The sequence below is a fragment of the Pantherophis guttatus genome, chromosome 1 (assembly GCF_059756535.1).
Source record: "Pantherophis guttatus breed Tessera chromosome 1, ASM5975653v1, whole genome shotgun sequence".
NCBI classification, from domain to species: domain Eukaryota; kingdom Metazoa; phylum Chordata; class Lepidosauria; order Squamata; family Colubridae; genus Pantherophis; species Pantherophis guttatus.
The window spans coordinates 109,178,072-109,250,160 of NC_142063.1; the positions used below are offsets into that span (position 1 = coordinate 109,178,072).

A 72,089-nucleotide genomic window follows, 5' to 3' on the forward strand; every position below is an offset into this window, starting at 1 on the left:
ACTGCCATATTGGAAAAAGGCTTTTTGAAAACAAACGTTCTGGAATTTCCATTTTAAAATTTGGGGATGTGGGATTTTTTTTTTTTGTTGCTATTTTTATACAGCTGTACTGTTCCAGATTTTAAAAAGAAATGATTTATGGAAACAAAAAAAATTAGAGTATATACAGTATTCCTTCTTTTTGGCTCATGTCATGGATTCTGTAGTGCGTATCACAAGACTCCAAATAAAAAATACTGTTTACTCCTAGTCAGCTTTTAACTGGCATTCAGGCTATTTCAGATTGATAAGAAAAAAGATTATTATTTCACCAACAATACCACATTTGACTGAATTATTTTCACAATATTCTGTACGCAGTATGCAAAAGCAAGGAGACAATAACACATTTCAGTAACAAATACACACTTATTAATTTAAAAGAAAAAGGAATGTTCACAAAGATAAACATAATCATATAGTATAATCATATAGTGCATTAAACAAGTCAGGTTTTTCCCCACAGCCAACTCAATATTTAAATAAATTTAAATTCTGAAACAACCTCCTCCCCAATTTGTTCTATTTATTTCAAATCAGTTTGGGCATGGAACACTGATATTTATCTTCAGTTTTGCTAAATATTTTACATACTGGTTATAACTCAGAGCAAGGACTAAAGCTTCCCACAAAAGCTGAAGGAAAATATTTCACCATTATCACCATAATAAAATATATTTGGGATAAATAGGTAGGAGGGATGGGAAGAAATGCCAGAAAATAATTTCAGTTCCACATTCCTGCCTTTACTGTCATTTGTGTGAAATCTGAAATAACAGAAACATACAACTTTTGAGATTGTTTGATGTAGTGTTTTAGGCACCAGGTTAGAAACCAGGAGATGGTAAATTCTAGCCCTGCCTTAGATATCAAGCCAATTGGGGGACCTTGAATAAACCAGTAACTTCCTCTCAGCCCTAAGAAGGAGGCAAGGGCAAACCTAAAAATCTTGCCAAGAAATCGGTAGTGACTTGAACAGGCAGCCATCAGGGATTAAGAAACAAAACACAGTTTGTATAAAAACTGTAGCAATTTTAGGGCTGGATGTGTCACTAATTCATGTGAGAAAATTCCAATGTTCAGGGCAAATCTCAGAGCTTGCTACTATGAATTGTTAGGTTTTGCATAAAATGCTCTTGTAGCTTCACTAGCATCAGGTTTGCATCATACTAATTCTAGAATAACTTTTTCTCTTAACAAAAATTTCTACCTTAACCAGTTATGAGCACGTACTTTTAAGTAGTACAAACTGACTATTATTTATTTAGGAAAAAAAATTATCTGGCTGTTTGTACAGGTCATCCTGTGTTAATGATGGCAATCGAGATCGGAATTTACATTGCTAAGCAAAGTAGTTGTAAAGCAGGATGTCATGTGAAAATGTCATGTGAATGTGTGACTTAGTAATGGCATTTTCTATTAAGTAAATCTTGCAACATTGTTAACAAAGACATCATGAGGTCACCATTTACAACCTCCTTCTGGCTTGCACATTGATTTCACTTGTGGGATGCTGGCAGTGAAGGTTGCAAAGGGTGATTGTGGGATATGCCTGTGAGATGTTGCAACACTGCAATTGCACGGCAGGCGCAGAGCCATCCTTGGGCAAGGACCACCTGTACCGTGAGAGAGTAGGGTGCTCTCAGATGCAACTTCTCTAGAGATAAACTACTTTAATAGCTCTGCCAACGTAACTCGAACAGATTCTTCAAGATGTGCACTTATATCCTGGTCTCCAAAATCACTCTGCCATCTGCTGCCAAGCAAACAGGCTGATCCTTAATGCAACCAGAGCAATGTATAAAGTATAGTAATGCAATTCTTGAACCACAACTGTACAGTGATTGGCATCAGTACTCGGCTAGTTGTCCTCCAGAAGGTGAGTACATGGCTAGACATCCCGGGGATTGTACACTCATCTTAATGGTAAAGGTTGTGCCGGAGTAACGTTAGACGTCTTATATCACACCATATACCATAAGCATACATGTTACTTGTATGTTCTTCCTGGCAGCACAAACACAATTATGGTGTAGTTACAAAGTGTTATGGATAACAAAAAGATTTACTCACAAATTAAAAACTGTTTTTACTATACCCAAATTTCATCCTAAACAATGTATGAATGTGTTTACTGTTTGCAAAATTACTAATTCTTTTTCTTTTCGCCCATGCTTAGATTTTTTTCTGACAAGTAATGATATTGGTAGGTCTAAAAACAACTGGTAATAATGAGAATTACAACTGTAGAGGAAAAGCGGTACAACTGGAAGAGAAGATAACTATCCTTAGAAACTCAGCAATTGCATGTGGTTACAGAAGGCTTAACAGGAATAATTTTCCATTGCACAAGGACTTCCCTATTCAACAGAGCCCAATTTGGGTTACTTGTGTCACTCCCAAATTGATAAGATTTGAAAAATTGTTTATAAACATATATTCAGTAGGTCAAGTGGTTTGGAAACTTAAAAAGAGGGAGATGAATGTTCTGTGGAATTTGGTATTCTACCTGAAGATTCTGTGCAAAATTCTACGCACAGAACGACAATGACAAATAGCCCTGATTACATGCCTATTAAAAATAACAAGGTTAAGATCAAATACATTGCTAATATTACAGCTTTGATTATGTTACTTTTCATTCTAGCTCTAAAAAACAAAGTTCTTAAAAAAAACTATACAAATACTTAAAATCTCAGGATATGAGCTAAACAAGCCCAAGAACAAAAAAAAAAGTCCACTGGTCAGAGCTTAAAACTATGTTTATAATTTCCTATTTATTGGCATTAATGTATTTCTAAACTTAAAAACCCTTCTGGTAAGTTATCAATTTTTATGACAAAATTTTGCACAACACACAAATATTTACAACATGTACATTTTCTTTTTCAGTCTTTTTACACTGGATCTCAAAAGACACACATTTTATAGATTACCACAGAACAAAAGCTGTGACTTAGGCTTTTCTTTTAAATTTCATAAAACTATCATAAGTTAAAGTGAATAGGTTTCTTTAAATTCCTCGTAGCATTTTTTTTACAAGTGCAACAGAAAACTATGAGGATCCAATTAGAATGGCTGCAATTAATTGGATAAATGTTGCCTGTTGTAATCACATTGTTTCACAGCAAGTTCTTGAAAAAATAAGCACCAATCATTCTTGCAAAGAACAATTTTATCTAAAAGTATTGAAAAAGTGTTAAATACAAGGTGTTTTAATTTACATAACAAGAAATAAATACACCATCCAAACTTGTATTCTGCATACTGCTACTCTTGTACATATAATGTACTAAAAGTCAGCAAACTGTCAACACCTTTTTTTAAGAAATCAATTTGACTTCAAACCAACGGTTTGCTACTATAACAAAGGCCACAAACAGTACGTCTGGGGACAGCATACAGTGTTAAAACTGACAAACTTCAGAGGGGAAAACATCTAGCAATTAAACGGAAAAGCTGTATTTCATTGCTGGTGATATTAACATACTAGGAAACCTTAATAGGCCGCTACTATGATTTTTTTTAGATTATTTAGTCAGATGTAAGAGCAAAATAATGCTCTTGACAGATTAAAAATTGTTTAGCCACATTATTGTGATTTAATTATCCTTCATGGAAAAATCTGATGGCATTTTTGTAATTATGCTTGAGCCTTTATTTTACAATAGAGCATTTTTCTCTAACTCAGAATTGCACATAAGAAGGATATTAAAAAGTACAATAAAAATCTGCACAACTTGACTTAAGGAGTCAATATGCTGTACACTTTCTACAATATTATGTTGATATAAGTGAACAAACAATAAAGAAGTGCTTCCACTAACATTTTGAGAAAGTTCATCAGTTGAAGAATAATTGTCTGGAATTTTGTTTTTTTAAAAAATGGACATCTTCAGTTTAAGACCTGTAAGCTTATGCATTGAGCCTTAAAGACTGATCTTCTCTTCTCCTGGAAGAAATGTCAATGTCTATTGAATCCTTTCCAACTATAAGCCTTAAACGCTTAGCTGGAGGCAGAGGAATAAAATCATCCTCAAAATCATCTTCATATTCATCCTCCTCCTCTTCCTCTTCTGCAGATGAAGAATCATCAATAGTTTCTTCTTCATATTGACTATAATCGTCCACTTCCATCCGTGACTCTAGTAGTGAAAGAGGATCACTGCAACACACTCCGTTCTCATGAAGGTCATCCGAGTACGTTCCCCTATTTTCTTCTTCTCGTTTTAGCTGTATTTTTAATTTTGTTGAACTACTACTTGATCCTGAGTTAAACCCATTATTAAGCTTTGCTACATATAAATTATTATCTTTCTCATGGTCTTTACTTAATTTGATGCTTATTTTTGAAGAATTCATTCCATCATTTTCTTGGTCATTAGTCTTGCTGTTGCTATCATGCCGCCTTCGCAGAGTAAGTTTGGGAATCCCAGAGCTGTTTTCAAGAATGAGTTGTGCATCATACCTTGTGATTCGCCTTTTCTTTTTACTTTTTGCAGTTCTAAAGCGCTCTTTGACTTTGAAAGTGTCAGAGGTTACAATGGAACAGCCACCGGATGCAGGAATACAGTCTTGATACCCGATGGCTGAATCCATTACACTGTTTATCTCTCCTAGGTCAGAACGTGAACTGATCAAATCTGGCAATTTATCTTTGCCAGTCAATGTATGCGCACAATCCGTTTCCTCCATTTTTGCCAATGGCTTCCCCAGTCTCCCTTGTCGAGATTTCTTTTTGGCCACAACTCTTTCACTCTTCTGACACCTCCCCTCTGCCTTCTGTGTTGCTATAAGAGATTGCTCACTCTCCAGAATCACATGAGACTGCTGTTCCAAGCTATTGGCTTGCATGCCTGTCAAACTGTTTTTATAGCTGTTTAGCATATTTGGTTCAAGCTTTAAGTCAGAGGTCTCTTTCAGATTCGTTCGTGTTCTCATTGACCTCCGTGTTATGTATGTACAGGGTGATATTTCCCCAGGTTCATGAGCACCTTTCACTGAATTTAATTTATATTCTCGCGCTGCATGCCTTGTTAAGCAGCCACTAGACACTGCAACTTTCACTGGTCCCTCTGCTTCTCTTTCCTTCTTAATGGGCAAATTCTTATACAGAACTATTTTGGGTTCTTTAAGAACCAAATTTCCCATTTCAAGTTTCCTAGATGTATTTTTGTGTTCTGGCCTTTTGCACTGATTTCGCAACTTTATCTTTGAAAGTAAAGGCTTTGCAGGCTTTTTCAGTCTCTTTGGTACCCTGGAATTATTTAAATGAGTTAGTCTGGATGAGGTAGAATTTGATGAAGTTGGAATTCTTGAAATAGACTGCCTGGTTAATGTCCTGTTCTTGCTATTCTTTTTTACACCAATTGAAGATTTGCGGGTAGCTGTAGGATTAAACAAAATAAATGTTTTAAAAGTTCATCCTGCCTTCATACTGATATCAAAATGTGCAGAAATAATGCTTTTGCTTACTGCAGGGCTACATCTTACATAAAGGGTGCCATTAATAATGGGTTTAAAAGCTATAACAAATTTAACAAGAAAAAACTTCTGTATTTATTCAGTAATCTAAACAACTTTTGTAATTTGGGCACTTAAAATAATGCACTGAATATGAATACCCTGTACAAACTATACCAACACTGCACCAATATATGCAGTTAACTAACCTTTAATGGGGCAATTTTCCAGAAATATGTGGTCTTCAGAACTCCCATTTTACCACAATGAAATCAGAATTATGCCTATTGGACTTTATGAATGTGATATTAGAAAAGAAATATGGGAAATTAATATTGTATGGTAATTGCTGCAAGATTATTGTATGTCAAAATTGGAAAAGTAATGAGATACCTATAGTGTAAGAACAGATTATAAAATTAACTGAACTTGCGAAAAAAGTCTAATTAGGGGAAAAATGACAGACTTTTTTTTTTAAAGATTAAGATAATAATTACATGATAGAAAGAATGGTAGAAGGCATCAAAATAAGTTTTTTCATTCCTTTCTTTTTCAACTTTCTTTGTATATTTTTATTGTATGAAAAAATTGTAGTAAGATATGTATCTTTTTAAATCTCATTATTATAGAAGTGAATGTGAAGTCACTTATTTAGTGCTTGACTCAACACATTTTGGTTTCGTTTCATATCTTCATATTATCAGCGTAATGCTGTTTAAAAATGTAAAAGTATCTGGAATATCAAGTATATTATATATATCAATAAATTGAAAATTACGACTAAATGAAGAAATCATAGGTTTATCAAGAACAAAAAGCAGCAAAAACAGTCAAATGTTAAAAAGAGAGTATGACTCCAATTACCATGCTGAATTAATGAAATGGTTCATTTTATGTTTATAAACTTGCACTCTGTCAATGTAATAGAATGACCAATCAATATCACCCAATTTGAATATTTAATAGTATCTTTAAAACCTGGATAACTTTCTCTATTTGGAAGAAAAGAGAGAAGTATGGCTGGAATTAGATACAGGTTCAAACTGTTCTTTGGTGATCTGGACAGCAAAGTGCAGTTATTTCTATCTTAGTGATCCTGCAGAATGTCAGCCACTAATTAGGGTATCCTGAACCCTTTAGAATGAACTAGTATGAATTATGGTTGTCTGGTACAGCATTTAATAGATAAAATTACTTGTGTTCACTCTGAGTTGGAAGCCTCGGAGAAGAAAGGTATTGAGATGACAGAAGTAATGTCCTATGATATTATACGAAAGGGTTTTAAGTTTGTGCATCTTGAGGATGGGGCTAAAATTCTCTTAGTAATGTTACCTACATGTCAGTCTTTCAAGGTAGATCAGGAAACACACTCGACAGGAAGACCAGAACTATACTATATTGAGACAGGCTATAATAACCAGGGTGGATTTGATTTAAATCGAGTTGATTTAAATCACAATTTAAATCATGATTTAAATCACTAGTAAAAAGGCTTGATTTAAATTAACTCGATTTAAATCATAATTTTTAAAGAGCAACTGTCATCTCTGCTATTCCTTTGACCCACTGTTGACTCACCGATAGTCCCAGTGTTGCAGAATATACAGCCTCATGCTACATAACTAAGCTCCATTTCATGCTGAATAAACTAAATTATTTATATATCTTAAATAGAAAACTATCTTACGATAGATTTTTACCCCAAAAGTTTTTTATTAAAATAAATTCGATAAAAATCAAAAAAATCCGATTTAAATAAAAAAATGATTTTTTTGATTTAAAAAAAAAATCATTGATTTTTATCCACCCTGATAATAACAGAGGAGTCATCCTGAAGCATTAAGATGCTTCTTAATGAATGCTTCTGTCCTCTTTATTTATATACTTCTGAATATTTGTTTCAAGCAGTAAACACTTTCTTGATGAAAGGGGAGAATCCTACAGCTTTGAAAGGGGCCCTGGTCTGCTCATTCCTTATGAAGTCTAACCTGAATTCAATGGAATAGAGCTAGTGTTCAACACTTATCCCCAGCCTTTCCTTACGAGTTTTAAAGTGCTTCCACTCCTTCCTGAAAGGGCAGGCCCAATCAGTAGTGATAAAAGGATAAATCCCTAGATTATTTAATGTCTATATGAAACTATTAGGAGACATTATTAGTCAATTCAGAGTGAAGTACACTCCATATGCTGATGATACTCAGTGGTACAGCTCTGTTCTGGGCACCAAGAGAGATGCAGTGGAAGTTCTGACGTTTGACAAAGTGGGGGAAAAGAGGCTGAGATTCAGTGCAAGCAAGATGTATAACTGTTTATTTAAATACCCGATTTCAAGATTGAAGCAAATCTGATTTTGATGGAGTTGTACTCACAACCTCAAAGATTCTTACTCATTCCTTATTATATTGTTAAGTTATTATAATTTGCTGTGAATGTGTTGCCCCTGATCATCTGTAAACTTTAGTTGATCCAGAATTCAGTGTTTGCTAGGAAGCCATGATCTTACACCTTTTCTGCAGGTGCTGATTCCAAGTGCAATTTAAAATGTTGGTCAACTTGTTTCAGAACCTAAGTATCTAAGAGGCAGTATTTGCTAAGTGTTTCAATATACCAAGTGAAGTAGTCTCTGAGGAAGCTCACTTTCTATGGAACAATTTCCCCTGAGGAAAGGATTGCTTCTATTCTTACTGATTTCTGAAAACTGATAAAAATCCAATTCTTCCAGAAAGCCTTCAAGAATTGTGGAGCCATTGATACCTAGATCAATCATTGTATTAATAGAATCTGTAATTTATGATTGTATATTTTAATAATGCATTATTATCTATTATTGTTACTTTTACTATTTTTAGTATGGAAAACACTAAATACTGGATTGATGATGTTTGTCCATCTTGTTCGAAGAGGACCTTGACATCTAACAAGTTGTGGGCTGTCCATGATGTGTCCGCAGGTGGCTGGTAAGGCCTATACGGGCATGAAATGTTCTGCCACATGTCGGGCAGACATGTGTGGGCACCATTGTTGCAGCATTTGCAGCTCTGGCTTACAGAGTTTATAGAGGTAAGTAGTACAAATAATAAATATTTTTGTTCTTTTTTCCTGTTCACTTTTGTGATTTTTGTTCCTTTTGTGTTCTTTACACAAAAAGGATATTAAATATACAAAAAATGGAAAAAGTGCAACCACTAGTTATTTCATTAGATTCTAAGCTATTGATTAATCCCAGAACTCTCTATTCCAAATATCCTTTGCCACCATAAAGCTTACAAATGTTTATTTTCTCTTTAGAAGATCTGTGAAGACTCTACTCAATCTTGTTAAGAATGCTTACATAAAATACATTTCAAAATATTCTTGCCACTTGCTTACTTGCATTAGCTTTTTCCTGAGTGGTATCTGCATCAGTGTTAGAGCTGACAGATTGACTGTCAGAATTTTTACTGCTATCACCCAACTTTTTAAGCCTGTTTAAACGTTTATCTGTTTCTCTGAGTCCATATTTGCTGTTGATCACAGGAGTAGGTGCAGGCAGTCCCACTCTTGATTTAAAAGCACCAGTTCCACGTCTAAAAAAAAAGAGTAACACATATTAATTATACTACACATAACATTAATAAAATGAAAGCTAATTAAATAGTATGAATTCTGGATCTGTATTCGTATTTTAAAGAAAATAATCATTTGTATAGTTAAAATTCTGCTATTATAATTTAAGTGAAATTAATTAAAAAATTGAAAAGATACTCCTTTAACATTTCTGTTTCTTAAAAATTCATATATCAAGTTAAGTATGCTTCCTCAATTTAATGAACTATATTTCATTAATAATAACATAAAATTAGAACCTAACTTCCTTAAATATGATGACAGTACAATATTAATTAGAAGAATCAACATGTGTTCTATAGAAAATATTTTTGTATTCTTTCTTCAGAATATGGAGGATATGATCTGAAGATGTCTTTTACTGAATACATACCTAGTAAAAAGGTATAGGATAAAGTAATTTTGGTGAAACTGAATAACTATGAATCAGATAACCTAACTGCCTGGCAACTTTAAGCTTAAAATAGAAATGAAAGTGATAAATTAAATTGATATGGTTTAAAATTAAAAGTATATTTAAATGTTCATGTATTTCTTTAGATGTCAAACAATATTTAGTCACACAGAAAAAGAAGAATTTGGGGTAGTTACGTTTTGGTAAACCATCTAATCTTAAAATATTCTATCTGCATGCCAGAAATAATTAAGTGCAAAATTGAACAAAATGAAAAATAAAATAAAATAAAGCATTTCTAACGCTTTCCATTTTTAAATATCCTCAAGCAAAAAAAAGTAGAGAGGTGTAAGATTATGTGTACAAAGTGTTAGATGCATGTAACCAGCTGGCTTTGGATGGTCCATACCTGTACCAAAACACGCACCGCTTGGATATAAAAAAATCAGGAGTCTAGTAGTTTTTTCAACTAAGTTTACTAAAAGGCATGACTTTTAATGACTTGTGACTCACTATCACATGCATAAAGTAGTTAGATTGATATTGGATTTAAATTGTGATGAGGTGAGGGCAAGGGAAGGGAGTGTAAGACAAATTGGTTATGTAGATGTAAATTATATGTGAGGCAGATTATTTTATCAATTAACCATCGCAATTAGTTAAAAACCTATTGTGTTTGAGACTTTTCCTAGATTGTCTAAAAACTTTTGATGTGAGTTAAGCACTCTCTTGCTCAATGGTGGTTAAAGCTTTGTTTCTTTCAGCATATTATACATTACAGGCAGTCTTCACTTAATGACCATCCTACTTAGTGACCATCTGAAGTTAAAATGGTGCTGGAAAAGTAAATTTACAATTGGTCCTTGCATTCACAACCACTGCAGAATCGAGGAGGGAACACTTCAGCTCTTAATCTTTCCAATGCTCTTCCCCATGTTATTTAACACTTATAAGGAAGTGCTAGGAGAAGTTAACCACCAATTTGATGTGAGATTTAGGATTTATTTTATTCCAATTTGCCTTTGATTTGGACTGATTCTGTATGACCTTTATAGTTAGACCTATTATTTCACATTTTTAATGGCTTTTCTTACATTTTTATTGAACTTTGATGTAAGCTTTCAGGCTTAATGGAATTGGGTACTCAATAAATGCACCAAATAGTATCAATCAATACTACTAACTGGAGGAGGGGGTGCTACATGTTGCCTTAAGATTACGAACTGTACATTCCATTTTACCTTTCACATGTGTAGCATTCACAAAATTCATTATTTTCTCCGAAAAAGCCATCTCCATAATAGCAAGAAATTTCCTCCCCAGGTTCAATATCTCGCAAAGCTTTCACGCATGCTGTATCCCGGCCAGTTGAAACAAACTGTAGAGGATGAACAATTAAAATTTATTTTAATTTTTTAAAAATATTTTTAATGTAATTTCATTTTAAAAATATGATCATGTAAAACATTGCACACCTACCTTACAGTTGGGTCTGCAATCTGAAAAAGGTCCAAAAGATAAAATCAATTAACTGTTGATAAGACCTGAAACATGAATAATTACAGATACCTAAAGTAAGGTTTTATACAGGTTTTATAATCTATTGCATAACTTAACTGAAACAGCCACAATAGCAAAATTCAAAATATTTAATAAATAATTCTAACTCCATTTCAAATAGGATTTTAGATCATTCTGATTAAATTAGGGTATAAATAAAAATATATTAAGAAGAACTTGCAAATTCAACTTATTTTTTAAAAAATGTCTACTTACCATGATTAATGAAAGCAGCTGGACCAAGCCACAGCTGAGCACAGTTTTTCCGTGTTGAATACATGACACTGAAGTCATTTTCTCCATGTCTGAGGAGCATATTCTCTTCTAGTTCAGAGAGTTCGGCAATACAACCTACTAATAACTCTATCTTGTCATTTCGTTTCCTAGTAAACAAAGAAATAAATTATTTTGTATAATTTTATTTCCATAATACAAAAGTTTAATAAGGGATAAATTCTGTCCCCCCAACCAGACTTTTTTTGTAGAATGTTGGCTTTCCTTAATGAAACGTTAAAAAAAAAAAGTCCAATTGCTAGTAGAAATTAGTTCTTGAATTTGTTAAATTCAATATTTCAGGTTGCAGAGGTTACAAGTGGTTAAACACAGATTTTATTTACTTGTTTGTTCAATTTAATTTCAGCACTGCCTGAGTTCTAAGGTGGGTGAATATCTGACAATCAATCTAGGAGTAAATCCTTTCAACTGAAAGAAAATAATGCTAAAGCAGCAGCAGACTTGGAAAAGCAAAAATAATGAAAAACAGATAAAAGCTCAGAAGGGGTATTTTAGAAAGGCCTCCCTGGCACCAAAAATGTTGTTTTTATTTTATTTATCACATTTTAAACCGCCTATCTCCCTCACACAATTTTATCACTTCAAAAATCCAGTTTAGGAACAATTTTTTCCCAATACTTACCACTCTTTTGTTGCAACTATTTTGGCTCCATTTTGCTCTGATGAATATCGATTGCATGGCAATATTTCAAATCCACTGTCAGTTGCAAACATTCGTAAATAAATAAATACCTGCAGCAGGAAAAAAATTATTTAAAAAAAAACCTTCAGTACACTCGGTGCTGCCAAATTGCACTGAATTGATGCTACACTTGCTAAAAACTCAGAATATTAATAATTCACTGATAAGCTTCACAGAACCTAGAGTAAATATAAATTAGCATGTATTTTATATAACATACAGTATAAAATTTGAGTTTTCAAAATCACTTTTATGTGAAAAAGGGGAGGGGAAAAATAATTATATCCTTATACAGACTTCCAGCCAATGTCACATGAATTATCATATTGTGTATTATATTATATCACCAGGAGTTCCAGCATTCTCCAGCCAGGGAAGAAAGTTAGTTTTTGAATGTATTACTCTCCAATTCTCAAATGTTTGAGACACAGCACTACTAAGGTATTCAAGAGTATTCAAGGCTTTAGGGTACTGAACTAAGAATTCCTTTTAAAATAACACACCTTTTTCCAAAGGACAGACTTTCAATGTATGAAGCCCTAATTTCCTCAATGTGTAATATTCTGCAAAGATGAGATGTAAATTATATCTTTAAAAAAACAATAAAAATAGGACACTAATTGTTTTAGCTATTTAATATTTAAATTTTGCATCTCCTGATAAAACCATTAAGCATATAACTCTCAGTAAGTGTTTCTGGCTTATTCCTTAAATTCAGTCTTCAAATTTATATTTATTCACTTCCTATATACCACTCACTTAGGAAAGCTGTATTCTAATGCATCAGTTTAAAGTCATTTCAATAAATATTCATAGGGGACATAATTGCAGTTATTTATTATCATGATTAAGTAATCAAGTATATCTGCACAAACTTTTTACAAGACACAACATTTCACTATAAAGAGCAAACAATTTCCTTCATTTGATTCCAGCTGCCTCTGATAACATCGTTTTTTTCTTTTCTTTGAAGCTTTCTACTATATCAGTCCTTTCCCTTTTTCTGCTGTTGATTTTCATCCAGCTAGTTAATTTTTAAAAATCTTACATAGTATTTATTAAATGATCAAATTTGTACATCGTCCAACTCCAAGCAACTCTGGGCATTTGCTAAAGATAGAAACAGACATTTTTTTTCTACCCAGTTTAACATCCACAATATCCTATAAACTGTACTTGTAACAAACTGAACTTGGATTAAGTATAAATACACCTACATGTTCTTTGAACAACCTTTCCTGCATTTTGTTCTTGTTAAGAAAATAGTGCCGGGCCCAGTCACCTGACGTCAAGGACTTGAAGGCTTTTTCCAAGTGCTCATCTTTTTTAAAACGCTCAATCACCTCCTTCAGTTCCTCTTGTCTTCCTTTTATTGGTCGAAACCTCAGGCAAAAAAGGAAAAAAACCCAAGATAGAACTTCAATCAAGCTGCATTTTATATGCCCACTTTATATATTCAGAGAAACTAAATTACAATAGGACCAAAAGTAGAAATGAATATTGTTTCAACAGGTTTTACACAAATGATTAAAAGAGGAATAATTATAGTTACTGGAGTAGGAGAAACATTTTTAATAATGACAAGGAAATATCAAAAGCCCTGTAAAAAACATGAAGTCACATCTGAAATACAGAACAGTATTTGTTATCTGAGTGATGATATATCTGCTATTTCATTTGCATGAGAGAGATACCAATCAAATAAAGCTTTTAAAAAACACATATAAGGTTTGTTTTACATATATATAGTGTTAACCTTCAAGATAGTTCAAAGAAGAATCACAAGCCATGAATTACTAACACTGCCTTTAATGTAACACAAGTCTGAAAGAACTTCTCCCCTCCTTTACTTTTACTTTCCACAAAACTAGAGAGGGTTTCTTCCAAGATGTTTGTTTTCCTTCTATGGGGAGAGGTACCTTTTGCATGAGAGTTGGTAGGCTGAGGGTCCTGTCTCCCAAGATCCTTCCTATAGGCCATTACATGCACTAAATAATGAAGATTTTCCTCATACGATTCCTTTCTTTTGATATGTTGAGCATCGTTTTCTCCCATATGTTCCTATTTACACACTCGTGTCATGTGAGAATTATTTATCTCCTGATTTCATTAATGCAGTTAATCCCAAGACTCGGTCTTCTATGTTGCACTCACCTTATGCAATGCTGTAGCAAGATGTGTTGAACTCTGATATTGTACAGTTAGGTGGTATGTTAAAAATGTCTAAGGAATTTAGTCAAAACTTTAATTGAACTTGGATATTTTTAGTTCTGTCCAATATTCTTATAAACTGCTTATTAATTTTACTTATTTTCTTTGCTTCATGAGCTCTTTTTTTCATAGGAGTAGGTGGGATACAAGCTTTCAGAGAAAATCTGATATAGAGGTAATTCTCAGTTTACTATCACAATTGCAACCGGGATTTCCATTGCTAAGCAAGACGGTTGTTAAATAAGTCACACCCAGTTTTACAAAGTTTTTTGCCATGGTTAAGTGAATCACTGCAGTTGTTAAGTGAACTGTATGGTTGTTAAGTGAATGCGGCTTTCGTCATTGGTTATGCTTTTTGGAAACTGGCTGGGAAGGTCACAAATTGTCCCCAAGATACTGTAACCATCATCAATACATGACTTTGCCAAGCACCCAAATTTTGACCATGTGACCATTGCAATGGTTAAGTACGAGGACCGATTGTAAGTCACTTTTTCAGTGCCACTATAACTTCAAAATAAATGAGTATGTCAAGGACTATCTATATTAATGAGATAAAACGATATAATTTTGATCTTTTAGCAACAGTATCATTTGTTTCTAGATTCCGAAAGCTGAAATAATATTCTTATTACACAATTTAATGAACAACACAGAGAATATTTTGATATAATTTTAATTAAGAAACCTGTATTTTTCTTGTGATGGTGTGGTGGGCTAATTATCCTTTTTTTTTTTTGCATTGGCCTCTGTAAATATGGCTTCGCTCATTTATTTATTAAATTTGTATGTTGCCCATTTTGCTGTCACATGACTCTGGGTGGCTTACATGATAAAACAATATTATAAAAGATTAAAACAGTAAAACAATAAATATAACATTAAACGATTATTTGAAGCTATTGTACAGGTATTACTCAGCAATGCAGGACTAAGGCACATTTTGCTTTGCTTTTCAATTATCTGTAGGAGATGGTGAATGAATGGTCATACAGGTGGTGCTTGCTTAATGGCTGCTCATTCAGTGACTGTTTGAACTTATGATAATGTTGAACAAGTGCTACTTACGACTGGTCCTTGAAGTTTCAGCTGTCACAACATTCCCATGGTCACAACTGAGATCTGGGGGTTTGGGCCCACCTCTCAATTATGTTGTGGCATTCTATGGTTAGGTGAACACTGTTTGCAACTTTCCAGGTTCCAATAAGTGAAGTCAATGGGAAAGCAAACAATGATGAAATGAAGTTCTGGTGATGATAACCAGAAGTGCCAGAGTTGCTGTTGCTAAGCAATCATGTGATATCAGACCTTACAACCGTGTTGCTTAGTGATGGAAATTCCAATCCCAATTGCCAGAGCTAATTGAGGATTACCTGCAATTTAGGCCAGAAAGTTGGGCTAAGTGCCTGTTTGTTATTTTAGCAAAGTTACATCAGTGCTGAAGCAAGAACTCCTGCTGCCAAATCGGAAATTCAGAAAAAGCCAAATGGGGAAGGCTAGCAATTTGCTTGTCCTGTATTGTTCAATCAGCTTCGCTTTGTGTTCCTTGAGGAGATACCAGTATTAAGACAAATTCAGCCCACTGCATGTTCGACTGACGTTGTTTTCCTCTTGGTTGATACTGACTGGATCAGTTGAGGGAGATCTAGTCAATTATCAACATCACCACAACCAATACTCTTCCATGGAAGGGAAGTGATACCTAACTTGAAGAAGGCAGTGCTCTGTATGCTCTTCAATGAACTATCATTAGATACGCTTGTTCTGATAACTATAGTTGTAAAATTTGCACTGTTAGCGCAAGTGGTTGAGAGAGTATTGACTGAACAATTCAGAACTCTCCTGGATGGAGAATAGGATTCAGATCTTTTTCAACTGATTAGAGAACAGATCATGGCCTGGGAAAAGCACATCTGTTAATTACTTCAGGCCAAGAACTGAAAATGTACAGGATCTGTTATGACAATCTTTTTTTAATTTTCAGCTTCAGATAACCTCTAAAATTTGTTGGTAATCAAAGTATAAGAATATCAAAATGTCATTTTAATAAGACATGGATAGTGCTTGACTTATGACAAACGAGACAAGAATTTTCATTGCTAAGCAAAGCAGTTGTTAAGTGAGTTATGCCCGATTTTATGACTTTTGCCATACTGTATCTGCTAAGTGAATCACACAATTGTTAAGTTAATCAATTTGGCTTCTCCCACTGACTTTGCTTTCAAAAGCCAGCTGAGAAAGTCTCGTATACTTTGTAAATATATGCCAGTTGACAAGAAGCTAAATTTGTTCATGTGATTATGCTGCAACAATCATAAGCATGAGGACCAGTTGTAAGTCACTTTCCTCAGTGCTGGTGTAACTTTGAACTTTGATATCCTTGAACCTTGGCTAAATGAATGGTTGTGAACTGAGGACCACCTGTACCAAGAAAGTATGCATTAGAGCTTTGTATCAGTTCAAACTGAGAAGGCCCAATAAACAATTTAATAATCCTGAATCCCATATTGCCTTCCTCATACATCCCAGTATATTAAATATATTAAGTTATATACCAAACCTGTAGAATACTGCTAGCAAGCATTGAGGATAGCAAAGAAGAATATTGTTCAATGTTGGAAAGACAGAGTTACTCAGATTTACAATTTGGGATTACAAATACATGTTTACTTCTATTTGTGAGTTGTTTTATTGATGTAATAGAATTGATACATATTATCTTGTGTAATCTAGGTTTAATGACCTGTTTAAAAATGAGAAGCTCAATTATATTTCTTGTATGTAAAGTATGTTTCTTGTATCTTTTTACTTTTTTGTCAATCAAACCAAAAAGGAAACTATAATCCATCCTAATAATTTAGGTTGAGATGTTTTAATTTAACATGCTATTTTTAAAGTCAATCTTACGGATAAAATCTTCAAATTTAGGGATGGTTATAAAGCAACAAATCCTAATTTTTTTCTTGGTATTAAAAATAAATTAAGAAATATATCCACAGTATCAACATTTTTTACAGGCTGTTGAAATGTGAATATGTTTTTTGTTGAAAAAAATGTTATATTCCAGTTACCCAACACACACAAAGATAGACCCACAAGCACACCCACAAACAGTGTGTGTCATATAATTAAAAGCTCTATTATGGAGTCTAAGGAATAGTAGTAATACTAGGAATAGAAGAAAACTTAAAAGAATGTGATAAGACAGGATTCTTTCAAAAACACAATTGGTAAATCTATCATCTTCTTTCTATTAGTTGCTTTAAATAATTTGCCTACTTATATAATAAAATAAAGCAGCCATTACACAATGCTGATTAAAATACTTTCATGTTATTCTAATTCATTCATTAGCTATTATGTACTGGCCTATATACTATCCAATCTCAATTTTGGGGGCATTGTAACATGCATAAAATGGAGTAATAAAAAAATCCTTAAAAAGCAAAACAAATAACTTCAGGAAAACCCAATAAGGATTGGTTGACTGCCAGGATAGTCTGAAAAATAGGACGAAGGAAACAAATCTAGTATCTTGAAATCTTTGATGCAGGTTGCCTTTCATAAATACAGCTTGAGGGCTTATGAAGAACATCTTAACGAACACAAAAAATAAATCTGAATTAAAGCAGTCAAATTTTCCTTAATTAAATACCTAATTCCCAGTGCTCTGTGTTAATTTTTTTACACTTTAAATTTGTCAGATCCACATAGATTTTAACTAAAACAATAAGGCTTTATGTTTGCTCAATAATAAAACAATTACCTAGTGTTCATTTTATGTGTTTGAAAGCCTAAATATGGATCAAGAACCAAACTAGTTGCTAGGTCATCATTCTCACATAGCTCCTTGGCAGACATTCCAGAAGAAGGCACGTAGCGACTTTGGCCCTCAAATCCCGAACCACCACTACCTGCATAAATTAAAACAAATGATTAGCTGATACTGAACACTGAATTGTATCTATCTTTCTCCTTGTATAGGGAACAAGAAAAAAAGTAGGAATCTTGAGAAAAATGCAGCAGCTTATCCCAAGTATCTGTTGGTCCGGTGGTGGGTACAATGCTTTATTTATGCAGAAGATTCATTTTCACCAGGATATTTGTGACGACAGAAGTTATCACATGACTGAACAGAGTTTCAAGTAACGCCCCATAGGAAATGTTCAGGGAATGAACAATGCATATATCATAAAGAGCCAAAAGATGATTAATTGTCATCTTTTGTATGAATTAATGAGAGTGCTTTACAATGTAGTTTGTACGGCATCTCAGATGAATTATTTTCATTAGAAAAAAGTATTTTAGCTTACAAAATTTATACCATATTTTATCTGACAGTGGTCTGAACTTGTATATTTTTACTTTTGTGAAATACTAACACTGCTTCCTAGCAAATCTTCTCTATTCTGATATTCACATGTCTCTTTCATTTTATCCCTCAAACATTAAATAAAAATAACCACTCTCTGATTTTAAAATTTTATCACATGTGGACAACCAGCATTTTTAGTGCAGCCTGCAGGTATTCCTTAAAATTAGGTGTAATGGTACGAAGTGATTGATTTGCAGTTGGTCCATTCAGTAAACCATATAATAAAGGAGTCATGATTTCATATATAATGTTATATAAAAGAAAAATGATGCAAGCACAATCTGCCAATGAATAATTTGTTATTCAGTTTTAACATGTTGACATTTAGAGCAAAACAAATCCTTTTCATTGCATGCTTGATTTCAGGGTAAAACCATATTCTATGTCCAAAAATCTAAAGCAAATCAAAGTTGTCTATCCTACTCAGAAGTTCTCCAGTTACAAAAGGAAAGGAGAAATGATTGTTATAAGTAGAAAGTTATGTACCTCTGCTGGATTATTAAATTAGTACTGACTTCAGTAGTGCAATTTTGGTCTTGGCCTAGTTGTATAATGACATATGAAGTATGACGTGACAGCAAGAATGTCTTACTTGGAGTTGCTCTGAAAAATGAAGCCATATAAGCCATATGAATCTTTATGACCATTAAAAATAGTATAGCATGTAAACTTGTTTCCCCATGTGAAACATATTATAATAAATAAATGGCAACATTTAAACCAACCAAAACCCAGAAGAAATTACCCTCATATGTTGAGCAATGGAAATTCAAATTAAGCTTGCCTTTAAATCTTCAGGTTATTTGTTTCTTTTAAACTAATATTCTATCACTTTAACTCAGATCCAATATCTACATGAAAATGAAATTAAACAATTATGAGTAGGAAGTCTTTAAAATTGCTCCTGTAAACATACACTCCCCTGAATATTATGAGTGTAGATTGTGTTCTAGTGATATTTTCTGGGACAAATTATAAATACGCAGAAAACTGAATTCTTTACCGCTGCAAATTATGCATTAGCAACATTTTTTAACATTGAAAGGAAGACTATAAGGCTCACACTTAAGCTTTCATTGGGACTTCAATTTATTTAAAAAGTATAAATTATTTGCGCACATTACTGTGTCATATTTATAAATGAGAAAATTTGTAAATATATACAAGAAAATATACTTGGCAAATACAGCCTTTATAAAATTAACAAATATGGTAACTTGAGATCATCCTAGCACATTAACTTATACATACATCTGCTGGACCGTCTCTCAACTCCATTTTTGCCAGTCTTTGGATTTTCCTTTCCAGAATGCTGTAATTTGGACTGATTTTGATGGTGGTCATTAGATAACCTGCTTCCATTTCTCCTGCCATTCACCACCATGTTCTTGGATTCTCCCAACCACTTCATTCCCACAGACAATTTGCCCCCGTTGCATTTAGTCCTTCTTCCAAAGGCTTTTGGAAATTAATGGTAGTCCAGTTTCCTAACAGAAAAAGAAAGCACAAACATAAACAAACTGTTCAAAGCAATTTTATTAAAACTATATAATAGTATGTAAAAATAGTACATAGCTTTTTAAAAACATATTTTGTATAGGTAGTTCTCAATTTATGAACATCAGTTTAGTGATTGTTCAAAGATACAATGGCACTGAAAAAAGCAATTTGTGACCGATTTTCACACCGTTGCAGCATCCCCATTATCCCACATTTGGATCATGTGATCAAAATTCAGGCAATTAGCATGTATTGATGACAACTGCACTCTCACAGGGTCATGTGATCATCATTTGTAACCTTCCCAACTGGCTTCCAATGAGCAGAGTCAAGGGGAAAGTCAGATTCACTTAATGACCTCATGATTCACTTAACAACTGCAGTGATTTGCTTAACAACTGTGACAAAATGGTCACAAAATGGGGCAAAACTCACTTAACAACTGCCTTGGTTAACAATAGAAATTTTAGGCTCAATAATGGTTGTAAGTGAAGGACTACCTGTACTACATTTCTTGCTATATATTCTTTCCATTAAAACAAAATTTAGCTTAGTTGCTTTGTAAACTGCTCCCCTTCACTTTGTAAAACCCTCGTTCCACAGCAAACCGTTTTGACTACAGTAAAAACTCTTTGACCACGGCAAAAACACTCAAGTTAGAAGATGGGGAAATTTGTAATATTTTGTGGAGGTCCTTCTTGCTTCTCTTCAGAAAGCAATTTTAAGGTCTAACTATATGTAACAATATTCATAATCAGATGGAGACATTATGACTCTACTCAAGATCTTCTCATGAGTTCCTCAGAAGTGAGGAACCTGATGATTACAAAAAATCATATCTGATAAAGAACTCATAGCACAACTAGTTCCAATCCTAACTCTCTAGGTTACTATCCTAATAAAGTTATGCAACTTTAAGGCTATGAGATGGCACCAGGTTGAAAATCAAAGAACAGAGAGATGGGGGAGAGTACTGGAGGAATAATGATTTTAGGAATCAGGAACTCCTGAGTAGCCCTAACTCTTAAATCAGGATAATTAACATAATTAGCCTGATTTGGGTAGAGGATAGGAAACTTTCCATATAAAAGCTTCGACTTGAGGTCAACGATAATTTTCCTTGTATTTCCAGAGATGGGAACATAACTTTGCAATTGACTTTGTGAACAACTGACCTTTCTAATGTCTAGAATATGTCTTGCTGCTAAGTCCTCTAGCTGTGTGTTTTAAACATTGGAATATTTCACTATCACTCAATTTCATATCAATTTTGTGGAAAATATTGAATAGTTCAACTGGAAGTTTTTATTTTAGCTTTAGTTTGGAAGCATGTTGGTATAAGCCAGACGCACAGGAGGTGGGGTAAACAATGAAGAAATTTATGACACTGTAGGGTAAAAGTAGATTCTGATCTATTTGTACTGAAAGTTTAGAGTAGGCAAATGCAAAGAATAATCAGCATTGGCAAACAAGCTAGTAAATGTATTTGTGTTTCTCCCCCATCTATTGACTTTTATGGAAATCAGACCTACAATTTGATCTCTCATTTGGATATTTTACTTTATCTGTTTCTCCACTTTACATTGCTAAGATACTTAATAGTCATGTATGCAACTAATCGAGCATTTCCCAAGTTATCCTTCAAATACATCTCCACATACATTGTGCTTTTATTTTTATAGCATCTATTGGAAGTAGAGTGCTATTGTTGTTTTAGCTTCTGCAGCACAGTGAAATGAAAAACAGGTGAAAACTGGAAACAGAAAAAGCGGTATGCCAGAGAGGAAAATAGGCACTGATAATTCAATGTATTTGTTTCCCATAGCTGGGTATCTCCCCTTAGAAATCTTCAAGAAACTGAGCTAACTACTTTAATATGACATATTTTATTTATAATCTGTCTGTCTGTCTGTCTGTCTATTTAATTTATTCAATTCTGAATAAATTCTGAAGCCAGCACTACAGGAGTGAAAACACTTGGAAGTTTGAAAAGAAGCAGCTTTTTTGACAGTTTGAATTTGAAATAGGCTGTTTGGATCTCACAGGAAATGCCATGACACTCTTCTGATCCTGCCAGAAGTGTCTCAAGTTTGAAATGACCCTGCCTTCATTTAGAGCATTTATAGGATGAAAAAGTCCATTTTGAGTAAAAAAGCTTTCAAATCTGAAACATTTTCCATATTCTGGCCAGCAATGTCCTAATAGTTTGGAAAGAGATCTGAAATAGTTGATATATTCATATTAAAATTTAAAAACTATATATTAAGTTGCAAAATTACACCAAATATTTTCCAAGGAATACAGAAGATTCCCCCTTAAGAACTCTATTCCTAACCACACAAATATACATAATCTCAGGAAAGAAATTTTTTTATCCCAAATCACATTGCACAGAGCATCATTACAATCCACTCATCCATTTACTTCAATGTCCCTGCATTTAAGAGAGTAAAGTCACATTCTTCCTCCTAGCCTCAGAGCCTGTGTAGTGAATTCTGCCCGTTTACTTCAATTAAGCAATGAAGATTTGAAATAGGGATGGAAAGGACCATTTAAGTTACCAGGTCCAAACTTTGGCTAAGTTACAACATCCAAATACAGACATTCTAAATAGATGGCTGTCTAATGTTTGCTTGAACACATCCAGTGAAGAAATTGCCCTGTGGGTAACTAATTCCACTGTCAAACTGCTGTTAATGTTAGAAGTTTTTTCCTAAGCCATCTTGGTCTAGACCAGCGGTCTCTAACCTTTCTGGCTTGGGGGCCCAGCAGGAGGGGGGCGGGGAGAAAGGATGGTTCTATGTGAGTGGTAGGTGCACTACATGAGTGGTAGATGCTTGCTCTAAAGGTTAAGGTGCTGGCCTAGAAACCAGGATACTGAATTATAGTCCTACCTTTGGCATGAAAGCCAACTGGGTGAGCTTGGGCCAATCACTCTCTCTCAGACCAACTCAGATCTGATTTTCTGTAAATTAAACCCACATTATGTATCCTGTACTCTGAAACAAGGAAGAAGGGGCCCTTACTTCAGCTTTGGCAGCAACATGCATCTGCAAAGCAGTGGCACTATTTTGAGCAGACACATGGATCCTCAATATTATTTTTAATTAGATTTATCCTGCCTTTATTTTTGTCAGCTCAAAGCAGTGTACATAGATAACACTCCCATCTCCTATCTTCTCCACAACAATCCTGTGAATTGGGTTGGAATGAGTGTGTGTGACTGGCCTAAAATCATCCAGCCAGATTCTTGCCTAAGGGAACGCTAGAACTCAGTTTTCTGGTTTCTAGCCCTGCACCTTAGCCATTGCAGCATCTTCATGGCTGACCTAGAACAATGCATTCTTAACTCTCAGAGCCTAAAGCCTCTCCTTGGCTTGAGATTCAGTGAAGACATTTTTTATCATCTGGCCACTGAAATTTATCTGTCATCGAATTCCACTATGACTTCAACAACTTCCACCCTTCCATCAACTTCAGCCTACACCTATTAACAAGTTCACTTCTTTGATGTCACTGTAAAACTTACTCATCCAATGAGATCAATAGGCAAAGAAATTTAATCAGATCAATGAAGGACATATTAAAAGACAGCCCATAGAAACAAAATACCTCTATTTGTCACCTGAAGTTTAAGCCACTCAAATGCATTATTGATCAGCTATATCCATAGTGTACAATGACATCACATTTTCTTAGATACTATGTGGAAAGCCAATATTTGCATACTGCCAGTCACTGAATCTGAAGCAGATTCTCAAAGCAACAAGCAATAGCAGGACAATTATGACAATATGGGAATCAAACCCTGAAACCAATTTCTACTCTGCCCGGTATAAGAATACAAGTACCTTCATGTGTTCTTCCTCCAATGTGGTATTTATCATAATTTGCCAGCAATGTCCCTCTGAGTTCTACATAGAACATATAAGACAAACTTTGTATAAAACAATTGGTGTACATAAGCTTGACATCAGGCCACAAAACTAAATAATATCTGAGCGTTTCAACCTCCCAAATTACATTGTAGAATATCACAAAATGACTATTTTGTAAAAACGGATTTAACAGCAACATCAAGCAAGATACTGTTGAACTTACATCCATCAAAACACTGGGAATCTTAGGAGGTCTCAACAAACACAATACAATGTGTATTAATGCATTTCTACTGTTAATTGATACTTATAATCTTTTTCCAATTATAAGTATATAACCGGCAAGTGTATAACCAATCTATTTCCCCTCTTTTTTCCCCACATGACATCTCTATTTTCATCCTACAGTTTAGCCAGTGCATCTGATGAATGCAATGTAGCTCACCAAAGCTTATGCCTTGTAACAAAAACTGTCAGTTGAAAAAGGTGCAGACTCCTGACTTTTTTTTACCACCAACATGACTCCCCTCCTACAAAACCTAAAATCAACAAGCTGTATACAATTCTAACCTATCAACTTGAAAGTAAATGTAAGATTCTAGATTAGATAAGAGCTACATTAGTTCCATTAGAATTTACTACAGTACTTTCACTTAGCACTTCTACCAATCTGTCAAGATTTGGCAACAAAATAGTATGAAAAACACCAAATGATGACTTCCAGTCTTTAACTGACAAAGAAAGGAGAAGAGGAAAATGTTCCTCCCATTTACACAGCATTTATGAGATTAATCATGTCCTCTGAGAATTTGTTTACACCTGTCCCAGTAACCTAGATTTATATCAAAATTCTAATAGTGACAGGTTGAGTTTTAATGATAGAGTGTTAAGACTGTTCTGATTTCCCTTTTCTGCTTGCTATGATTTATAATTGTTTTCTTTTTTGAAAAAAATAATTTATAAATTTTATCTCTTCCGTGATTGGTCTAGTCCCAAAAACAAAATGGAGGGAAAGGGCCAACAAATGCCTTAATGCCATAAGCACAGGAAGTGAGAATACAAAACATGTTTTATTTTTTTCCCTTTTAAATTGCCAGGATGTAATATGGCATATAAGATTCCTACCTTCTTAGATATAGTACCATGGACAAGAAGAAAGGTATCTATCATACATTCCTTAGAAGACAGGTAACATAACAAGAACTTGTAAGACACATACCAAGGCAGGAGGTGAAGCTAGGATATATAGATCCAGGTCTTCTGGGAAAAGAGGCATGAAAACATATCTTTCATGTTAAATGTTCAGCACTGTGACCAAACTATGTCATTGTTTCTCCACTACACAAAACAATATAGTTCCAATATAAAAATGTGTAAAATGCAATAAATGCTATAAAATCCTTTAAAAATGTCACCTTTTAAAACATGGAATTCAATTGGGAATGAGGAAAGGCCTCTGGAAATACTGTGTGTCTTCTGTACAAAGAATAAAAACAAATATAGTACAATTTAACAGAGTAATTTATAAATCTCTCTATTGAACATCTGCCCTGCTATAAATTTACTATATGAAATGTTAGCCATAATGTGTTCAACACAAACATTATTCTAGTAATTTATATGAAAGACTTTAAACACTTTGGAAATTTCTTACAATATATAGAAAAGGCAAACTAAAGAAATTAAAGAAACCAAAACTAAATCCAGCCCACCGCCTAGTCTTTCTAGTATCTTCTTTCCACTTCTTTCTCCTTAGTTACGAAGACTGGAAGGCAGGCTGATTTATAGGCCAGCGATGGCTAACCATTTTGCCATCACATGCCAGGAGGGGGGGGGGTTGCGTACGTGCCCACACCCATAATTCTATGTGCCCTGCCCCCGTGCATGTGCGCACAACCCCCCCTGCTCCCCCTGCGCCTGGCACATGATGGTACGGTAGGCCCGTTTTTGCTCTCCCCAGCCTCCAGAGCCTTTCTAGGAGTCTGGGGAGGGCAAAAATGGCCTTCCCCACCCCCGGAGGCTGAAAACGGCCCGTTTGCCAACTTCCGGTCCTACCGTTCCTTCTCCTGTGCGCTGCTTGGAGAGTCCAAGCGTGACATATACCCAAGCTGAATCTCCCTAGGGTGGGAAACAGACTGGTCCAGGGTCCCCTCGGCCAGAAGAATCCTCTGTACAACTCTTCTTCCAAATGCCACTTCCGCTGAGGCAAACATATCCAATTTGTAATTCCTGATAAATGGGGAAGGGAAAGCCCAAGTGGCTGCCCTGCAAATCTCCTGAATGGAAGCTTGCGTAACACAAGCAGCCGTAGTGGCTGCACTCCTGGTTGAGTGAGCCGTAATACGGCCTAGAACAGGCCTTGCCTAATGTTCGTAGGCCAATGCTATGCACGCCTTTAACCAGCATCCAATGGTGGATAGGGACACCTTTTTGCCCATAGATCTGAGCTGAAATGAAATGAACAGCAATTACGTCCTTCTGAAGGAAGCAGCTCTGTTGATGTATTTACGAAGTATTCTACACACGTCCAGTTTGTGCCATCGCTGTTCCCGAGGATTTCTGGGATTTGAAGAAAAATCCAGTAATATGACCTTTGGGCCCTATGAAGCCAAGAGTTAATCTTAGGCACAAATGTTGGATTTAAGCATAACATGACCCTATTAGGATGAAAAATGCACAAATTTTGTCGTACCGACAGGGCTGCCGTGATCGCAATAAGAAAAGCAACCTTGAAAGTCAAAAGTTTGAGACTGGCGGCCCCTAAGGGCTCAAAAGGAGGAGACGTGAGTGCCTACAGCACTAGTGACAGATCCCAAGTTGGGTATCTATGAACTGTTGGGGGTTGTAAATTGGATACGCCTTTTAGAAAACTACACACCCTGGGGTGCTGAAAGAGTGGGCACGTGCCCTCGCCTTTCTGGATTGTGGCCAAGGCGGCCACCTGCCTGCGGAGGGTGTTAGTGTACAGTCCCTTATCCAATCCCTCCTGAAGGAAGTCTAGTACCCTTGGGACTGATGCCAATGTGGGAAACAGCTTCACCTTGGCGCACCAGCAGCAAAAGGATGTCCACGTAGCTTCCTATATTCTGTTGGTTGAGGGGCATCAAGAAGCTTGAATAGTCGAAATTACTTTGCCAGAAAAATGTCCCATCTTCAGAATCTCCCTTTCAACTGCCAAACGGCCAAATGGAGCCACTGAGGTTCTGGGTGATTCACGGTCTCCTGGCTGAGGGAGATCCTGTGTGGAGGTACCCTCCATGGGTGAAAGATGGACAGATTCACCAGGTCCGCAAACCACGGGTGCCTTAGCTAGTGAGGAGCCACTAGCAGCACTTCCGCCTCCTCCTCCAATATCTTCCTGACGACCCTCGGAATGAGAGGGGTCCGAGGGAAGGCATATAACAGTTCTAGAGGCCATAGGCAGTGGAGGGTGTTGGTCCCCTTGGCCCCATGAGTCTGGAACCTGGTAAAGAACCTCAGGAATTGAGTGTTCGTTGGGCTGGCAAATAAATCCACAGCTGGATGACCAAATTTTTCTGATAGCTGGCGAAATAAGTCTGGGTGCAGGCGCCATTTGGATTGGTCGATGGTTGTTCTGCTCAACCAATCCGCCTGAATGTTGGAGATTCCAGAGATGTGCTATGCTCGTAATGAAAGTAGGTGCCTCTCCACCCAAAGATCTAATTCCCCTGCTTTGCGCATCAGGACCTTGGAGTATGTGCCTTCTTGTCAGTTCACATGTGTTTTTGCTGTCACGTTCTCAGTCAACAACACGTGGTGACCTTACAATGTCTCTTGATATTGGCATAGCGCCAGATGGGCTGCTCTTAGTTCCAGCCAATTGATGTCGTTTTGCAGTTCCTCCAGTGACCACCGACCCTGAGTCACTCGGGATTGCAGGTAAACACCCCAGCCAAAAAGGCTGGCGTCCGATGTTATGACTATTCGGTTGGGTTCCTAGAATGGGCAGCCTTTTTCCATGGCTGCTGATGTCCACCAGTCCAAGGATTGAAGCACTCTTCGAGGAACCCAGATTCGTGCGTTGGAATTGCTGAGCCCTGACCTTTGACATAGAAGCAGGAGCCATTGTAGGGCCCATGCATGCAATCGCGCCCAAGGGACGATGGCCAAGCATGAGATCTTCTTTCCTAATTATTGGGAAAGAATCAATCAATGGTACTAGCCTGAGAGATCTGACCTGATCAACCATGGCTTTTATGCTGGATCGGCATTCCTGAGAAAGGAAAACCTGACAGGTGTTGGTATTGATCACTGCTCCTAAATGTATCAGACTGGTGGAGGGTACCCTCTTGACTTTTCTCCCAGTTCACAGAGAAACCATGATTCTGGAGGGCTTTGACCGTAATCTGAAGGTCTTGTTCCGCCTGAAGTGTGGACGACGACTGGATCAAAATGTCATCCAGATAACATTGCAGTCTAATGGGTCTCGCCCGAAGATGAGCCGCCATCACATCTAGCAGTTTGTGAATGTTCTTTGGGCCAAAGACAGGCCAAAGGGAAGCACCCAGTATTGCCAATGGTGTCCTGCATAGGAGTATCTGAGGAACCTTCTGTGGGATGGTCTGATGGGTACATGGAGGTATGCCTCTTTGAGATCTATTGATGTTAAAAGATCTCCCTGTCTGATGCAACCCAGAATGGTATGCAGGTATTGCATTTTGAACTGTTTGTCCTTTACGTGTACATTGAGTTCCTTCAAATTTAGTATGGCTCTCTGCCCCCCACCCCGAGCTCTTGGGAACCAGAAAGAGGTTTGAATAAAAGCTGAGACCCTTCAGCTTTACCGGTACCAGCTCGATAGCCTTGATGTCCAGCAGATGCTGGATCTCGGCTTCCATCAGAATTCTCTTGGTGGCGTCCCTGGGAACAGGGCATCGAATGAATTTTTTGGGTGGGTTGGAGCAAAATTCTAGAGTGAGCCTGAGCCTCACTGTCTGTAATGCACAAGCATCTGTAGTGGTATCCTGCCATTGGCTAGTGAACATCTTTAACTGATTGTCAATGGGGATCCCTAACTAGGAGTCACTTTGTTTGACGGTAAGGGCGGCTACTGGCTCCCCAAAAGGGTCAGATGGATTGTGACTGTCTAGCCCTGTCTCAAAAGGATGATCTATCTTGTGAGCAATCCATACTTTGGGGATATGGTCTCTGGTAGGTCGGGGCATTAAACCCCGCCTCAGGACCCTGAAAGGGCTGCCTTTTATAGAAAGGGATAGGTCATCTCTCCATTCTCCTGTAAATGTAGGGGAGAGCCTTTCTTTTGTCCTTCCCTTTGACTAGGATCGGATCTACTACTTTCCCAAAAAGGTTGCCTCCCTTGAATGGAGCAGACGCCAGTCTCCATTTAGATTTCATATTGGCTTGCCACTGGCGAAGCCATAAAAGACGTCTGGAGGTGACATTGGATGCCAGTGCCCTTGAGGCAAATTCAGCTGCATTGATGGTTGCATCCGCCGAGTACTCGGCTGCTGCCATCAATTTACTAATATCCTGATGCAGCCTGGTGTCTTCTGGGTATGCTCTGGCCTGCATTTGACACAGCCATATTAGCGATGTCCTAGTAAAAAAGGATGGAGCCGTGGCTAATCCAATTGCCCAAGCGGCTGCCTGATGCGTCTTACAGGCCGAAAGCTCTGCTTTCCTGTCCTCGGCCTTTAGTCCCTCTGCAGAGTCAGAAGGAAGGATGGCCGCTGTTACTAGAGTGGCCAGGGGAGCATCCATAGTTGGGCTCTTTAGGAGTTCCTCTAGATCCTGCTCTGCGGTATACATCCTCCTGTCCATCCCACTCGGGGCTGGGTCTCAGCTTCTCCGGTCTGCGTTTATGGCAAGCAGAGCAGAATGCAGGCTTCACACTGGGATTGACCCAGGCTGGTTCCACTGTCTCTGGATGACATCTACAAAAAACTTAGGTGAAGGAATCAGCTCCTGCACTGTAACTGGTTCCATGTATAGGCCGGTACTGGGGTCCTGAGACTCTGAAGGGTCATCTGTTAGTCCACCTGCTACCCCCATATTGGCTGTAGTTTTGGCTTTGAACAATAAGGCCTTAAATAAATTGGGATGGAATAGCCCGGTATATGCGGGCTTGTCAGGGGTGACACCCTCGTCCTCTGATAACTCTTAGTCACCTACTTTGTATTCGCCCACAAACGAAACATCGCTGTGCTGGGAAGGAAGTGGGAAATGAGGTTTCTGAATATAGTCAATATCGGGTTGCAACTGAGATTGCAGAGCTGCTAGATGGGACGATCTCAATGGCAATGGACCAGTGAGACCCCTTTGTTGGAAAGCTGTATCTATGCCCTGCGAAATGGTTTGCGTGATGATATTGTATAGTTCTTGAGACAAACCAAGACCCAGATTCTCCTCAGGGCAGAGCCCTGCCACTGTAGGAGTAAATGTGGCAGATGGAACAGAAGGTCTGAGTATTGAGATAGGCTCAAATTCTGAAGTAGCCCCACGGGCTAGAGGAACATAATCCTCCCCATAAGGTCTTGTTTGAAAGCCCTGTGGCCCCATGATAACATTAGGGGACCAATTTAGCTGTTCCTCCTGCAGGGTCTGAGAGGATAATTCCTTTTCCATGGAATTGCAAGCCTCTATTCTGCTCACCGGGATTTCTGGAGCCCTAGCTGCCTCTGCCTGTTTCTGTGCCTTTGCAAATTGTTTTTCCAAGGCCTTTTGCCTCCTTATGGCATCTTTCTCAGATGCTGATGATACTGATCTCAAAGTTTTAGCCCTAGATCTGGTAGATGGCCCTTTAGATACTGACCTTGCCCTCTTGGAAACAGAAGCCTGTGATCTCTGTCTGGGGGGAGAGTCAGCTGAATTGCTGCTGTGAGAAATACTGCAGTCCGCCATTTTGGATTGCTGGTCCCTGTTATCTAGTAGCTGCCCTAAGGTCTAAATCTCAGCAATCCCAATCCTGGGAAGTACCCCCCCTTTTAAATATTGAGCTGGGCAAATTCCTCAATACAAGGTGATAAACTGGCTGAGGCACTAAGAGATCTCTTCTGTACAGGCCCAGCTGGGATTTTAGCGCCAAACTGACAACACTGTTTGCAAGCGCAATTAATACAGCAGCAGTAGCAGAGGCAAAATGGCGTAAAACCGACAACACAGTTTCAAAGTGCCAATATCAAGAGCCGCAGAGGCAGAAATGGCGCGAGACCAACAACATGGCCACAAGCACCTCAATCCCTTAATTAGCGCGAAACTGGCAACACGGTTTCTAAACATAAAATCCGGCCGCCCTCACTCACATACGACCGAGCCTCGGTCTTTCCAACGTCCTTTCAAAAGGCGCTGAGCCTTCGTGTTCTGGGCAGCCTGCTGAAGAAAGCGACTGGCCGCTGGCTGTCGCCCCCTTCGGCAAAACAGCAATGTCTCAGTCTAATGGCTGATCTCGGTGTGGAATAACAAGCCGTGCTCGATGCGGTGCTTCAGTGGCCCTTCTCCAAACCTCTGATCTCCACAAACTCGTGTTTTTTATTTATTTATTTTTGTATTCCAATTGCAAGGGAAAACTGGTTACGTGTCTCTCTCTAGGCAAGGGGTCCTCAAACGTTTTAAACAAGGGGCCAGTTCAAGGTCCCTCAGACTGTTGGGGGGCCGGACTGGGGTGGGTGGGCGTGGCTAGATGGTCATGTGACTGGGTGGGTGTGGCCAATTTAGCAATCCATTAAACAATACACACAGATTACACTTTGTTATGCTTCTGGGGGTGGAAAGTAGGTTTGTGAAGGGATGTGGCTGCCTTGGGGTATGTTTGAGAGGCATCTCTCTCTCTGTGTGTGTGTGTGTGTGTGTGTGTGTGTGTGTGTGTTTCTTTCTTTCGCTCTCTCTCCCTCCCCCTCTTTCTCTCTCTCTGGAGGCCGGGGAGTACTGTTCTGCTGCCCAAAAACAGATCCATTTTTGGCCTCTTCGACCTCCAGAAGGTGGGTGGGGGCCAGTAGGTAGGTGGGGCGATGTGGGCAGGGCAGTCTCGTGGTCCCGCACAGGCCAGATTAATGCCTTCAGTGGGCCATATCTGGCCGCGGGCTGTAGTTTGAGGACCCCTGCTCTAGGCCGACTGAGTTGAAAAACTGGAGCTCGGCCGGGTGGAAGAGGCATGGCCAAAGAAATTACAACTCAGTCTCTGGCCAATCAGACAGAATTGAACCCACACTTGGACTCTCCAAGCAGCGCACAGGAGAAGAATTGGTTCTATTTTATATGAATAAAATATATTCATATTATTGTCAGCTTTTATTTATTATAGTATTACAAGTGTTATGTTACTGGTGGATATATGTATTGAAACCTTAATAGAAACAAATGGGGGAATATAAGGACAAGCAGTTCAGCTTGTGTGACTCATTCAGATTTGGAATTAAAGAATAAACCAAAAAGGTTTATACTTTTGTAATAAAAGTATGAGATATAAATTAAAAAAGAATTGTATTAAACATGTGTGTTGCACTGACCATTGCTATTAAGATATTTTTTGGGGAAAACCCATATTGGTCTATGGTAGCAAAAATCAGAAGTCTGGGAGCACCTTTTCTGACTAACGTATTTATTAAAAGACATACGATTTTATTTATTTAATTTGTATTTAATATAAATGCAGCTCACTTCTCCAGATATAAAAAGTTATATTACAGATATAGGATTTAAACTGGGTTGTGATGAGAGGGCTTGTGATGAGCTTGGTTATGTTGATATAGGCTACATGTGGAACAGGTTACAAGTATGCATCAAAGCTCAATATCAGCTATAACAACACTTGTAAACATTCATACCACTATATATGCTCATATTTCATCTCATTTATTTCACTGGAATATATTTCCACAGATAATTCTTTGTGGGCTTCTAATATGCTTTTCCTGCCAGCTTCCCAACTGACTTTCTTTGTAGGAAGCTGGCAAGAAATGTTGGAAATGAAGATCACATGACCATAGTAGACTGAATTGTGAAGTGGCTATGATTTTATCAGATTTCAATCCTATGGGACTCAGGGAGATCCCATATCAACCACTTGCATCCCCCAAACCTTACCTCACCAGCAAGCATCTGAGTTACTCCTTTGTCCTTCCTTTGCTGTCCACCACTCTTAAAGAGTTTTCAAATTTCAGCTTCAGTTCTAAACCAGCCAATTGCTGCTTGCCTGTTGGGCCTTGCTGCCAGCTAATTAAATGCAGGGGGCAGAGGAATGTAAGAAAGAAAAGTAGGGATATGGCCTTACCATTTTTCCTTACACTACTCAACCTACAAAAGTATGCTTGGAAGGTGCAGTGGCACTGAAGTGGTCACAACTTCCCCAAATTTCATTCCTATGGGAGCCACGGTCCTAGCATTCTGTACATTAGGTCATTTGAATTACTTGATTCAATAATTTCACCAAAAGGTTACAAACAGACACAAGAGTATATAAATAGATGGTTTCCTAGCATCTTCATCTGCTATATCCAATTGGCTCATAGTTTTTTAAAAATCTGAATAATATTTCTGTCCCATATAAATTTAAATTTTGTTATAAACTTTAAACAATATATTATCACCCAGAAATGGAAACCATGACTGCAAGTTAGCTTCACAAAAAACCATCTTGGTCAGGCAGCTACTTACTATTGAGCAGTAGCTGCAAATCCAGGAGGATCACCAAGTCCGTACCAGTTTCAAATAGTGAGGTACAACCTAATCCTTCCAATGGTTAAAACATCCCTGATGGGGGTAGGTGGGAATCAAAAAACCACAACCACTTAGTCTTGTCAAGACTGAGGCAAGTCTGTTCCTCTCCATCCAGAGCCTACAATATTCAATTACTTACTTTGCTTACTGTAACATTTTAGCAAACAAAAGATTGATTTAACTCGAAGAAACAAAAATCTAGATCAGTAAAATTAAGATGTTTTCTATAACATATACAGTATTAAGATAATCCTTTAGAACTATGCATAATCTTGCAATATTGGTATGTGATCTGACCTTCATCCAAGGCCTATTAATAAAAAAAGGTACTCTGGTTAAACAGACATGACCTCAAACAGTGTACTGTATTATGTCTTTACTGAACACTTTGAGCCACTATTCACTGTATTAAAAACTATATTCCCAAAGTTGCATACAACTTTGTCCAAATTACACATGGCTTCAGGTGAGGCTTTGAATTGGACAAGAGAGCACATCGCCTCAGGAAGAAGGCCTGGCACAGCCAGCCGCTGCCTTGCAAAATGCCAGGTTGGGCACATCCCATCGACAGTGGAGCAGGAAGATGGCAAAAGGCAATGCCAGTGAAGCACAGAGCTGCAGGACAGAGTGCAGGGTGTCCCAAAATGTAGAAATGGGGGGGGGGAGATAGGCAGGTAAGGAAAGGCAATTCTTTACCTTCTCAAGGCTCTGGACTGGAGGGACCAAGCCAGAAATGTTTGGATTGGAATGGGTCCTAGCCTAATGACCAGGTGTGATTTGGTTAATGACAGCAACTGGGACTGCTGGAATTACTATTGCTAAGTGAAGTCATGTGAAGTCAAGCTTTACAATCACATAGCTCAGCAATGGAAATTCTGGTCTTTGTAACATCATTCTAACAAGTTTATGAACAATAAATTACCATTAGTATATTGTGCCAGCATATTCACAAGGAATACCAAACTGATAATAGAAAAAGTTTGATACAATAGTCATTATTACCACATCTTCTGCACCTATGGTTTCTCTAAAGAATGTATTGGATCCATAAAGAGGTTGGCAGAAAAGAGAGGACTTGTAAACTCACAAGCCTTTGAATCACAATGGAATTAACTAACAATGTAACAATGAAAGCCTTAGGAAATATGAAGACAGACAATAGATTGGACTTGTCTAATTTGCTAAACTTAAAGTACAGCAGAGTTCTGTCAGCATATCATGCAGTGTTAACATAATTACCAGAACCATTTGTTTAATGTTGATTAATTAAGCATTATAGAGAATCTAAAAGCTTACTCATTCTCTAACATTAATACCACTCCTGGTAAAGATAGTGCCCCATTGTACACTATCATAATTTCATGATACCCTGTTAATCAATATATATGAAATATTTTTGAATAATTGCAGATTACAAACAAAACAAAACAAATAACAAAAACCCACTCCAAATCTCAAAATTCTTACTGTATTTACAAGTTAGATACATAAAAAAGAACCTTTCCAACAAATGCCTTTCTTAATGGCTGAAATTCAAAAGTAGGTCACATTCTCAAAAAAGAATAAACTATCTTAAGATCTACCTAAAATGCAAAATATATCTGCCTAACAACATTAATACATTTAATATAATTTTCATAGGCTATGAAATAAAAGAAACATTTAAAAAATGGAATAGTGGAAACTATAGCCATGTACACTACAGAGAAATTAAAACAAAGAAAAATACATATAATACATTGTGAAACTCAAGTATAATGCTATCTATCTATATATAAAATCAATAATAACAATTTGGTTTGTACTATTTGACAAAGGAGAAAGAAGAAAAAAATAGGTAGAAAAAATAGGTACCGGTATAATTTTTCTTTGTTTAGTAAAACTGTTACTAATGCACACACACAATATCAGTGACTCCCCCATTTCTTTGTTTACTATCTAGCTTGAATAAGAATCATGTAGCGAATTTATAGCTTACACAAAATTTTACAACCAAGTTGAATATTAATATTGCACACAGATTGTTTTTTCATGGCTAGCATTGTTTTTATAAGATACTTTATTTAAATACAAAAAAACCAACATCCCATTAAACAACCTAATTTAATATGAACAAAAAGTATGCATTTGGAACAAAAATTCAAAAAGAAAAAGTTAACATCTTTTGGACATCTTAAAAATTGCACATATTTTAAATTTCATGATTATGCTACCACCCATGAAGCTGATATATTTGTAAATAAATAGAAGCTATCCAAATAACATTAAAATTTTGTGAGATGACTTCAACTAAACTTTTCAAATTCTACACAGCTCCAAAGATTATATATCCACAATAAAAGGCTAATTTTACTTTTTCTAGAACCTTTTGACTTATTTGGCACAAAGAAATTTAAAACTACAGTATATCTGGACAAATCACTTTAGACAACAGGTGGGATTAGACAACAGGTGGGATTAATATATTTTTAATAGTCTGACACTCAACTATTCATATAAAGAAAACATTAGCTGAAGAACAAGCATTTTAGTCAAATCTTACCTAATGTGAAAATGGTGAAGCATTTTACCATGCTAAATCTGCACTGACAACCTGACAATCCAGTCATCACACAACTTTATGACTTCACAGGCTACCTTAGCCCTTATTTTGTAAGAATGAAAGATAGCTCAATTTATAGCAATGATTTTCAAACTTTTTATAGTTGGGGTACGTTTTTCATACTGTACTAATTGGTCATGAAATTTCTGTATATTGAAAAATAATCCAAGGATCATCTCTCTCTCTCCCCTGCTGCAAAGCACAGATTAAGTTTATCTTCCATAACTGGTGCCTTTCAGATGTTTTAGGACTGCATCTTCCAGTGTTTCTTATGTATAAGATCCAGAATAGAGAATACTGGATTAGATCTAGTAGTGTGATATTTGTATCCTACATTGACTGAAAGCACACCCTCAATTATAACACAGTTCAGAGTCTGCTTGTAGCTATACCCTGCAGGACAGTATCAGCAATATTTGGGCAACAAGTCTTTAAGAAATACTTATTCAATATTATATGCCTTCTCCTCTAAGTATACCAGCAAGCTTTTGAGTAATGCCAAGTGTCCTAATATATTGTCTAAAAATAACTATTTTCCAAACCACTTTGTGATACAATAATGTATCTCTGTATCTATTTCTATTTCACACTATAGCACAGTAAATTATCAACTTTAATCAAACTGCTAGACAACAAAGACATTTTTCTTCTCAGTAAAGATGCTGCTACCTTGCTGATGTTAACATCTAATTGTGTTAGCAAGTACAGTCATATTCTTTGAAACCAACATTTTTAGGAAAAAATGCTAAGAACCAAAATTATAGGATTCAGATTCACAATAATCAAAAGAGACTGTTGCATTTTTTCTTTCCCTAAGAATTATCTTCCCGGCTATTGAGAGTTTCATTCAACAACACTGGGAATACTCCCTTCAAATGCACTCCAGTACAGGTAGTTCTCCTCTTACGACTACAATTGAGCCCAGAATTTAGGTTGCTAAGTGAGAAATTTGTTTTGCTCCATTTTACGACTTTTCTTGCAACATTTGTTAAGTGAACCACTGCATTAGTAACACGGCTGTTAAGTGAATCTGGCTTCCCCATTGACTTGGCTGGTCAGAAAGTCGCAAAGGATTATCACATGACCCTGGGACACTGCAACCGTCACAAATATGAACCAACTGTCAAGCATCTGAATGTAAATCACCTGACCACAGGGATGCTGCAACGGTCATAGGTGTGAAAAATTGTCATAAGTCACTTTTTTCAGTGCAGTTGTCACTTCGAACGGTCACTAAATGAACTACTGTTGTAAATCGAGGACTACCTTTATTGACAAGGAATAGCGTGAACTACTTCTCTCACTGCTTGATTGGGACGGTAGATACGAAGTCCCTGCTACTTTAGAGACTCTTTTCTAAATCTCCAGTGCCCCCTACAGGCCGCCTCTGGCTTTTCTCAGCGGCCGAGGGCGGCGAGCTCCTCCAACAGTCAACCCCTACCCGGTCCAGTCATGTTTGTTTCTGCCTCGAGCACGACAACCCAAACCTCCCTTTAAACGTTGAGAGAAATAACGACCCCCTCAGAACAAAAATCGGGCTTACGAACCTCCCGGAGAAATCTCGCCCCGGCCTGTCTCTCTGAAATGCCACAGGAGCGCAGGAATGTCAGCTGTCATAGCTATTAAATCCCAAGCGGGTGTGCGGGAGCCTCGGTGGCGAGTGGCCCAGGACCAGCTACCTTGCTCCGGCCCTTTTCCTACCAACGGCAGGCTCCCAGGCTCCGCTCTTCCGAGAAGAGCCTATCCGAAGATCCCTGCCCTCAAGGGGAAGCGCTGAAACTAATAAGCCCCCCCTCTCCCGAGGCCTAACCCCGAGGGAGCTCAGCTCAGCTCAGCCCCAAGTCCTTCCAGCTCCTTGGAGACGCGACCCAAAGCAGCCGCCCTCATATGGAAACCCACAACGGGGTGCGCCGAGTCGGGGTCGCCAACTTGACAAGGCCTCTCCCGATACCGCTGGGCTACCTCTGTGTCTTCCAGCCTGACAGGCGCTTCCCCCCCCCCCCCGGCCCTGCGAGGAAGGCCCGGTTCCTTCCCTCGGAGTTCTACCGAGCATCGCCTGGCTCTTTCTCCCCCCCCCCACCTCCCTCGACGCCCTCTCACCTCGGCCGGTCCTCCTGTCAGCCCCACTCCCCATCGCATTGTCCTTCTCTCCGGGGAGAACCAACAGAGACCTCTCTTAGGCCGAGCCCCACGGGAAATAAAGGTTCTCCCCACATTTTCTCTGCGAGGGGACCCCCTTTTTCCTCAGCTACGAGAAGCAGCCCCCCTCCCCCAATAACGCCTGTGCCTCCGGGCTAGGCCCGGACAGGCCCAACCCAGCGGGCCTCGCTTCTCCCTCCCGCCCCCTCCCCGGAAGGAGTGGGGCCCTTGCCCGTGTGCCAGTTGCAGCTCCCCCCTCCTTTCGTCCACGCGAAGCACTCACCTCCCGATTGCCACAGGGCCCCGCCGTCCTGCTCGCCCCCCGCGGCCCCCGAATCCAAAGCCTCTGTCGTCCAGGCGGAGACTCCCAACCAGAGGCGGAAAAAAATTAATCATAAAAAATAATAATAAAAATAATTCCAAGGGGGAAAAAATGGCGGATTAAAATCCAAGATGGCGGCACCGAAGGGCGAATTATCTCGGGCAACGCTACCTAGAGATCCATCCGCCGCGTCCGCGAGAAGAAGTCCCCGAGGCCGCACAGAACGACCCCGCAGCGCTACAACGGGGCCGCGGCACGTTGCGAGTCTTCTACGAGGAGAGCCTGTCACCTCCAGCAGACCCGCGCGGGCGAAATCCTGCTGTGCGCAAGAGCCTTTTGTCTTTCCTCTAGGCCCCCCGGCTTCCTCGCACGGCCATAAGAAACGCCTCCTGCTTGTGCGCTCCGAGAAGGCGGAGGAACACTCCAGACTGGAAGAGGACCTCTTTTGCGAGAGCGGAGGAATACATCGCCACAGAGATTCTTACCTTAGTGTACTGTTTTAACTCGAGGGGCCGAAGAGAGGTACCAGCCAAGCATCGCCTCTGCAGTCCCGACACCTCTCTGGGAGGCGGAAGAACATTGCCCATACGGTTACATATCCTTCGCAAGGTTCGAAGCGGAGGGATACACGGATAAACAAGAGATGTTTAGTAGAGTTTTGAGAGACCGAAAGAAATCCATTAAAAATCAATCCGCCCTGCTCCCTCCCCTCCAGCCCTTTAAATAAACCCGAGCTTTGGCGAAGCCCGTCAAGGCCGGCGCGGGTCGCTCGGTTCGGGGCTTCGCTTTGGCAACCTAATTCATCTGCCCCAAACTGAGACCGGCCGAGGCGAAGGCAGCTCCCTGGCCGCGAGTTACTCGGGCGTGCGTCCCCGGGATTCAGGGGTTCCTAATTTGGCTCCGTATTAGAGTCCCGCGAGAGGAAGGAATCCGAATCCAGATCCGATTCTTCACACTTCCTTTATACAAGTTAGCCCACCGAAGCCTGGGTGGGGCAAAAGGTCTCTTGGAAAAAAGGTTGCACGAGGCTCCGGTTCCTCAAAACTGAACAAAACCTTTGATGAGTCGTAGGTTGCTTGCCCCCCCCTCCCCCTCCCCCCTCATCTCATTTCTCGAACAAAAGGGAAAGTGACGGGTGATGACAAGGGGCTTGTCACCTGGAAAAGACGCCCGCCCCCCTTGAGTTCTCTAAGCAGCGGCAGCCTTTTGCATACGTTACTCGCGGAAAAATAAAATGTGTGGGGAAAGGTGAAGGCGTTGGAAACCCAGGGGAGTGGGGCTGTCCTGCGCGATGCGCAATGGGGGTGTGGGGGGGGGAGGGTGGCCTCTCCTAAACAAATATTTTCCAAAGAGGGCTGGATAGACAACTTGGTGTCATATTCTTTTAGTGCATCCTGTAGGCGGCTGTCCTTTAGCTTTGATCTTCCGAGGGGGCTGGCTTGCAGGTTAATTTGGTCGCTAAAACTTGACTCCGTAGACGGACAGCGCAGCTTTTTCTAGGTTTTCATCGCTTCCTTTGTCATAATCACAAATAAAACCTTTTCGGGTTCCCCTTTTCTTGTTCCCTTTCAGTTTGCAGTAGTTTGGGTCTCCTGCATATTTTAAGGTTTATATCTGGAGCAGGAACACAAGGTGGACTGCAGCAGCTTAATCCTTTTCTGGGGAAGATATCTTGGGGGGGGGGTGCCTTTCCTAAATAGACTAAACTGTTACTCATTTCCTTTAACTAGGTCTGTTGTGTGTACAGGTCTCCAACGTATGTTGGAGAGCTCCTGTTAATAATGAATTGTTCTGTTTTCACAACCCTTGAGCAGAGCTCAAAAGCATGGCTTCTGTTATATAACCATTATATCAGCTGTTTAAAAAACAAGGAAAGATGTATTTGTTAAACTGATTTAAGAAAGGTAAAAAGGGGAACCTAAGAAAAACTGGGCAGGAAAGAAATGGGAAAGTAGCAAACCTCTGAGTAAGTTTATACCTATGAAGAATGATTTTGCAAACTTTCAGCAACAGTGGTCTGATGTCTGATATTTTTTTTCAGATCTTTAATTTAGGAGAATCTCTGTGGTGTGTTTGCCACAGAGTATCTAGACAATGAGTGACATTATTGAAAATGTATGTGCTGCCATCTTAATTTCTTCCCCCATTGTCATAACTGACCATGTAAACAAGGTCCCATGCTTATATGGTACAAACCTGGGGTAGTATATATTTCCAATTTGAATTACAGGTGTCCTTCTTTAGTGACTACAATTGAGACCAGCAATTTTGTCATTAAGCATTAATTGTTAAGTGAAACCATAACTGTCTTTATGATCTTTCCTCAGGTTTCCTTTGCTTTACAGACCCACAACGGTTGTAAATGCAAGGACTGGTTGCAAACATACTATCATAACTGCAGTTGCTAAATGAGGACTATGTTACTATCTGTCTACATAGTATAGGAGCTCCAGTTACAACATCCATGACAGATGCCTTGTTGTCTGTATCTGAAGGTATCCAGTGAATGGAAACTTATCAACTTGCTAATAAACAGTTCCATTGCTGAACTATTTCAGCAATATCTTTTTCTAACATTCATTCAAAATCTGTCGTTCTGTAGCATAAGGCCATTGCTCCGAATTCTGTCTTCTAAGATTTCCATGGGATATTTTTTCATGTCTGGCGGAATATCTATAACATTTGAACCCACTCAGAATAGTGGTTGCTGTGGAATGTTACTCATAAGTGAGCTTGGGACCTTGATTAAAGGGCTGTATGCAATAGCAAGTAATGCATCTACTGTTAATCAAAGTGTTTGGTTTAGCTTGTTTTCATGTGAAACCTTGAACTGCAAACTATATTGGTGTGTAGCACAACCATATTTGCGGGGAAAGGTAAATATAAAATTAAGGTACTGATCTTGATTGCATGTGCCAAGGCCAGTATATTGGAGGGGCATTCAAAAGGTATGAGGCTTCAATTCTTTCACAACCACCATTTTTAGTTCTTTGATCTCTCCAGATGGCCTTGGTCTAGTTTGTTGTCCAAGCACACCCGGTATGGTTGATAATTCAGGGTGTCATAGAAACCCAGAAAATTGGATTAATTGAATAAAACTGATAGTTCAAAAGCTTTCATTTCCAGCCAGAATGGATAATTCAATAGGCAGTACACTGGACAAATTGTTAGCTAGGCTACATCTTCCATTCAATCGTGTCTATTCTCAAAGACTGCCTGCATTAATACCTGCAGTTTTCTTGGTAAGGTTTTTCAGAAGTGGTTTGCTATTTCCTCCTTCCCAAGATTGCGAGAAAATGCCCAAAGTCACCCAGATGGTTTTGTGCCTAAGGCCAGACTAGAATCATGGTCTGCCTTAACCACTACACCAAACTGGCTCTCATAGACTGCATCTAAACCACTTAAAATAATTAATTGCTGCTTCTGCTTTTATTGCTAGTTTATAGAGAAATCTAGGCTGAAATATGGTTGGATAATTTATAATTCAGTATGAGGTCCTTGGTTATCTCTGAGCTTGGTTGTTGTCTTGCAGGTGTTTCATTACCCAAATTAGATAACAATATCAATGGAAGTTAGGAGTCGGGTTCACTCTCAATTTATATTCTAGTCATCTAGTGGCTTGCCTTGTCAGTGCTTGTGTGAGTGGTCTTGGAGATTCTTTGGTTGGGCTATTTGCTGTTCGCCAAAGAACCTCTAAACCATCCCCAACATTGACAGGGCAAGCCACTAGAATATAAACTGAGAGCAAACCCCATTTCTTTCTAGCACTGATGATGTTACCTACTTTGGGTAATAAAATGTCTGCAAGAAAACAACCAAGCTCAGAGAGCAGCAAAGAACTCTCATTTCAATCCTGAGCTACAAATATTATCTTTTATTGGTAATTCAGTATGTCATACAAAGAGAGCCAGTTTGTTATAGTGGTTAAGGGATCAGGCTACAACCAATTACATGGGTTGAACATGTAATTGCTAAAATAAATAAATGTCTGTTGAGGTTTGAAACAAAAGAACAAGTTAAAAAGTGCATCATAAAATGGGCTGATACTTTTGGTCATAATATACAGATGGAGCAATGGGAAAGAACGTGGCTAAAAGGACTGAAATTTTAGCCTTTTAGTCTTATAATTTAAGAGAGAACTTTTATAAAATGATGTACCATTGGTCCAGGACAGCATTATCTAAGATTTATAAAGGTATATCTAAGATTTATAAAGGTAATTGTAATTAATATTGGAAGTGTGAAAAACATTAATGGATATTTGAGTATTCATAGTGGACTTGTGGAGAAAAAACTTGGATACAAATACACAAAGAATGTTGAAAATTCATATTTAGATGAAACCAGATGTTTTTTTAAATTCGGACTTATGGATAGCCAATTAGAAAAGATTTATGGAAGACTGGTAACTACAGTGAGATTACTATATGCACAAAAGTGGAAAAATACTGAAACACTCACAATGGAGGAATGCAATATAAAGGTGGCAGAAATGGCACAATTGACCAGTTTGATCCAGAATTAAACAATAAGAACTTTTATGAATGACTAGAAATCTGTTATAGACTTCTTACTGAAAATGAGAAAAATGAATTGGTTATTTATGGATGTGCTGATTAAAAAAAAAATTATATGGAAAGAAGGTAATCATTTAATGTAACTTTAAAGAAGGAGGACGGAAAGTCAGTTTGTAATTGCTGTAAAGATCAGAAGTTACTTCTTTATATCTTTCTCTCTTTCTGTCTGTACTTTTTTTTTTTTAATTTGATTTATATGCCACCCTTCTCCAGAGACTCAGGGCGGCTTACAATGCGTTAAGCAATAGCCTTCATACTTTTGTATATTTATACAAAGTCAGCTTATTGCCCCCACAAACTGGGTCCTCAATTTACCTACCTTAGAAAGGATGGAAGGCTGAGTCAACCTTGAGCCTGGCGAGATTCGAACTAGCAGTAATTGCAGGCAGCTGGATGATAATAACAGGCTATTAGTCTGCTGCGCCACCAGGCTCTACCTGCGCCAACAGGTACTGTCTCCTGTTTTTTCTTTTCTCTATTTCTTAACTTTTTAATATATTTTTCATGTTTATCTTTTACTTACCATATGTTAAAATATCTAATAAAATTGTTATTGTATGCTGCCCAGTCATTTTTGGCAAGTTAGGTGGCGATATAAATTTAGTCAAACTTCTATTCTGGATGTATACTATTAATTTTGCTATTACTGAATATTTCTCAAGTTTTGGTTTCAAGTCATACATTGTTGACAAATTATCTGTTTTCCGGTGAGCCAAATTTGTCATTGCAGCTGTGAGCATATATTTTAGTAGATTGTGATATTTTAATTTGTTGTAGTGGAAGGATTTTAATAAAAAACCCTGAGGTTTCAATTTAATGTTTGGAAGATTAATAATGCTGTGTATTTCTTTCCAGTGCTTCTGAATATTTACATGACCACCACATAGGATAAAATGTTCCTCCTGTATCACAACATTTCCAACAGTTATTTAATAGGATTTTATCTATTTTTGCAATTGTGGCTAGAGTTATATATCATCTGTAAAACATAGAGTTCCAGGTTCTCCTAAATTATAGTTTGGGGTAAATTGTATTGAATATTTCAATAAGTTATCCTATAGTTGAAATTTAATTGTTTCTTTAAAATTTTGTATGACTTTATCACATAGTCATTTGCTTTTTCTGTCTCCATGTCACATTTTAATAATCTATATAACGTATATGTCCTAATAATGGTTTTATTCTGTATAAGTCTTTCAAACTATTGTTTGTCTTAAAAACCCTCCTCCTTTCTTAAGGCCATGTTTTATTTTTCCAACAATGCTTTTGATGTTTGCCAAATAATTCTTGTTATATATTTAGTGTATTACTAGAAACTGGATGCACCATATCTGCACCCATAATTACACTTTTCATATAATTGTCTTTAGAATAAACTCGATTGCAGAAAATATAACTTCAGCAACAGAATGGTCAACACCTGGAATGCTGTACCCGACTCTGTTGTTACAGCCTCAAACCCTCACAGCTTCAACCTCAAACTGTCTACCTTGGACCTTACCCCATTCCTAAGAGGTCCGTAAAGGGGCATGCATAAGCGCACCAGGGTGCCTACCATCTCTGTCTTACTGTCCCCATTTGACATTTGAAGGTGAAGCTAAAAGCAAGATTACTGAATTTTTTACTTTTATTTTTTGTAAAATGTTCATATCAAACTCTGCTCTTTTTGACTATGACAAAGTTTGTCTGGCAATATAATTTCAAACAATTACAATCTTTGTAGGCATAGACAAAACTTGGCGTCTTTTCCAAGGTCCTCATTGCTGTTCTACTAAATGCTAGTCTGTAGGGTAATCCTTGATTGCTGGTTCCTTTAATGTTGATAGTTGGTCCTAAAGACAGAAGCTGTCTACCAGTATCTTCATTGTAAATTTTAACAATAGCTACTGTGCCTATTGTCATTTGTTTGGTTTCATTTGTATATAATTTTAGTCCCATTTTCCCCCACTGTATCCTTGACTTGCATTATAAGAGCTAACATCATTTGTATTTTTAGGCATCAGAATTATATTTATCTATCTATCTATCTATCTATCTATCTATCTATCTATCTATCTATCTATCTATCTATCTATCTAATTTATATACTGCCCTTCTCCCAGGAGGACTCAGGGCGGTGTACAGCCAAGATAAAACACACAGATATAAAATTTAAAAAACAATTTAAGAAATATTAAATAATTTGGCCCATATCTATTAGAATAAAACAACCCGTTTTAAAAAATTAAAAGTTAAAAATTAAAAGATTAAAAATTAGGCCAGCCCAGCTTGTTGAAATAAAAGCGTCTTGAGGGCACAGCGAAAGGTGCGTAAGTCAGAAATCCTCTGTATCTCGGGGGGCAATTCGTTCCAGAGGGCAGGTGCCCCTACAGAGAAGGCTCTCCCCCTGGGGGTCGCCAGCCGACATTGTTTGGCCGACAGCACCCGGAGGCAGGGCCGGATTTAGATTGAAAGAGGCCCTAGGCTATTCCACTTATGAGGCCCTTTCACCAGTGGTGGGATTCAATTTTTTAACAACAGGTTCTGTGGGCGTGGCTTACTTGGAGGTGTGGCTTGGCAATCATGTGACTGGGTGGGCATGGCTAGCTGGTCACGTGACTGTGTAGGCGTGGGTAGCTCGTCATGTGACCGGGTGGGCGTGGCTATGTGCATAGACTTTTTTCAGAGGGCTGAAAAAAGTCATTTCTGACTGGGCCTCACACTTTTGACCGGTCCTCACACTTATGACCATCCTCACATTTATGCCTGTGCAGCTTTCTTAACAACCATGTCCCTCATTTCACAACTGCTTTTCTTCACCATGGTGACAAGATAGGGCAAAAACGTAAAATGTGAGGACAGTCGTAAGTTCAAGGACTGGTCAAAAGTGCGAGGACCAGTCAAAAATAACTTTTTCAGCCCTCTGAGTAGTCCATATGCACAAAAGGATACAGCAATAGAGAGGGATGAAGGAAGGGAAGGGAAATTAGAGTAGGAGAGAGAGGAAGGAAGAGAGGAGGAGAAGGAGAAAGGAAAAGGAAGTAGGGAGGAGAAGAAGAGGGGGAGGAAGAGAAAGTAAGAAGGAAAGAAAAGAGAGGTGGTAGGTTTGAGGAGAAAGATTGCTGTACAATAAAAAAGATGAAAGGGAAGAAAGCCAACCCCAAACAAATATAAAGATATTAAGATAAAGAATGAATTGTTAAACTTTAAAGAATAAAAGAGAACAAATATGAATAAATAACAATAATTAGAAACACACATACAAACATACAATGTATTTTCTTTGAACAGAGTATTTGGCCGGTTCACAAATTTAAACAGTGTTTAGTCATTTCAATTAAATTTACAATTTCTATATTTCCTTTTTGCCATATTTATTCCTCATCTATTTTTGTAAAAAACCAATATTACCCTCATCCTCATCTCTAATCTTAATCAAATTCAATTTTTCCCTTCTATTCTATATTATACCCCTTCCCATTGTCATCTATTTTTATATCCATCCTCACATTGGTTAATTATGTAATATTACAGTTGTTTAATATGAATTCAACATTTTAATATAAATCAATTAGTTATATAACTACCTTTTTTGTATATTAATCAATATGAACATGAATATTCCAATTATTTCCATGCAATCCAATTTCTTACAAATCAATTAATTATATTTACCAATAATAATAAACCAAATAATTTCCCCCATATATTCCTCCAAACCACAACTTAACCATTTCTGCTTTCAACACAATATACAATTAATAGTATCTCAATTATTACAATTCCCTAGTTAAATAGAGCTTTTTTTCTTTTGTGTTTTAAAATCTCCTCTTTTCCCCTAAATTTCCTGTTGTTTGCACCTACCTTTTTTGGTGAGGAAAAAGAAATCTGCCTGCCTAATTTTCCAACTTGCAAAGCCAACAGCCTGCTTTACTTTCTCTTTCGTTTTTCAGTATAGCTAGGGGGGAAAAAATCAGCACTCTTTGCAAGCAAGGAGCAGATCCGTGAGCAAAACAGCTGAGAGCAAATCAGCTGGGGGTCGGGAGCCAATCTAAGCAAGGGCTAATTAGCCTATGCTGAAGCTCCGGGGGCCAATAAAATTACAAAAAAAAAACACCGAACCCTTTGTTAAATTGCTGGCTCCCCCGCCCCTCGCCCACCACTATTTATTGGCAATAAATAGTGGTGCGGAGGGGCGGGGCAAGCCAGCAATTTAACAAAGGGTTCGGCTGCAGCACTGGCTCTAGGGCGGCCCTTTGAAGCCCCGCGGCAAGAATTTGAAGGTTTTTTTTCCTCTAGCCATCGGAGGCAGCAATAGATTGGGAGTGGGTGGGGTAAGCGAACGGCAGGTGATCCAACAGAGCAGAGAGTGAGGGTGAGTGAAGGCATGGAAGCGGCTTTCTCCATCCTGCTCTCTTGCGTCCGGAGCCGGTGGGGAATCACGTGGCAGCCCCCGTGGATCCCAGGCAGTGGAACTCAGGCTAGGGAAGGGGTGGGCAATTGTGGCTCTTTTACAACCTGTGGCCTTCAACTCCCAGAATTCCTCAGACAGCCAAGCTGTCTCAGGAATTCTGGAAACTGAAGTCCACAGGTTGTAAAAGAGCCACAATTGCCCACCCCTGGCTACGGTAGGCTGGCGCCGCGCGGGTGGGAGGCGAGGGGCGGGCGAGCCAGAAATTTAACAAAGGGCTCGGCCGAACCCCCTAGAACCCCCAGAATCCCACCACTGTGTAGGCCCCTCTTGATCTTGAGGCCCTAGGCTGAAGCCTAGTTAGCCTATAGGAAAATCCGGCCCTGCCCGGAGGAGCCCTTCTCTGTGGGAGCGTACTGGCCGGTGGGAGGCTATTGGTAGCAGAAGGCGGTCTTGTAAGTACTCAGGTCCTAAGCCATGGAATGCTCTGAAGATGGTAACCAATACCTTGAATCGCACCCGGAAGACCACCGGAAGGCAGTGCAGCTAGCACAGGAGAGGTGTTACATGGGAGCGCCAAGTCGCTCCCATAATCAGCCGCATGGCCGCGTTCTGGACCAGTTGGAGTCTCCAGGTGCTCTTCAAGGGGAGCCCCATGTAGACAGCATTACAGTAGTCCAGGCGGGAAGTGATGAGGGCATGAGTGACCGTGCGCAAGGAGTCCCGGTCCAGGAAGGGATGCAACTGGCGGATCAGGCGAACCTGATAGAAAGCCCCCCTGGCCACAGCCGTCACATGCTCTTCTAAGGACAGCCATGCATCCAGGAAGACACCCAAGTTGCGAGCCCTCTCCATGGGGGCCAACATCTCACCCCCAATAGTCAGCGATGGCATCAGCTGGCTATACTGCTGTATCATTGATATAGCAGAGTTTCATTACTCTGCTATATATTACATTCATTTCATTAAATATTCTGCATATAGATTGAATAAATACAGGTAGTCTTCAATTTATGACTACAATTGAGCCCCAAATTTATGATGCTAAGTGAGGAATTTGTTAGGTGAGTTTTGTTCCATTTTATGTCTTTTCTGCCACATTTGTTAAGTGAATTGCTGCAGTTGTTAAATTAGTAGCACCGTTGTTAAGTGAATGTGGCGTCTCCATTGACATTGCTTGTCAGACAGTTGCTAAAAGAGATCACATGATCCCAGAACACTGTAACCATCATAAATATGAACCAGTTGTCAAGCAACTGTAATGTAAATCATATGACAATGGGGATGCTGCAGAATTCATAAGTGTGAAAAATGGTCATGACTCACTTTTTTCAGTGCAGTTGTAACTTTGAACGGTCACTAAAAGAACTGTTGTAAGTTGAGGACTATCTGTAGAGAGTATACAGTCTTGTCTCACTTCATTGCTGACCTGGAGTCAGTCTATTGCCATGTTCTATGAAAATTGTGGCTTCCTGACCTATGCATAGGTCACATGAGGGTAATGAGATATTTGGGGATACTCATTTTTCTAAATGCATTCCAGAGCTGGACATGGTCAATACAATCTAAGGTCTTTCTATAAGTAATGAAGCACATATTGACTTCAATTTGATGTTATTTGGCTTCCTCAGTTATCCTTTGTGCATCAGCAGTAATGTCTCATATTCCTTGGCCTTTTTTAAAAAAACAGGTTGAGCATCTGGCAACTTTAGTTCAATATACGGGTCTAACCTGTATTGGACGATCCTAAACATTGTTTTGGTAGCATGTGAAATTAAAGAGTATTTTACATAGTTTGCCCAATCTGTTGTCTCCTTTCTTTGATATTGGTGTATAGGCCAATCTGCTGACTACTTTGTTCTTCTCCAGATTTGCTGGTATAGCTTGGTTAAAACCAAATTAGTTATAGATTCTTCTTCTGTTGCTTGCTATATTTCTGTAGATATTCAATCAATTCCAGTAGTCTTATTATGATTAGAGTGCTGATCTAAATCATTTTCTAGTACTAAAGATTCCTCTAAACAGAGAATAAGTTCTAATTTATCTTGGATGTTGGTATCTCTACTATACAAAATTTCAGTATACTCTTTCTTTAATGTTTCTTTAATCTTCTGTAGATCAGTTGTTATCTGTCATTGGCATCCTTCAGCATATAATTTGAGATTGGAACTTCCTTCTGAATTCAGAGGTCTTTTGGAAGACTTTCCTTGTTTATAACACTTAATGACTATCATTAAGTGTTGTACCTTATGATTCTTGATGAACGTATCTTTTCTTTTATGTACACTGAGAACATATGCACCAAGACAAATTCCTTGTGTGTCCAACCACACTTGGCCAATAAAAAATTCTCTTCTCTTCTCTTCTCTTCTCTTCTCTTCTCTTCTCTTCTCTTCTCTTCTCTTCTCTTCTCTTCTCTTCTCTTCTCTTCTCTTCCCTTCCCTTCCCTTCCCTTCCCTTCCCTTCCCTTCCCTTCCCTTCCCTTCCCTTCCCTTCCCTTCTCTTCTCTTCTCTTCTCTTCTCTTCTCTTTGATGTTATAAGTGAGTTCTTCTTATCACTTAGAAGAAATTGATTATAATTATAATGAGTTTATGTTGGTATACTCCATCTGGTCATATCCATGTGTATTGGTCATTTTGGTTGTTTAAAGACTGCATTAGCAATCAGGAAATCATTGAACTGGCAGAAATTGATAAGTCATTCTGCTTCATTTTGGTTTCCAAGGCTGTACAGTGCAACTCCATTTTCCTCCTCATTAATTCCACCTTTGGCATTACCATCGCCAAACACAAGCAGCATATCTTGCTTGCATATTCTGTTGATTTCAGATTGAACTTAATCATAAAACTCATCAACCTTCTGTTCTGCATCAGTGGTTGGAGCATAAAGTTGGATAATTGTCATATCCAAAAGTCCTTGAAGTTTATTATTTGCTCATTAATTGGGTGGTAGCCAAGTACTTTTCATATAACTATGAAAGTAACACCATTATTTCTTTATCCTGTGTGGTAAACAGGATAAAGAAATAATTCTGAATACTTTTGACTGAAAGTATTCAGAAAAATAGTGAAATTCATTTTAAAACTCTAAACAAATAGCAATCAATGATGTTAATTTCTGATTCGCATTTCTATGCTATACATTATTCTCTCCTTTTTTTTGAGAAAAAGTTTTTATTATTTTTTTTATAATCAAACAAATAACATTTTCACTTGTCTATTTAAACATTTATAAACCCAACCTTCCAACCCCCCTTCCCACCCCCTCCCCCGACTTCCCAGAAGAAAAACAGGGTATAAATTTTACCAAACATACACTAAAATATGCTAAGTTAATGCAAGACTTAAAACTCCCTAGACCCCCTAACTCCCCTTCTACAGATTATTCATCAACCTCCCTAAACTCAAAATAACATTTAATCCTTTAAGCCTAAGAGTTTTAAAAACATTAACAAACACTAATAGATCATTCAAAGCCTAAAATTCTCGTAATACATCTGTAAGATATTCTTAGTTCATTTACTTAATCATTTTACTCTCCCTCCTACTTTTATTCTCAAAATTCAAATATTTTTTCTTAAACCTTAATTAATCATTAATTGAGTTCTTAATTCATTTACTTAATCATTGTACTTAGTCATTAATACATCAATTATTAGACCAAAGAAAATTAATCTTCCAGTCTTCCTTTCTTTCTGTATTTTTTCCAATCTTTCTTCCTTCCTCTTACTTTTATTTTGAGGAGGTTTTGAATTTCAACTGGGGGTTGATGTATCTTTAAAACTTGTCCCTTTCTTGGAACCATTTCCTCTGATTTGGAGCCCCCATATCGACTCTTCTTGCTTATATAATCAGTTCATAGAACGAAGAGTTAACTTGATGAGTTTGCAAAGAAAAGTCCAGTTGTTGCATTTCAATTAATTGTATGAAAGCCTCTGCCAAATCTTCCAAAACCTCGTAGGGCTGGTCAGTTTCTTCTTCTTTCTGCTCCAAATTGTATTTTTGAAAAGTTCTGTCAGTTAATTCCAAAGGAGCAGGAAGAAAGTTTGAAGATTCTTGAGAATCAGCCAAATCCAGCTTCTCTGTTTTAGTCAAAATGTCTCCTACATTGTCATTGTGCTTTCCTTCAAAAACATCCTCATTTGCTTTTATATCCTCCACCAGTTCTATAAATTTTCGTTCCATGATTGCTGTAAAGTTATTAATAATTGCACTTTGGTTGTTCATGGCTTCCTTTATAAATTCTGTAAGGTCTCTAAAAAAATCCTCCTGGCTCTGTGAGTCAGTTCTCTGTGTCATTTCTGACGCCATTAGAGAGCTTCCACCACTTTCAGGAACTCCTTGCTTGGAAGCCATATTATTTTAAAAGAATTTTTCTTTTCAAAGCCATAAAATCTCTTAAGCAGCTTTCTCAGATTTATTTGTAGTTTATCAAGCAAGATAGTCTTTTCTACACCCAGCTCTCAAATCCCAGCAGCTTGAGTCCAGTCTCTAAGCACAAATCTATTAACAAGCACTTAACTTTCACTTTTCCAGCCACAATGAAGACGCCATTTCCTCCTCCAGCTCAGCAAAATCAAGTAGAAACAATGTATCCCAGGAGTTAAGCAACATACTTGCAAAGGCTTGTTCTCCTGCTTCCATTCTGTCTGCTTTTGGGATCACTTAATCTCCTTGTTAAAAGCAGAGTCGGTCGCCGGCGTCTGGCTCTGTTTAAAATGGAGTAGCCACGGATCCAGAGCTTCAGTGGGCTGAACGGGGAGCTCTCACCCTCCAAGCCCCTGGAATTACTCCAGGGGCTCCGGGGAGCTCTACCCTCACCCACCGGCTCTCCTCTCCTTCTTCTCCCGAAGGAGAGGTTTTCAAGCCGTCTGACAGCTGATTAGCGCTGTCAGAACGGCTCCAATGGAATCGCGGGGCTGGTGGTCCGAAAAGACTGTCCGCGACGCCGGAGGTGCCAACCGGAAGCCCCTACATTATTCTCTCCTTGATGAAGAATAAGACAACCTTCTCATCTGATGCTGGTCAGGAAGGAACAGAAGCGATGTGTTGGCGAATTCAGCTCTAAATGTGTGCTCTAAATGTGTGCTCTAAATTTTTCCCATATTCTCCTTCATTTAATCTGTTACATTCTGGGAAGGAAAGATGATGCTGTCCTGTTACCAGTGTTGAACTTAGAGATTCAGCTGCCAGACCAATAAGGAATTCATGGAATAAGAAGACCTCTTGTTCTTTGCCTCAAGCAATAAAATGACTAAGCATGGTCCTTCATCCACCTATATTCCTTCTTGTCCCTTAAATTAAGAGTCAAAGATAAGTAGGAGGGCTGAATTTTTGTCTCAATGTCTTGAGACTAATGGCCTGCATAACGGTCAACACTGAAATTCAATCCTAGTAAGATGAGAATATCATGAGTAGAGTTTTTTCCATGTAAGGAAAAAAGTAAGTCTGTTTTAATACACTCAAACTTTTCTTAAATAATGAGGCACACAATTTGTGAGTGCTCCTTATTTTTGTATTATCACTTGAGGTTCAGTTGTACTTGACAGCAGGTAATGGCAGTCATGGATTTCTTTCGTGCAGGAATAATCTTGCAATTGTGATTCATGCTCTGGTACCTGTGTCATTCACAGTATATAGGAGTGTCCTTGAAAAGTATTCAGAAGCTTCTGGTTCAAATGCAGTCCTAACTGGGAGTATTTAGGTTGGTAGGCGTGGAAGATTTGATTGCTTGCCAGTTCACTTTCAATTCTAATTTTGGGTACTATTTGTTGGAGAGGGAGAGCATATTAGTATTATTATAGTTAAATTTTAGATCTCCAGAAACAGATGTATGTGAAGGATTTTATCATTAAAATAGCTTTTTTTCCCCCTGTCTTTTTTTAATTTTTGCTTTGCTTTGCTTTTATTAAAAAAATGTGTTGAAGTTCCTAGAGAATACAAGAGCCATTTATAAATAGTTGCAAATACAATATGTAAATTGTATTTATTTCTTTTTCCATATTATGTAACCGGATGGACAAAAATTGTATTATTATAATTTCTTAATAATAAAACATTAAAATAAATAAATAAATAAATAAATAGTTGCAGTCAATACTAATAGCTTAACAAGTGTATCATTGCATATCAGCCTGCCCAGATATTCATGTCTGTCATCAGCATTTGAGATGAAACGAAAGGCAACAAAGGAAAAGATTGTTTCATCTGTGGCATCCTTGTTATAGCATGTCGTCTTTCTACTATGGGGCTATTGTTTGTTTGATGTTAATATAATTTTATTTATTTTAATAATAATAATAAATAATTTATCAAACTTTTATACTGCCTGACCCCCAATAATTCTGGGCAGCTCATAAAAGTAAATGATTATTTTACCATTGATTTGGATTTTAAATTGTACTGTAATCAATCTAGGGTAACTATGAAGACAGTATATAAATGTTGAAATGACTCCGTGAACAAGTGGATGAAAGAATAAATAAAAACTGACTTTTGTGTAAAAAGTTGGGAAGTTTTGATCAAATTACCTTTATTTGAGTAAGTAGTTAGTTCTTCTCAAAACATTAATTTGTACAAGCAGTCTTCAACTTATGATTATGATTGAGCCCCAAATTTCTGTTACTGAGATAGTTGTTAAATGAGTTTTGCCCCATTTTATAATCTTTCTTGGCACAGTTGTTAAGTGAATCACTGCAGTTGTTAATTAGTAACATGGCTGTTAAGTGAATCTGGCTTTCCCATTGCCTTTGTTTGGTAAAAGATCACAAAAAGTGATCACCTTACCCCAAAACACTACAAACGTCATAAATATTTATGAGACAGTTGCCAAGCATCTGAATTTGATCATGTGACCATGTGGATGCTGCAATAATCATAAGTGTGAAAAATGGTCATAAGTCACTTTTTTCAGTGCCATTGTAACTTCAGTCACTAAATGAACTGTTGTAACTTGAGGACTACCTGTATTCTACCTTTTCTTTGTATGTTTGAAGAAGCTAACAATTTTGTTTTGACAGGAATGATAGTGTATCAATGTAAAATGCTGGCACAGAAATATAATTTTCTAGGATTTCCCAGAGTTGATTTCTTTAGCAACTCGTAAAAGAACCCTGGGTAGTACGGCTGAAAATAGGCTTTTCTGAAATATGGGACATGTTTGCATGAAGCACTAACAGATGATTATATAAGCTATGATTTTTAATTAATTGACTGATATGTGCCATCAATTTGTTATTGACTATTACCAAACACATAGACAGATTTTCTCAATGGCAATGTGTCTGTAATCTGGTCTTTCAGGTCTTCCAACGTACACAGTCATTGGCACTATAAATGAATCCATCCACCATGGTATTGTTTATCTTCTTGTCCTTCCTTCCACTTTTCCCAGCATTAAAGCCTTCTCTAGAGAGCTCACTCTGCATAATGAGTGGTAAAATAAAGTAGGATAATTGAGCCTGGTCATTTATGCCACAAGTGACTATTCTGGGTTGTTCAATGATCCATTTGTTTGTTTTCTGCCCTGTCAGCGCTTAGTGACCATATGGATGAGACAACTTCTCCAGGATGATCTGTTCTATTGCCATCATGGCCTATCAAGATTCCCAAAAGTGCATCCATTGCTGCTATCATTAGATCTGTCCACGTTGCTGTTGATTGCCCCTTTTTTTTGTTTTTCTTCCTCCCTTTCCCAGAATTTTAGATTTCTCAAAGAAGCCGAGACTTTGCAAAACTTGTCCAAATTATGATAATTTGAGCCTGCACATTTGTGCCCTCATGTGAGAACTGTGGATGGATTTGTATAAAAAGTACAAATGAAAATCAGCTTTTGCAGCATTGTTTACAAAGACTTTTGAGGATTGCAGCCAAACCTCTGATGAAGGGTGCTGGTTTTGTACCCATGTTTATACTGTACTGAAAAGGCAAAAAATACTGTTACAACAGTAAGTATTGGTAAGTATTATGGATGCCATTAGAACAAATGATACTGTATGAAAGGTTTGTCATATGCAGCTCGTAACTACTGCTCTTGTTTGTGGGGCTGGAAAAACATCAGCTTTCCTTATACACTGAATTATTTAAAATACAAAACATACACTGTTTTCCAGGCTAAAAACCGCAGAAAATAGTATGTACAAGTATAAACATTTTGAAAAATATAATTGTTTGAAAGATCACATCTAGTATGGTACTTTCAGTCCATCACTGTTTCTTCCAACTTTGAAGAGAGAGCTAACATTTGTCTGCCGAAGAGCATTCTCTTCAAATTGTTTTCCCTCACTTGGCAGACAAGAATTGCTTTGTGTTCCCCTCATTGACAAATAAATTAAAAGTATCTGTCAGTGCATGGCATCTACTTGAGAAATAAAATGTAAAATATGTTCATACAAAATGTATCATTTGTAAGGCAGTGCTTGTTTTGAATTTAAACTGAAACTCTAGAATGTTCGTAGAATAAGTTTTATAAGCTTTTCAGAGTCTACTAAAATTATTAAGAACTAATTGTTTACAGATGACTGCTTGCTATTCTAGCTTATTCCATTGTGGCTCAGGGTCTTTCATTCTGTTCTGTTCTGTTCTGTTCTGTTCTGTTCATAACACAGCATAGTTGTGATCCTTAGTTTATTTAATCTTGTCCTTGGTACTTCTCTGGTGCTTTGCAGATATATTGGGATTGGTTTACTGAGCGCAAATTCTATAGTTAAGGTTATGGAATTACTTTTCCTCCTCCTCCTCCTCCTCCTCCTCCTCCTCCTCCTCCTCCTCCTCCTCCTCCTCCTCCTCCTCCTCCTCCTCCTCCTCCTCCTCCTCCTCCTCCTCCTCAATTGTATCCTGACATTCTTGCTTTGCTGTTCTAGATGGGTGTTTGCCATCAAGACACTACAGGCAATGCTGCTGCTTGTAAGGAGTTGCCATACCACCGTGAGCATTTTTCCCACATTATCTCTATTTTAGATAAATCTAAATACTGAGTGTAGTATCAACTCTAGTAGTTATCCATTACAGGCAGTCCCCATATTTAAACACCTGCTTTAAGCATAACTTCTAGATATGTATGGGCTGTCTGTTACTAAACATGTGGGCAGCATTCTCCTCTTCCTCAAGCAGACAAAGTGCTGAAGCCACACAATACTTTCAGGCACTGCAGAAGCCGCATATTTTTAGCATACAGCTTATTTTCAGTGTTTTTCAGGGGTTTCCGGAAGCATTGTGTGGCTCGGGGAAATACAATGCCATCACCATTTTTAATAACAGGCAGTCCTTTAAGTTCTAACTTAAATACAAATTCGGGTTAAAGACAAAGACAGAATTAGAGAATGGAACAATTTTAATCCAGAGGTTATTTGAACAGCTAGTTCCTTCCATTCATTTCTGATTGCTTTCTTTAGCATTAACAAAAAATAAAAAAAAAATAAAAATCCCCATCTTTATTTTGGCTATTCTGACAAATTCCAAGAAACAATTCTGTGAAAAAATTCAATTTATCACATCCTCCTGGCTTTTTCACCTTCTGCCATAGATCTGTGAAGGTATAGCAGTCATTGCATAACTCAGATGAACACATCCACACACCTATTCCTCTTGATGTCACTTTTTTCTGAATTCATTTTTTTCTCTCGCTGTTTTTATGACAGTTCTTTCAAGTAGTTGTTTCTAAAGGCTCCCAAGTATAATGCACTTCAAAAATTTGCAATAGAATCCATTCTAATAGTAAGTGCTGCTAGGTGAAGGAACACTTTACTTTTATCAGTAGAGAAAACCACAAGGACTCTCTACCAGCATTATGGAATTATGAAAGAGATTTATTCTTTTTATTTTTTTTCCCCATGCCAATCCTTTTTATTAGTTTATAATATTAAATACAAAAATACAAAAGCAAATAATAGGAAAAATAGGCGAGGGAAAAGGGGAGAGAAAAATGTAGAGAAGAAAGGAAAAAGAAAGAAAAGGCACTGACTTCCGACTTCCTTTGGTGCAGTAGAATAAGAAATAACATCAAACCTCAACTTTTTACTTTTACATAGTAGAGATTTATGAAATGGATTAGATTGGGATCTTTGGAAAGACCAGGGGTAGAGCAAAGCATCAAAATGTCAATGGGATTCATAAAGAAGAAAAGATTCCTTCTTTCCAACTGTATCAAATACACAGGCATGCATTTAACAGAATAAGAGTTGGAAGGACCTTGGAATCCAAGCCCCTGCTCAATCTGGAAGCGCTATATAGGTAGTCTTCAACTTACAACAGTTCATTTAGTGACTGTTCGAGGTTACAACGGCATTGAAAAAAATGACTTATTACCATTTTCACACTTATGACCGTTGCAGCATCCCCATGGTTATGTGATCAAAGTTCAGATACTTGGCAAGTGACTCATATTTATGATGGTTGCAGTATCCTGGGATCATGTGATCACCTGTTGTAATCTTCTGACAAGCAAAGTCAATGGGGACTCCAGATCAGTGGTGGGTTGCCCCTGGTTCGCACTGGTTCTATAGAACTGGTAGTAAAACCAGCAGGAGGCCCCGCCCACTGACCCTGACATCATGAAAACACTTCTGCGCATGCGCAGAAGAGCGTGCGTGCACGAGCGAAGCAAGCATGCGTGCGCAGCCCTGTTGCAAACCGATAGTAAAGGTAAGTAGAACCCACCCCTGTCCCAGATTCACTTAGCAACCGTGTTACTAACTTAACAACTGCAGTGATTCACTTAAAAAGAGAGCAAGAAAGGTGGTAAAATGGGGTAAAATTCACTTAACAAATATCTTGCTTAACAGAAATTTTGGGCTCAATTGTGGTTGTAAATTGAGGACTACCTGTACTATTTTGGACAAATGGTTGTCCAATCTCTTCTTAAAAACCTCCAGTGTTGGAGCACCCACAATTTCTGGAGGCAAGTCATTCCACTGATCAATCGTTCTAACTGTCAGGAAATTTCTCTTTAGTTCTAGGTTGGTGCAATTACAGGTAGAAAATTGGTCTAAAACCCTAACAAACATGGCAGCACAATTGGTGGGTCATCCAAACAAAATGTCAGCACTGAAGTCTCAAAATGGTCTCAGTCATAACAACAAGATCTGCTTAATATAGCCTCATTCTGCCCAGTTACCAAATATGTGTTGCATACTCATGTAGCAAAAACTGTGGATGCTGTGCTTACTGACGGACATTGCATTTTGGAAAGATGATGTTGTACTGTTATGTACTCAGAGGCAGCTTCAGTGTAGTTCCTGCCCTTGTTTGTTAACATTATATTCTGTTTTCACCCATTAAGGAAGAGCAAATCAGTGAAACCAAGGTTTAGAGAGAAAACTCACTCTTGGTGTGTCCGCATCTTTTGATTGCTGCAGGTTTTTTTAATTATTGTATTATTCATACAATTAGCCAGTTCATTTGCTGAATATATATGTACTTTACCCATGGTTGATGCAATTGCTGTATCAATGTTCTTGTGATATATAAAATGTAGTTCATAAGTACACAACTGCTGTCAGCTAACTTCTAATCATCATGCCTTGCTCCTCAAATGAAATTTGCCATTTAGTGTGTCATCCGGGCCCAAAAGAGAAGTCACCTTGGAATCTGGGAAGCAAACTTTGTAACCTAGGTTTGTTATAGCTGGATTAAGATTAGAGCCTAGATCTTAAAATAAACATTCATTTTGGATCTGGAAGATCCAATAAGCTGCAGATGTCAGTTCAAAAGCCTTATGCAGAGGGAGCTAGTACAATGTCAACTTGCTCACACTAGTTATGCCATTTTTCTAATCAGTGGAGATACACAATGACATACTCTATACAGACACTGAATGAATCATATAGCCATCAGCATCTGTTCTAAACCACAGTGATATCAAAATGACACAATTGTTGTATTTGCATCATGATAAAATCTTCCATATGCTAGAGTCTTTACCAGAAAAGCACAATGATACTGGCCACCATTACCCATTATTGTTGAATCAGTTGAAACTTTCACATAACAAAGTATAGACTAGGTTAACTTTCTTAGTTGTACCCATGCCATATGCAGCATTCCTTGGATAAGGATAACACTGGTCAGTTTTAGCATATTTTTATCAGTATGCCAGAAGCTCAACCAGAATATAGTTTACCAAAGTATGTTCATGCTCATGCATGCTACTCTGTACAAGCAAAGATCTCTAATTTAGAGACTAACTTACAAACGATATACAGGTAGTCTTCACCTTACAGTCATTTGTTGGTGACTTTTGACGTTACAACACCAGTGAAAAAGGTGAACCACAACCTGTCCTCTCATTTATGACTATTATAGCATCCCTAATGTCACATAATCAGAATCTGGACACTTGGCAATCCGTATGTGTTTACGATGGTTGCAGCATCCTGGGGTCATTAATTGCCATTTGCAACCTTCCCAGCAAAGTCAATGGGGGAAGCCAGATTTGCTTAATGACCGCATGAATCATCTAACAACTGCAGTGATTCATTTAAGAGCCGTGGCATGATTCCCTTTAACAACTGCTTTGCTTAACAACAGAAATTCTAGTCCCAATTATGGTTATATGTCTTATGTCAAGACATAATTTTTGTATTGTTTTACCCATCTCACCAGCTAAAAGGTATATGCACTATATAAGGATACTTTCAAGATACTTTGAAAGTTATCAATTTATTGAAATTGACCTACTAATATCCTTTTACTTTCTGCACTTTCTTATAAATCTGCCACAGTATATGACAGCAGCTTTAAAAATGGTGATTGTCATTGATGAAAGTGGACCTGCGTCTGTTTTCAGCTATCTTTCTCCTTCTCTCAGTCTTGAAAGAGACTGGCTGTAACCTGTTTTGATCCCAGCTGTTGTTTCCTGGAGCTTGATCTGAAATAAAAAACACTGTGGGTTCCTCCCTTTTTGTGCCAGACCTCTGAGGAACCAGAATAACAGGAAGGCATGCAAGTTTCAAAACCCAATGCACATTTAGCTGTTTAAGGATTCACTTTGGATTTGAAACTAATCTTATATTTCTCTAGAGTGACCTCAAATTTCCCAAATGTAGGTTAGGTTATAAGAACCTGTGACAGAATCTAAAGAACTCCTTCAACAGATACAATTTTTAATGTATTTATTTTTCATGTTTCTAGACTGCCCATTTTCCTCAAGGAGACATTCTGGGTTGTATACAGTATAATCAACATATAAAACAACATATAATAAGCATATAGGCATATAAATATCAAGATGTCATAGCATACCTTCCCTGCCTGATCAAATGGTACAGGCTGATGTGATGGGATGAAGTTGGTCCCATGCCAGTGGTGGGTTGCCCCCGGTTTGGACCGGTTTGCAAGAAACCAGTGGAAGGCTCCGCCCACCGACCCCGACAGCATCAGGAAGCTTCTACGCATGTGCGGCCCCATTGCGAACTGGTAGTAAAGGTAAGAAGAACCCACTCCTGTCCCATGCCATGTAGGCAGTGGTGAGATTCAAATAATTTAACAATTTAATGGTTCTCTGTCTTAATGACTGGCTGGGTAGGCGTGGCTGGGTGGGCGTGGCCAACTTGACATCACTCATGTCAAGGGGCACCTCTCCTTGCCTGGCCTCTCCTTGCCTGGCCCTGTCTCACCTCTCTCCTCCCAAACACTCCTTGTCACACCCAGCCTCTCCTTGATTTATGACCACAATTGAGCCCAAAGTTTATGTTGCTAAGTGAGATATTAAGTGAATTTTGCCCCCTTTCATGACTTTTCTTGCCACATTTGTTAAATGAATCACTGTAGTTATTAATGTAGCAGTAGTAGTAGTAACCCGGCTGTTAAGTAAATCTGGCTTCCCCATTGACTTTGCTTATCAGAAGGTTGCAAAAGGGGATCACATGACCCTGGGAGACTCCAACCATCATAAATGTGAGACAGTTGTCAACCATCTGAATTTTGATCATGTGACCATGGGGATGCTGCAATGGTCGTAAGTGTGAAAAACGGTCATAAGTCACTTTTTTCAGTGCCATTGTAACTTTGAATGGTCACTAAATGAACTCTTGTAAGTCAAGGATTATCTGTACAAAAATACAAAAAGCTTCTTTGCTTGCAAAAAACTGACCTAAATACCAATCATTAGATTAGAAATGGGGGAATACACAAAGAAGATCAATGACAGTCACAGCCATCATGGAAACCTAAAGCATTGTGTCCGAATACTTTCCTTTTTATCAGCAATACGTGCAACCCGGGGTTACAAATCAGGGAGGGTGCCAGAGCACCTTGAGGAATTAAAATAGTTAAAATGCAATGATAACTATCAGCAGCCAACTCTTGCTCATAAAGTGAAATCCTTTAGCAGAGAGGTCATTTAAGCTCTCCAGAAAGTGGGTGGGCATACTTGGGCTACAAAATGCCAAGCTAAAGAGACAAATTAACAAAGTATATAGGGGACCCAGGTTCAGGTTTCTGCCCTCCCAAGCTTATCAAGATCACAATAAAATTAATACATGCCACAGATATCTAAATAAACTCCAAGCCTGGTGCCATGTTACTAAGCCTTATTATCATGAGAGAAAACTAAAACAAATTGGAAGGAGGATCCACACCCCTACCTCCTTTTTTTAAAAAAAATCTTACTATCAGTGAGCAATCATGTGCTTTGGTCACTCCGAAGCAATGCAAGAGACTCAAAGGTGCTTTTTCAAGAGGCAACTGGACTTTCTCGAAACCAAGAAAGTCCAGTTGCCTCTTGAAGAAAGCACCTTTGGGACAACCATGACCTGGATGACTGAAGAATCCCCATAGACAAGAGACTCCTGTGTTCAGTGAACTGACAAAGCACCCTTTCCCACCTGGGAGAAGCAATTCTTAGATCCATTTGCACCATTTAAAGATACTGTCTGGTCTCACTCACCTCACAAGCAGTGGTGGGATTCAGCTGGTTCGCAAACAAAGAAGCCAAAGACTAGCCAGATCGCTCCAATTAGAGAAGATTACAGATCCAGGGAAGAAAGAGGCCTGCAATCACCCCACCCCCTTAATTGGGACAGAGGAGGCAAGGAGTGGCTGGGAGGGGATTCAGCCCTGTTGGAAGTACACCCCAAAAGGACAGTGCCAGAAAACACTAAAGCAGTGTAAAAAGCTTAAAACAACCCTTCCCCTTTAAGAAAGTCAAGTCCCGGAATAAAAGTACCAGCAAAGGAAAAAAACTCCAGAGAAGCAGCTCAGGCTGTAGAAAGTCTGGATGTATTGCCAAGAACCATTAACACTGTTATAATGTAACAAGGCATAACCGCAGAGGCAGTTTCAGAAAACACTTAAGCAGGGCAATAAAGATAAACAGGATTAGGCTAGAAATAACACATAGAGGCACACCAGAATGCCTCCTTCTTGCTTTCTTGACAGGATTAACTCTGTAAAGTGGGAAAAACAAAAGGCTGTTGAAAGGAGATTTCTTCCAACAGCCGGTTCGCCAAATTGCTCAGAAAGGTAGCTACCGGTTCTTCTGAACTGGTGCGAACTGGATGAATCCCACCACTGCATGTAGGGCTTTATAGGTAATAACCGCCACTTTCAGTTGGACCTGGAAGTACCCAGTGCAGTTCTTGGAGCAAGAGCATGTGTCCTTCTTTGGGCACCCAATATGATCCCACTCTTTACCAGCTGAACTTCTGGATACTTTTCAAGGGTGGCCTCATGTAGAGTGTATTGCTAGTCAGGTGTTAACCAAGGTGTGAATAACCGTAGACCCTCCCTTTCCAGGAAGGTGCAAACTGGGGCATAAAGCAAAATTGGGCAAAGCCCCCCCTCATAACGGTGACCATCTGCTACCATCAGCATAGATTTTGCTGTCCCCATTGCCAGTCATAATGATCTCTGCTCAAGTTTGCAGCTAGAGAATGATAGGCCTATTTTTTTCATATATGGGGTATGCCTTTCCCATACTTTCTCAGTCTTACTGCCTAGCAGGAAAACTATCTATCAGTCCCAGCAATGGTTTTAAGAGATAGTCCCACAGATTTAGCCATTTGTCAGAACTCTCCAACATCACCATCACTTGCTCCCTATCCATGAAGAAATCAGCTGTTTGGAGACAGAGAGATGAAGGTGAAGGTGGAGAGGAGGCTTTTTATTAAGTCTTCAGGTGATCCTGAACCCAGAGACTTGGATCAGACCAGATAGTTGACAGCCTAGGACAAGAGTAATGGGCATGGGAAAGAGTGTTGAGTCCCCCTCTCCCCCTTCCCTCTTTATTGTATAATACCCCATGACTATTAAGACTGTTGGAGCTGATGCCATAAATGTAAACTTGATTTCCCTAATGCACAATTGGCGAACATGATTCCACAACCAATCTGCTGCTGTAGGTGCTACAGGGCCATTAGGTGCTTCATGCAATTCATTGCCAGAGTGCTTTGTCCATTGCTAGGATTTTAGTTTGGTTCAAATTCATCCTGCAGTGGGCTAGATCTGTTTCAGTTTGCCTTATCCAGGTTTTCCTTGATATCCTGCACATACATTTTCATTCAAGGGGTTATGTTCCTCAGGCTTGGATGGGTATTGAACAGCACCCATATTCTGTTCACACATTCAAACTGCCTTAGTCACTTTTGCCCTCCCCCCAAATTTCATCTGTTATTGTTGACTGGTTGCAGCTTTGATGAATGGCTTCGTTTCTTATGCAATCCATTCCTGTGATGAGAAGTTTCCTCTAAGATTGTGCATTTAGAAGGTTTCTAATTTTGGGATCTCTGCAGGAGAAGCATCCATCATTCAGCTTAATGTAGTAGCACTGATAATAATATTCATGACTGAAACATTTGGAGTTTAGTATATCTTAGGCTTCTTCCATAAGCCTTAGACATATGGCAATGACATCATTTTTGCATTTGAGCTGTTGAGCCAACCTTCTTTTCTATATTATTTTCAACCCTGCTTAGTCTCTTCCTCCTGTCTCTCAAGGTTATTTTGACAATCCATTACAATTCCGGAACTAAGATACTGCAACTCTCATTATAATCCATTTAGCTGTTTGACCACTGGTGAGTCATTAGTGGTCAGTACTTTCATCTTTTCCATGTTGTTGATTGGTCCAAATGGCTCTGCTATATCCCTGATAACACAGAGGATATCAGTGGCTTCCACTTCATCACCAGCAAAAATTACAATGTCTTGTATATGCAATAGGTGAGTGATGCATTGCCCCAGTCCAAATCCAGTTGCACACTTATTTCTAATTACTTTTCTCCTATGGTGCCCATGAAATCTTGGATAGCAATGGGGACAGGACACATGCCTGGTATACTCCCAAGTAGACTGGGAAGCCCTCTGATTGCTCACCTTTGATGGAAACCCTGCTGATTGAATCATCCTAAGAGTGCTGACCTTATTTGGCATTCTCACAGCAGCAATTGCTTTCCAAAAAGGTGGTTGCTATAAACTGTCAAAGTCAGCTGGAATGTCAATGAATACTATGATGAGTCGTTCACTGCAGAACATTCATTTTTCTATGACTTCTTGCAAAGTATCTAATTACAGCAACTTGGTTAGGTGGAAAACAGACTATGTTTTCCGCTTCCTGTCTCTTATTGCCCAGTGAATTAGGATGGAGCCAGACTTTGCTCCTTTCTTGCACTTTTTCTGTTTCCCATATTTAACCATGCTTTGGTTTTTGAAAACATTTCTGCATATTTTCTCCAAGTTCATCTCTATGACTCTCCACAACAACTCTGAAGGCACAGCAACATTCTCAATAATGTGCAATTTCTTGCAGTTCTGCAGCAATATTGTCCCAATATTGTTTTTGTTCCAATTTTATATGATAAAGATGGTGTTGGTGATGGAGCATCAACTAAATTGAATCTTTTCTTTTGATCAGTCACCTTTAAACATTCATCAGATATCCGGACCCTAGTAGCTTTATGGCGGGGTGGGAGCAGTACTCAGCACACTTGCTTGTAGTTGTAGCAAAACAATCTGCAGCTTCTTGAATATTTTCTGATTCTTCAAAAATTATGAAGTAATGGCAAAGGGCTTGTTGGAATTGTTGCTTAATAATAGAGGCAGCTAGTCAAGACCATTTTCTATTCTGTGACTTTGCTTCGGGGTTCATCCTTTCCAGTGGATATATGTGCTGTGTTAGTTGGTGTTTTGCAGAATGTTGGAATATGCTGTTTCCAATTATTAGTCCATTTTCTGTAGCAAATGACATCAGGGCAAACCATTATCACTGAATTCTGCATACCCAGATTTCCATAAATTATCTCTTTGCTGCACCTGGTAGGCTTCCCACCACCTCTGCTCAGTGTGGACCAATCTGGATCTCTGAGCTAAATATTGGTTTGGAGATGGGGACAGTTTGGTTCAAAAGAACTGGACTTTCCTGTTGTCCAAAGCAGAACAGCCTTGAGGGCTGAGCTAAAGTCTAGAGGGGAGAAGCCTTGTTCATGTTTGTTTAAATTGGACAAATGTTGTTGCACTAGTCTCTTCTTTTGCTGTCATTTGATAGCAGAAGAGATAGAATCATCAATGAAAGGTGTCAGATTGTTCCATAAACTGCCTCACGTTTGGGTTTTTGTTTTTTTGTCTTTAAAGGGGCAGGATAGGGGAAACACCACTTTAACATCAGAATAGTTAAAGATGACTTCAAGTTGGGGCCTATGAATCATGGTGCTGTGTTGGGTCAAGCAATTCCAACCAATTCCCCACCATCCATTCCCCACCATCCAGTCAGAGCTGAAGAAGATTCTTGGATGAGAAGCAAAACATCTTCAAAGAAAAACCAGAAACTCTAGTTGACTCTTGAAAAAGCACCTTTGGGACAACCATGACCTGGATTACTGAGAATCTCCATAGACTCTTCCAACCAATATTTCCATTTTGGGGTATAGGGGATTTAAAAGGCAAAAGGGTAGATGCATCTACCCATAACTGATGCCTTAACTCTACCTTACTGTAGATGCATCTACCCATAACTAATTCAGAACTTTCATGTTAAAAGACTTTTCAGAAATCTTTGTCAAAACAAAAGAGGGAAGTGACATAACGCTCGGCATCTGTTTGATTTCATCAAACACAGAAATGGTAGAAAAGCAGGAAATAAATGTAACTTGGAAAAGAAAAATCCTGCTAATTTATGCTGTCTTATTCAATAAATGAATGCTTTATTTAGATATCAATTTAGGTATCTTACAGTTTCGACTCTGAGCAGCATAGAACTAAATAAGACATTTTGCAATATTTGGTCAGCATAAGTACAAGAATGAGTATAGCTACAAATTGTCAGAGCCTTTTCAAAATATTGGAAATTCTGAAAACGAGAATTCCCATTTCTTGTATCACAGTTATTGAAACAGTACATTACAATATCCATATTTCTCTCTCAATGTCTTATAGAACTTGGTAGTTCTATAAGACCCTTGGTAGTACAGTATAAGAGCCTTGGTAGTACAATGGTCTAAGGCACCCTGTTATTAAGCTGGTTATTAAGACCAGCTGCCTGCAATTACTGCAGGTTCAAATCTCGCCAAGGCTCAAGGTTGACTCAGCCTTCCATCCTTTCTAAGGTAGGTAAATTGAGGACCCAGTTGTGGGGGCAATAAGCTGACTTTGTATAAATATACAAAAGGATGAAGGCTATTGCTGAGCACGTTGTAAGCCGCCCTGCGTCTCCGGAGAAGGGCGGCATATAAATCAAATAAAAAAAAAAAAAGAAAGAAAAAACTTACTGGAACTAGATGATAACCCATCCATCCATCCTAGAGTCAGAGCCAAATTCACATGATCACAAACTGAAACTGGATCAGTGAGATTGAATAAACTTTAGTTTCTCAGAGATCAGTTCTTGGGCTATGCATGAAGCAGCAAACTGGCAAAAATGACTGATTCTAAACAGAATTTTATTTCTTTGGTAGGTTTTAAGAAAAATGCAACTCTTTGTATACGAAGCTGAAAAATTGCCAGAGCAACTTTTTGGCCTTTGAATGATGGATAGATTGTCTTTGGCCTCTAAAAACATCAGTGATGTTTTTTTTTTTATCTTGCCCTCCCTTGCCCTCTCTTTCCTTTTTTTTTTTTTTTTGAGGGGGCAGGGATATTTTCATGATCTCTTTCATTATTATTTTCCCATTGTCTGATGTTGCAAAAACAGCATGTGTACGTTAAAAGATAGGCCTGATTAGCAACCTACACTTCTGAATGTGACTCTCTTTCAATGACAGTGTGGAATATCATTTGTGACAGAGGCCTCACAGACAGAAGATGAAGTTGCTGGACACCTTGTTCCTTCAAGGTAGCAGAAGGCAGGAATCCATGCTTTTTTAAAGAAAACTTGTTGAAGGGATTTGGAAAATGGTATAATAATTCTGAGTGGTAAGGTGAGGAGGATTTGCACAAGAAAGAGAAAAGGAGAGCGGCTGATTTCCCTTCTTGCTTTGAGAATAAATATTTAGGTGTGAATAAATAATATGCAGAACCATCTTTTATTTGGGATTAAAATATGGCAATTATAGGCATTTCAGTGAGTTCGATCCTAGGTAGAGGCAGATATTTCTCCCTTTGGGCACACTGAGAATCAGAGGTGGGTTTCAGCAGTTGACCAGTTCTGGAGAACCGGTAGCGGAAATGTTGAGTAGGTTGGAGAGCTGGTAGTAAAAATTCTGACTGGCCCTGCCGCCATCTATTCTCTGCCTCCCAAGTCTCACTGATTGGAAGGAAATGGGGATTTTGCAGTAACCTTCCCCTGGAGTGGGGTGGGAATGGAGATTTTACAGTATCCTTCCCCTGCAGGGGAATGGGAATGGAGATTTTTCAGTATCCTTCCCCTGCCACACCCACCAAGCCACACTCACAGAACCGGTATTAAAAAATTTTGAAATCCACCACTGCTGAGAATATATCTACTGAACAAAGCTCCACATTGGTGATAGGAAGGGCATCCAGCCATTAAAAAACTCTGCTAGCTCCATTCAGTTGCCCAGACTCTACCCCACAAGGGATTATGGGGTTGTTAAATCAAGATGATGATGAATTATAAGCATTTCGGTAAGAATCCTTCTTTGTATGGATTTTTGTGGTTCATCAATACCATATTTTCATTTCTTATTCCAATGTCAGATTTTGGAGATCACTGTAGTTCTGCCACAAATTCTCTTTCATGCCTGCTTAGTGATTTGTGCCCTTGCCAATGAATGGGTCACTTGGCAAGGAAGATTGGGGAGCTGCTTCACTGGTGAACAGACATGAAACCTTCTACAAAACAGGGAATCAACTAAGCTATGAAGATGAAGGGATTGAGTTAAATTCATAAAGCAGAAAAGAAATTGTGGCCTGGTTATAACAATATGTAAAAGCATAATGTGGTTTGTTAGATTTTGGCATAGTATATTGAACAAACTCAGCCAAATTTATGGTTTATGGTCATAAACCTGGCCAACTCCAGATATACCAAGGAATGGTTTTATTTATTTTATTCAGTACTATAGTCAGATTCGTACAGCTGCTTATAAATTCACCAGCTTAGAACAGTATATGAACCAAGCCATGCAAACTCTCCATAAAGTATGTATCTTTATGTAATGGTTAAATACTGCATGTAGGTATCTGCACAACAACCTCCCTCCCTCCCTCCCTAAACTGTGTTCAAATTAGAGGAACATTTCATTTTATTCTGCTAAGAAATCTCAGCAAGGACCAAGAGATCCTTCAGTGCAAGAGTTTTGATGCTAGAAGTGGTTTTTGCATGCCTTTTGCTGACAAGAGCACAATGTGTGTATCAGTCGGCGCATTTTACATTGCCATAGAAACCCCAAATGCCCGTCAAGGCAGCATTCTCCTTCCAATCCATTCTAGGGAAGGCATAATTGCTGACAGCTTGTCAAGCACATCTTTGTTACCTGAACTTTAAAAGAAATAATTGTATTGGCAGGATTTTTTAAAAAAATATCAGCAGTCAGGTTCATTACCTTGTCAAGTCTTACCACCTTTAAATTAAGAAAAGGATAGTAGTCTATTAATATTTTATTTCTCTTAGCATATGTTTATTTGTAGATGAGAAGCCTTTTGGAACTTATGAAATATGTTCTGTCAATATTAGCTAAGTATCAAACTGTTCCACTTGATAATATATTTTGAGATGACAAAACGTGTTAAATCTTGGTCTAATTTTTTTTTTCAAATGGCAGTCCATATTTCTTGCTTACTGTAATTAACAGCATGAAATTTAACAGAGTCAGCTTTTTACTTAGGAAACAAAATTAAAATGAGGGATGAGGGACTGGGCTTTTTTGAAATGCGTAGTGAGATATTAAAAAGCAGATTTTATGAAAGATGTCTTACATTTTAAACAGGAGAATAAAAAGTTGCAACAAGGTGATCTCTCTGAGTGCATGTATGTGAGAGAGAGTCTTCACAAGGCTTAGGAAGTATTAATTTCTAGTTATGTCCAAAGAGTGCCAAAGTCTAAAAAAAAAAGTCATTTGTAAGGATTAACATCATTACCGTGTTTCCCCGAAAATAAAACAGGTTCTTATTTTCTTTTGACACCCCGCCCCCAAAATAAGGGCTTAGCCTTATTATTGGGGTTCTTATTATTTTGGGGGTGCAGGAGGCGGTGAGTGTGGGACTGGATGTCCTGTCGCTGCCATTGCCTCCCCACACTGTTCTTCATGCCAGCTGAGTGGCCCAACACGTCCCGTCCCACCCCAATGGCAACAGCAGCATGGCTGCTTCCCTTCCCCACTGTCTCTTTATCAAGAGGGGTGGCAGGTAGGGCGGGGAAGAAGCAAGACGAGAGGAGCAAGACGTGGCTCCCCTTGCCGTCTCGTCTCCCTCCCCTCACCGGGCATGGCAGGGCTCCTGCCCCTTGCTTAGCCACTCACCCCCTTTAGGGATGCAATTTGGGAGTGGCAGGTGGGGTGGGCATGAAGCGGGACGCAGGTCTTACCTTTCAAGCTCCATTACTTTCCTCGCCATTGTGTCCAGGGAAATACACTGTAAAAGAAAGCCTTCTCGTGAGTTTGAGAAGTTTGTGGGGGGGGGGGGGAAGAAGAGACGGCAAGGGGAGCCACGTCTTGCTCCACGCGTCTTGTTTCTCCCCCACCCCACCTGCCACCCCTCTCAATAAAGAGACGGCGGGGAAGGGAAGCAGCCAGGCTGCTATTGCCATTGGGATGGGGTGGGACATGTTGGGCTGTTTGGCCGGCGTGAAGAACAGGGGACATGTCCCCCCTCCCCCCGTCCAGCCTCGCCTCCTCAACTCATTTTGGTTGCGTGGCAAGCAACCAGAGGAAATGGCGGGAGCGGCTGCGAAAGCGTGTAAGTAGTTGGTGGGGGGGCTTATTTTGCAGAGGTGGCTTATATTATTGCATGCACTGAAAAGCCTGATTGGGCTTATTATCCAGACATGCCTTATTTTGGGGGAAACATGGTAATAGAATAAAGATAAGGAGTCCCTGTGGATTTCACTCTGCTAGTTGTTGCGTATTATAGGGGGCCCTGCTCTTCTCTGTTTCAAGGGCCGTTGAGCCAGCACTGTCTGAAGATGTTTCTGCAGTCATGTGGCCAACATGACATCATGGAGCGCTGTTACCTTCCGACCAAAGTGGCACTTCTTTATCTACCTGCACTTGCATGTTTTCGAATTGCTAGGTGGAGCAAAGCTGAGGTGAGGAAAGGAGCTCACCCCATCGCACAGCGTTCAGGTCTCAAATCTGGGCTGCCAGATTTCTAGCTGACAAGCCCAGCTAATCACTGAGCCACTGCCGGCCCCCTTAACAGAGTACCTGTACAGCTGGTTCTCGATTTATGACCACAACTGAGCCCAAAATTTCTGTTGCTAAACAAGACAGTTGTTAAATGATTTTACAACTTTTTTTGCTACAGTTGTGTTGGAAGAAACATCCTTCTGGGTTCTGCTCCAAGTGGGGAAAAAGACACTGGAAACATGGAGACTGCTTGGAAAGATGGTTTAATGGTGAACAGGATCACATGGCTTGAGTTCCTGAACAGAAAAAGGGCAGATACAGTAAATCCTCGGGTTTTTATGCTCTCTCTGGCTTTGCATTTCTTGGGGCCCCGAAAGAGTATCCTGATTGGTTCATCCAGAGAAATATAATATTCTGCCTTTTTCATATTTCCTAAAATATTTCACTCTTCCAGGAAAGGGGTGGGTGCTAACCTCCTACAGTTGTTAAGTAAATCACTGCAGTTGTTAAGTTAGTAACACGATAGTTTAGTGAATCCAGCTTCCTCATTGACTTAGCTTGTCAGAAATCTGCAAAAGGTAATCACATGACCCTGGGACACTGTGTCTGAAATTTGATCATGTGATTCTGGGGATGCTGCAATGGTTGTAAATGTGAAAAACAGGCATAAATTACTTTGTTCTGTGTTG

The 72,089-nt window shown here is 38.7% G+C and overlaps 1 protein-coding gene and 1 long non-coding RNA gene across 17 annotated transcripts; one reads left to right on the top strand and one right to left on the bottom strand.

The window, feature by feature from the left end:
• Positions 1 to 2,797: 2,797 nt before the first annotated feature.
• Positions 2,798 to 39,891, bottom strand: KMT5B (lysine methyltransferase 5B). 16 transcript variants are annotated; one of them, XM_087880893.1, is made up of 12 exons: positions 39,247 to 39,850; positions 25,418 to 25,478; positions 23,976 to 24,038; positions 19,876 to 20,111; positions 18,016 to 18,163; positions 13,256 to 13,421; positions 11,979 to 12,088; positions 11,279 to 11,445; positions 10,982 to 11,001; positions 10,744 to 10,880; positions 8,872 to 9,068; positions 2,798 to 5,426 (listed from the first exon to the last, which is right to left on the bottom strand). In XM_087880893.1, the coding sequence occupies exons 4-12, from the start codon at positions 20,033 to 20,035 to the stop codon at positions 3,955 to 3,957; spliced, it is 2,577 nt and encodes an 858-aa protein (XP_087737019.1). In that variant the 5' UTR covers positions 20,036 to 20,111; positions 23,976 to 24,038; positions 25,418 to 25,478; positions 39,247 to 39,850; the 3' UTR covers positions 2,798 to 3,954. The 16 variants fall into 16 exon arrangements, with proteins under 16 accessions (XP_087737019.1, XP_087737053.1, XP_087737030.1 ...); XM_087880927.1 differs by lacking the exons at positions 23,976 to 24,038; positions 25,418 to 25,478 and adding an exon at positions 19,111 to 19,227 and having other exon boundaries at positions 39,247 to 39,843; XM_087880904.1 differs by lacking the exon at positions 23,976 to 24,038 and having other exon boundaries at positions 39,247 to 39,843.
• LOC132710742 (uncharacterized) lies at positions 39,679 to 41,313 on the top strand. Its single transcript, XR_009621466.2, has 2 exons — positions 39,679 to 39,762; positions 41,089 to 41,313. It is a non-coding gene; the product is annotated as an uncharacterized LOC132710742 (long non-coding RNA).
• The last annotated feature ends 30,776 nt before the right edge of the window (positions 41,314 to 72,089 follow it).

What these genes read in the sequence shown, in the direction of transcription:
- KMT5B (XM_087880860.1), bottom strand. Translation starts at nt 20,035, where the DNA reads ATGAAGTGGTTGGGAGAATCCAAGAACATGGTGGTGAATGGCAGGAGA. An exon ending in ACACATAAAATGAACACTAG is followed by an intron (nt 13,428 to 18,015) that starts GTAATTGTTTTA and finishes TTTCCTTTTTTG; the next exon opens with CCTGAGGTTTCGACCAATAA. An exon ending in AGCTGCTTTCATTAATCATG is followed by an intron (nt 11,002 to 11,278) that starts GTAAGTAGACAT and finishes GACCTTTTTCAG; the next exon opens with ATTGCAGACCCAACTGTAAG.